The sequence below is a fragment of the Miscanthus floridulus genome, chromosome 10 (assembly GCF_019320115.1).
Source record: "Miscanthus floridulus cultivar M001 chromosome 10, ASM1932011v1, whole genome shotgun sequence".
NCBI classification, from domain to species: domain Eukaryota; kingdom Viridiplantae; phylum Streptophyta; class Magnoliopsida; order Poales; family Poaceae; genus Miscanthus; species Miscanthus floridulus.
Window position 1 is genome coordinate 51,448,930 of NC_089589.1, and position 71,253 is coordinate 51,520,182.

Genomic DNA, 71,253 nt, shown 5'->3' on the forward strand with positions numbered 1-71,253 from the left:
GAGGTAGGCTAATCCTGTAGCAGCAAGGTACTAGGATGCACGTGGTGGTGGTTGGAGGAAGTCTTATGATGTGGGCTTTGTTCCTTCATCTGGTAGTTCTAGGTTGATCCTTGTCGCCTGCCCTGAGACTGTCCGGTGCAGATCAACACCATGTCTAGCATTACATTGGTCTTGGGTAGACAGATGCCTGTCGGCCTTCTCTGCTCCATGTTGTCCCGTCGTGCTGTTGATTTCCACCTTGGATGCACTGCGTCTGTCCTTTGAAGAAAACAGTATAGCCGAAGGCGGTTTGTTCTATCGAGTAGCAATTTGGAACACGTAGTCGTTCTAGAGCCTAGCCGTGTTTGGGTTCCTCTTTGCTACTTTGCTTTTTGTGGTACCGAGTTCATTGGGTCTTGTAAGATGTGTAATCTTCTATTTTTGAAACCTGTTGTAATGGAAAGAACCCTGTCTTCTGAGTTGTAATTCTTTATTTTCCTGATGTCCCGGTTGTTGATGAGATTTCTGAGTTCTTTCTGTAAGGACTGGGTTGTTGCGCTCCTTGTGTGATAACCCTTCTTTGCTTTATTGTTGATGGGTTCTTTTTGTGGTAATATGATAACTCCGCCGTGGTGCTGGATGGGTAAGTCTGGAATCTGCCCGTTGAACTATACCGTTGTGTGGATTTGAGCCATCTGTTATTTTAGCTGCGTCGGTAAATGGACCGTTACGTCTTCATGCCGTGTTAAAATGGGCCTGGTGGGCCATGTTTTTACCGGTGTAAAAAATCTATTTAAAGGCCCTCGATCTCTAATTGAGTAATAGCCCGATGTCCAGTCGGCGTTAGCCTTTGCATTGGATTGATCGTAAAGTGTCGTGTCGTACAATTGTTCTCTGAACTCTCGGTCCAAGGAGCTCTGCCCTCCTTTATATAGAAAGGAGGTCAGAATCCTAGTCGGTTTACAATGAGAGTTCCTAGTAGGATTACAGAGTAATACTGCTACTAAGAGTACAGGGGAAGTATCCTAATTAGACTAGGTCTTCTCCCTTCCTTGTGGGGTATCCCATGGGTCCTGTATCGACAGACACCTTATGAGTTGCTCAATGGGAAGAAGCCAGATGTCTCATTCTTCTAGATGTTTGGTTGCAAATGCTACATCTACAAGAAGCGGCAACACCTAGGGAAGTTTCAAAGACGTTGTGATATTGGTTTTCTTGTTGGTTACTTATCAAAGTCCAAAGCATATCAAGTATTTAATCATGCCACCAGCTTGGTTGAAGGAACATATGATGTGGAATTTGATGAATCTAACGGCTCCCAATGAGCACATGAGAATCTTGATGATGTAGGTGATGAACCATTGAGGGAGGCCATAAAGAACATTCCGGTTGGAGACATCAAGCCTAAAGATGATGAAGATGATGTACAAGTGATTGATCCACCTTTTTCATCAAATGTGCCACAAGATGGTGATAAAGATGGGAGAGTAGAAAATAAAGATACTCATGTCTCCCTTAATCAAATGATGGCACAAGTTCAAGATGTTGATGCTCCACAACCTCCCCCTCAAGTGATTGATAGAAGAAATTCACCTCTACTACAAGCTCATCCACAAGATCTCATCATAGGGAGTCCTTCAAAGGGTGTAATGACATCTAAAAAACTTGCTTCATTCATTGAACATCACTCATTTGTCTCTTGTGTTGAACTTAAGAATATAGAAGAAGCTCTTCAAGATTCAGATTGGATAAATGTCATGCATGGAGAGTTGAACAACTTCACTCGCAATGAAGTTTGGACTCTTGAAGAGTGACCATAAGGTGCAAGAGTCATTGGAACAAAGTGGGTGTTCCACAATAAGCAAGATGATCAAGGCGTTGTAGTGAGGAACAAGGCAAAAACTAGTTGCAAAGGGGTTCTCTCAAGTTGAAGGATTGGATTTTGGAGAGACCTTTGCACCGGTTTCAAGACTTGAAGCCATTCGTATCCTCCTTGCATATGCATCGCATCATGAAATAAAATTATATCAAATGGGTGTTAAAAGTGCTTTTTAAATGGCTTCATAAATGAACTAGTCTATGTTGATCAACCTCCCGGGTTTGAAGACCCTAGATATCATAATCATATTTATAGGTTGTCCAAGGCGCTATATGGGCTTATGCAAGCCCCAAGAGCATGGTACGAGCGCCTTTGGGATTTCCTTATTGAGAAGGGGTTCACCATTGGGAAGGTCGACACCACACTATTCACCAAGAAGCTTGATGGAGAAATCTTCATTTGTCAAGTATATGTTGATGATATCATCTTTGGATCATCAAATAAAGATTATTGCAAAGAGTTTGGTGAATTGATGTCAAAGGAGTTTGAGATGTCTATGATTGGAGAGCTTATATTCTTTCTTGGTTTTCAAGTCAAGCAATGAGAGAAGCGATTTTCATCTCTCAAGAAAAGTATACCAAGGATCTTCTCAAGAGGTTCAATATGGATGAATGTAAGCCAATCAAGACACCAATGCCATCTAATTGACATCTCGACCTAGATGAGAGAGGTAAAACGGTTGATCAAACTCTCTACCACTCTATGATTGGTAGCTTGTTGTATTTAACCGTATCTAGGTCCGACATCATGTTTAGTGTGTGTATGTGTGCTAGATTTCAAGCTAATCCTAAGGAAGCTCATTTGGTAGCCGTTAAAAGAATCTTTAGGTACCTTAAGCACACACCACGTATTGGTCTTTAGTATCCCAAAGGAGCTAGAATTCAATTAGTTGGCTATTCCGATTCGGATTATGCCGGTTGCAAAGTTGATAGGAAAAGCACATCCAGAGGGTGCCATTTGCTTGGTAGATCACTTGTGTCTTGGTCCTCCAAGAAGCAAAATAGTGTGGCTTTGTCCACCGCCGAAGCGAAATACATTGTTGTGGGTGCTTGTTGTGCACAAATACTTTACATAAAGCAAACTTTGCTAGACTATGGTGTAGTTCTAGAAAAAGTACCATTTTTGTGTGACAATGAGAGTGCAGTAAAGCTTAGTAATAATCCAGTTCAACACTATCGCACTAAGCACATAGATATCCGCCATCACTTTTTTAGAGATCATATTGCTAAAAATGATATATCACTAGAAGGTGTAAGGACCGAGGATGAATTGGTGGATATCTTCACTAAATTGCTAGATGAGGCGATATTTTGTCGTTTGAGGAATGAGCTCAATGTGCTTGATTTTAGTAACTTCACTAGAAAATGAGCTTGTGTTGTCCCTTGCATTGCATTGTAATATACAACATGTTTAATGTTTGATAATGCATTTAGGGCTTGTCTAACTTGGTTAAGATAACCACCGAAAAGCGAGTGAAGAAGCTTAACTTTGGATCAAACTTGACAAGCAACTAGAATTAATTTCAAGTATTGCATTGCATATGCATGAGTGTTGCTTTGTCGTTTCCTTTCGATTACCCTTTTATTGCCTATTTTACTAAAAAGAAGTATAGCCTAAGACAAAATATTTTGAAAATTTTGAGGGTTTGAGAGAGGTCACTCACATCAGTCCCAATTGATGTTTATTTGGGTCCTATTAAAGTTGGGACTTGATTGGGAACAGGTAGCATGAAGGAATATTGAAGATTTGCTGAAAAAGGGCATCTGGACGCTACACCAGACTCTGGATTCCAGCGTCCGGTCAATTCATAGGAGGTGAATAGAAGCACAAAGGAGTGACCGGACGCTAAAACAGTGTTCTTCCTACGTCTGGTCAAATGGTGATTCTGTGTCTGGTCAAGCAAAGAAGATGAATACAGGATTGACCAGACTCTGGCTACGTCCATTCAAGGACAACCGAACACGTCCGGTCATGACTTGAGGGGATTTGGACCTCTCTATTATCGACCAGACTCCAGGTGACAGCGTCCGGTCGTTGCCACCAGAGCGTCCATCAGTTGAAGTTGTGCGGATCTAATACTTTGTTCCATTTCCTTTCCTTATTCATCACGGGTGGGCCACCATATATACCGTACGTTGTTTTGTCCCTGCATCGCCTGCACCTACGCTGACTTTATCGTCGCAGCTTTCCTAGCCCACACCGCGCGCCCGTGCCCTAGCTACCGCTTGCATCGCCGCTATCCTGTGCCACACAACGCCTTCATGCGCCCGCACGCTGCCGCACGCCCCGCATAGTCGTGCCCGCGTTGCTCCCGCACAGTCATGCCCTAGCGCCACCACTCTCATAGCAGCATCACACGCCCGTGCCCTAACGCCGTCACGTCAGCACCACAGCCACGCGCTCACGCCACATTGCTCCACACCGACACTCTAGTCCATCACTGCCCTGCATCTTCTCGGTCGTCGAACCTCTTTGCGCTGGAACCCTAACCCTAGGCATTTTCCCAGTGGTGCCCCATGATCCGTTCCTCTGCTCTTTGGTTTGCCGGTTTGTCAGGTAGCAAGCCATCGCCTCTAATTTGGTATCTATTGCTTGCTTCTTAGGGTTTCGTATCTCTAGATGTATATTGTAATTATTCATATATCCAATCTATTCTACTGTGCAACGAGTCAGTGTTTTTTAAGTCACTTTAGCAGTTATCAGTCAACTCAGGGCCAAGCCTGTGAGTACAGATCGAAGTTAAGCCTCGAAAATGTTAGTTGGCAGTCGGTTCTTGTTAGTAGCAGTACTTCTCTACAGCTCCAACAATGGCACATGTGAAGAATGCCGGAGGTGGTCCCGGCGGGTCGCTTTAGAGGAGAGTTAGCCTCAGGGGGAGCCACAGCAGCAGATAGAGCCAGCAGAGCAGTCAGAGGGCACCCAGCAGATAGAGCAGACTTAGGAGGTAGAGCAGATCGAGGAGACAGAGCAGGCACCTCAGCCATAGTTACGATGCTCTAGTCGTACTCGTGCTCAGGTGACACTAAGGCCAGAGACACAGCGAAGGGGTTCTCGTCTGCCTCCTAGACCACAGGGTCACCTCTAGTGACGCACCTTGATCTAAGGGCAACCACAGCCAAGCAGGTGTAGCAGCTCAGGTTCGTGTAGTTCGAGGACTGGTTTCCGCCGAGGCGGGATGAGCGTGCTTCAAAGGGATTCTATATACCACTACAGGAAGACTTCTACAATGCTTATCTGAATAGTGGTGTGGCTTTCATATCACAGAGAGTTTGTTCTATTGAGTTAGTTGTTGCAGCAGCAGGAGAGTAGATTCATCCCCATCTATCATATCTGCTAGGGTTGATAGACCTACTTGGAGGGATTGGCTGCTATGTTTCATCATGGGTCAGTGAGTTCTACTCTTCACTTTGGATTGACCTAGGCCACAGGTTCATACACTTTGCATTCAGAGGTCGTGACTACAAGCTGATGAGCTTTAGGGCCAGAGAGATTCTCAGGATACCAGAGTCACCCATCCACCTTCATGAGGTTTGCTATGGTCAGACAGAGCCTCCCAGACGCCCTCACGGTGGTCTTGTGCCTCCTATAGATTTGGTCCGACCTTGCTTCACAGAGCCTTTTGGCGAGGGGTCAAGCAGGATACCTAGAGACCTTACTCCTACAGCTAGGTTGCTTGATGCTATCATGAGGAGGACCCTACTCCCAAAGATGGGTTACCATGAGGGATTAACTCGCATCCAGTTGTGGCTAGTGAACTCTTTGATACAGCAGACATTGTTTGACATTTGGGATGTTATTCTATCAGAGATGGAGGACACTCTTGCAGATGGGTTTAGAGGTCACAGACAGCTGCCTTATGCTCACTGGATCACATTCTTGATTCAAAAGGCAGTTATAGTGAAGTCCTCAGAGACGATGACTAAGTACACAGGAGCCACTATAGAGTTTCCATCATATAACATGACTTAGATGCTCCGCCACAGTACAGTGAGGACACCTAGCCAGCCACGTCGTCGCCTAAAGGTGCCAGAGACTGTAGCCCACCAGAATAAGATCATCAGGGGCGTAGCAGCGATAGAGGAGGAGCAGCTAGATGCTCAGCAGGAGGGTATGGTCGAGAGCGACCCCGGTGATAGTTCTGATGATGACTATCAGGCTATCCCTCAGATGCCTCCTCAATGACATGACAGTGAGGCCGGTGACTCTAGCTTAGCTCCACCCCAGCCACCATAGACAGACCCCGCTCTTCTCGCTATTCTTGAGTGGATGAGGCAGGATCAGGCATGCCAGGCCTAGGAGACCACAGCAGCCCTAGCACAGGTTTAGGCCAGACAGGATGAGTTCTAGAGACAGCAGCAGGCTATACAGCAGCAGCAGGCCATGCAGCAGTAGCAGCTCCTGATCTAGCAGCAGTTACTTAGTTTTATGTAGCATGTCGTTACTGCTATTGGATCTACACCGCCACAGTTTACACCTCAGCTCGGCCAGCCTATCACCACTATAGTGACTCTAGCTTTATAGCCTAGTGGTCTTCAGAGTTAGAGACAACCAGCTACATAGTTTGCTTTACCGACAGAGCAGGTGTCCTAGTGGTTTGCTTCTCTAGTGCCAGCCCAGGGTCCTTCCTTCACACCTACTGTCACGGGCTTCACACCGGCTCAGAGCTCCTTAGTGCTTGTGATCGACACCCTAGTTTCCAGGAGCCTTGGTGCTACTTTCAGTGAGTTGATAGGGCAGCCTACATCGCCAGAGCTATGTGTCCCTGCTCCTTCCACAGTCGCTCCAGTTACTAGGACTATAGAGACGCTCCCTTCTTCTGTTGCATCATCAGAGCCAGCTGCTATAGTGGTACCTGCAGAGTCATAGGCCGCACTAGTCTCACAGCAAACCTAGACTGCTTTAGCTTCACTTCCAACGACAGAGGGTCAGACAGCTTAGAGCTTCGGATCGGAGGATGATGCTACATAGTTTCAGATTGCTCATCGCACCTCAACGCCCGACTCGTCTGCTCTTGCCCCACCGACCGACCCTTAGGTTTTGGTGCTTGATGCCAAAGGGGGAGAGGGATCGAGTATGTTAGATATAGGGAGAGTGTTATATCTAGGGGAGCTTATGATTTATTACTTTTGGCTTTTTATGTGTGACACATTACTATGCATTCATGTTTACTTTTGTGCATTGAACTACATACGTGTGATTGTGATATTTATGTGATGTGTGATACTTATGTGATAAGTGACATATGTGCTCTCTACTTTGATCTTTATATATGTCATGTTACTTTATTATGCTCATTTGGTTTGCTTCCGTGTTTTACTCCGATTCAAATGAGTTTTATTTCGTGTACTCATGCTTATTTCATATCTATTGAGTACATCATGTTGGCTTGGGTCATATAAGCATGCCTAACTCTTTTGTTCTTACTGTCAAAAGCTTATATGAACCAAGCATGTTGAAAACCTCATCTCTTTTACATACTCGAGGTTATATTGTCATCAATCACTAAAAAGGGAGAGATTGAAAGTATCTAGGCCCATAGTTGGGTTTCGGTGATTAATGACAATACGAGATTACTATGACTAACGTGTGTTTTGCAGAGGCAATTAAGTTAGGTCATGGTAATGGCAATTGATTGGGCAATCACGGTTGTCATGCCCCTACGATCGAAATCGTTTTGGTTTTCAAAGGATGGATGACAAGGTTAAGGATGGACTAGTTCTAAGTGTCATTTGGTGTTGAAGAGACACTTAGAGTAGTTTAGGACTTTGTTTTTCCTTTGGTCATACTATTAGGGGGGTATGGACTAGTAGCTTGATCTAGGTGAGTCTAGTGGGTTAGGTGTGGTGCACACTTGTCAAATCTAACACTAGGTAGCTCAGGAGTAGCCCTAAGATCAATTGGAGCAAACTTCATTCACAAATGATTTTGAGTTGGAAGTGAATGGATGGTCAAATGACTGACCAGACGCTGAAGGGTGAGTCCGGTCAGTTCATTTGATAAACTGGAGCCATCTAGTTGCGACCGGACACTGAGTGAAAAAGTGACCGAACGCTGGTTGCTAGAGTCCGATCAACTCCAGAGAGGTTCCAGAGAGGGAATTTCTAGATCGGACGCATCCGGTCAGTGCTGACCGGACGCTGCTCAGGATCCGGTTACTGACCGAATGCTGAACAGCGAAGTGATCGGACTCTGGGCGCCAGCGTCCGGTCAATATCAGTAAGGTTCTAGAGAGCAGTTTTCGTGACCAGACGCGTCCGGTCAGTGCTGACCAGACACAGGTCAGAGTCCGGTCACAACTTAACGGCTCTATGGCGGGGATAACTGACCGGAGCATCCGGTCACCTTGATCGGAGCGTCCGGTCACCCCGCAGAGTGCTGACGCAACCTCCTAACGGTTCATTTTGAATGAGGGGGTATAAATACTTCCTCTATTCATCCAAGGGAGGTCTCTTGCCCATTTGATCAGCTGAGAAACACCCTTGAGAGTGCTTTGGAGAGCAAGAGCCTAGTGAGGTGATTGAGATTTGAGAATCCAAGACTAGGGCCTCATTAGTGCAAGGAGAGTAGCAAGTGTGCATCCACCCTTCTCATTAGGCTTGTTGTGGTCAAGTGAGAGTTCGTGCTTGTTACTCTTGGTGATCGCCATCACCTAGACGGCTTGATAGTGATTGAGAGTTTGGTGATCATCCGGCGGAGATTGTGGATGACCCAACTCAAGTTGTGAGCGGTTGTGGGTGATTCACCGCGACGGAGTGTCAAAGAATCAACCCATAGAGAGCACTTGATCCTTGCTCGGATAAAGGGGGAGCTACACCCTTGCGCGGGTGCTCCAACGAGGACTAGTGGGGAGTGGTGACTCTCCGATACCTCGGCAAAACATCGCCGCATTCCTTCTCCTCTCTTTACTTTAAGCATTTTCATTTGAGCAATTCAATTCTTGTCCTTACATTCTTAGAATTGCCATGCTAGAGTAGGATTGGAACTTAGGGTGCTAAACTTTTGTGCGGTAGATCAATAGAATCATATTCTTGGCACAAGGGGTGAAGTGGGCTAAGTGTAGGGTTTAACTATTGTAAAGAATTTTAGAATTAGCCCAATTCATCCCCCTCTTGGGCATCTTGATCCTTTCATGGTTGATTTTGATGGAAAAAAGGCTGGAAGACAATAGGTTTGAGTGTGTCCCAATTTGGCTTAGGGCTTTGGGAATACCACCTGGGATGATGAATAAGGTGACAGGGAAAGCGATCGGCAATGAGGTGGGGGTGTTTGTGGACATGGATTTGGAGGACAGATCAGCAATCGGCCAATACCTACGGATCATGGTGAAGCTGAACATCAACAAAGTCTCCGATGCATGGAGTTTCTTTGGTAGTGGATGAAGATGGCAAGCCCCCATGGTGCCCCATAGTGTATGAATTTCTCCCGGAGTTCTGCTACAATTGTGGCATCATAGGACATGCCAACAAATCATGTGTAGCGGAGCTAGCGGAGGGGGGGGGCGTGGCAGTACATGAAGAAGCTGAGGTTTTTGCCTGAAAAGAGAAGATGGGATGAGGGGTTGCAGCCCTAGTGGGAAGCAGCAAGAGAAGTGGTTCTTGGCGAATGGGTAGTAGTGGAGAAGGAGGGTAGAGTAAGCGAAGGGTTCCACACTAGGCGCTATGGTCCAACAAAAAGTGACTCCCTGTCCTGGAGAAAGGAGGGAGATAAGACAGGATGTGTATGGATGAGAGAACATGGAGGAACAGGAGGTGATGAGCTCACTAAAGAGGTTTGTGCCCCTGCAGAGAAGGGAAAATCCAAAAAAGTCGACGTGCCTAAATTTAGAGGAAACTCTGAGTGAGCCAAAAAGAATGAAGTGCTTCTCTAAACTTTAGATCTCTGAACTTTAGAGCTAAAGTCTCCAAATAGATGGTTTAAAGTTAGCTCTGCTTTAGCCCACCTCACATTAGAGTTTCATCTCAAAACTAAGCTAAAAGTGCTCTAAAATTTTTAGAGCTAAGTTTATAAGAATGGATCCCAAGCATACTCACTATTTTGTGGGTTGGATTCCTAGGATTTATCACTGGGGATGAGATCACTGAATTTCTATTGGTCCATTTGCTTCTTCAACGGATTGCATCGTAACAGTTCAAGGTTCCAGCAAGAGTTCAAATACGCACGAGACTCGGTCGCATGCATCCAGCTGGACGAGGAACCATTGCTCGATTACTTCCGACATTTCACTCAGCTCAAAGCACAAGCACCATATCGTTACAATTCAGTGTCGGCAGCCTCCCATTTTAAAACCAAAGTCGTTACATCCGTGGACATATAGAAAATCTGGTTATTAGGCTTGGGCCTTGTTTAGATGCACATGTATCCACATCACTTCAATCCACTTCAACACATGTGGATTGACGTGGATAAATATGCAACCAAACAAGACCTTAGGAAGGAGGTAAATAACACAGTACAGGATGCTAGCTTTCCAATTCTTTATCTAGAAGCTACATCCCTTAAACCAATGCAAACACCAAGGCAAAAGAAATACGATACATTTTCAAACCCTTGTTTTTGTGAAATAATGAACAACGATTTAATCAAACATCTTCAGCATTACACCTGGAAAATGAGAAATTTCAGATTTATCTAGCATGGAAATTCAGAATACCCTACTTCAGCGTTCTATAGTTTCACATGTCCAAAATGCGGTGACATTTGAACATTTTCTCCACTGCAACAATGCTAGGAAACAATGGACAGGCTAAAAAATCTCACTTTGAGAAACACAAGTGCTCGTTCCTTAGGCGCTGGTTCAACATAGCAAGCAAACATGTGCTATTAGGTTTCTGATACATCAATATATAGTAAATGGACAGGTAAGAGGTAGATTTAGTTTGAGCAAGCTATTAAGCAAGAAGGTAGCCTGAACTACATAGCGTGGTACCACGCCGGCTACCTGATTACAGACAAGGACGACATCCTTAATACTTGTGCCTGCTTGAGTTGATCGAGCTTAACCTTGACTTAATTAAGTTATAGTAGGTCCATTCTCATGCATAGCCTTCTATCCGCTGAACTGAAACCCTTCACATATACCAAAGGCATGCCATAAGTTGAGGAGCATGAAAAAATACATGAGAAACATATAGGAATGGTAACAATATTTAGACAGGAATAGACTTCTGCACATAACATAATAACCAAACAGCACAATAAAACAATTTGTCCCGAGGCTTGACAGAAATTTATGTAGAATAATAGGTCAAAAACATTTAAATAAATATGTTACACAATAATTGTATTAGTATTATATGTTCACAACACATGTTGTTTTATATTTAAAAGAACCACAAAAAATAATGGTTGTGCTGTTCTGAAGTGTCAGAAAATTCCTGAGGAAGTGGTACCAATTTCAAAAAAAAAAAAAAAGGAACATGCAGTATAAATGTTGGCACAAAAGCTAGCCACTCAGTAAGCAAAGGAAATCACATCAATGTTACATTCTCATTTTAAAAAACAATTTTGTATTCTGGTATGACATTTCATCTATTACATACTCACGTAAAAAAGCTAATGGTCATCTTTTTATGAATTTGGCAGAAAAAAAAATGGAATGATATGATTGAACTTACTTTACTGCAATACAACGTTCTAAGCTGGTGGTGATGATAAGACAATGAAACAAAAAGTACCAAATTATTGTCACGAAGCAAAAGTAAATTGATTAACAAGAATAAAAAAGAAGCATTTGTGTTTCGTTCATAAGCAATAAGCAAGACAATACTATGGTTCAGAACTAATACTATAAATCCAGACACTTTCATTCATATAATTTGGAACCATACTGTAAAATAAGAAAAAGTGACAGTAATAATGTAAGTTAACTTACATATGTCAAGTTTACTAAGAAACGTCAAAACATTGCGAACTCTCTCATCATACACTTGACATTTGACTTCAACTGTCTTAAGGTGTTGTGATATTGCAGCTGACATCTTCAATGGTTTGCAGCTCAGTTTTATCTCCACGTCATGTTCAGGTCCCTGTAGTAAATGTAATGATTTTGCCCAGATCAATCCACAAACTACAATAATAATTCGTTCTATACTTTCTACAACGCAGCAATATCATTTGAAATTATATACCTCTGAATATAGTTGAAGAGTGAGCTTCTCTAACACCGGTGAAAGTTTGAGGAGGCAAGCTAGGGCGCTGAAATCAGGAGGCTCGCACCAGTATTCGTTGATGAGCAAAGACTTCAACTTGTTGAAACTAGAGCAAAATTTCAAGTCCCTTCTAAAAATAATCTATAGACAATGCAAACAAAGAAATATCAATAAAACTTAAATGTAAGCTCATTATGATTCAAGTGTGTAAGGGATACCATTTCGGTCCAAAAAGATTTTAGCACCAAGTTCTGAACATCTGATAAACCTTGCAAGAGAATACTTTGGTTGTCCTCGTCATCGTCGCCGTCGTCATCATCAGAATCAATGCAATCAACATCGCTGTCGATGTTAACATATGCTGCCAGCAAGGATGGCATCCTCTGAAGTGATGGAATCATGCCGTTACTGACTTCAAGCCATAGTGAAACGAGATTCGGGGCACAGATAGGCATGCGGCAGTCAGGACCAAAAGAACCATTCTCAATAGTTAGACGCTTTAGCGATTGTGATGAGATGAGTAAGGCACACCCTAGGTAACAGTCAACAATCTTAAGGTCTTCCAAATTGGGGCAGCAGGAGAAATCAAGCAATCTGCTGGGCATCTCGTCATCGCTAAGTCCGGCAAGCTGTAGCTTCTTCAGGTATTGGGAGATGAAGATAGGATGGTCATCGAGAGGAGGAATGCCCCAACACATGAGCTCGAGCACCCGGACTTTGCACTGGAGAGCTATACGGATCCAAAAGTTGATACGAGTCATGTCGATCTCATGATACCCCAAGAGACGGAACTCGCACGTGTCGAGCGGCGTGCATCCGTGGATGCGCAGGCGCAGCAGATGGTCCACGAACTCCGGAATCATGGACTCTGGTTCATTCGTTCCGCCCCACACAAAGCGCAGGACGGTGGTGGACTCCCACATGTGGCGCCAGCTCTTAGCGAGCACACATGTCCGCACGACGTCCTGCGCCGGCAGGAAAGAGAGTATGTGCTGCAGCACGCCGTCCGGGAGGTTGCTGATGTTGTCGCGGCCTTCGACCAGAGCTGCGGCGCCGGCAGACCCATTTTTGGGGGCTTTCCGCCCAAGCATCCTGCCGGTCGTCCGATCGAGGATGACACCTGGTTAGCTACATTGAAACAGCTCGCAGATCGATTCACGGAGGAAGACGAGGAGATGGATATGCATCTGCATCAATCACCTGAGAGAGAGGCGGCGGCGGCGGGGGCGGCCGCCGCGCAAGACGATTGGCTTCCGCTCGGCTCTGCCCTATCCCCTTCTCTCTCCCTCGCCCGTCCCTTCTCCCTCACGTCCCCCTCCGTCCACTTCTCCTCAGATCCGTGAGAACCTCCAAGGGGCGGGCAGCAGCGGGCGGCCCGCCAAGGACGAACAGCAGCGGCGACCCCCAAACTGCGAGAAGCAGCGAGGGCGGGCGGCTTGCTAGCTTAGGGCGGCGGCGGCTCAAGCGTGGGGCGGCGAGCGGTTTGCTCGAGCAGAGCGAGGCGGCTCGGCGGGCGCAAGAGCGGCGGCGGCGGCTGCGAATGTCTCGCCGTCTCGGTGCCCGGGGGTAGCCGAGGCGGGGGTATTCCCCTTCCACCTACCGTTGGATTGCGCTTTGTGATTCGTGCGGCACTCTGTACGCCAACTGTTCTGCCCTAATTGCTCGCTCTGTAGTGTAGCACCCGACCTGTCCTTTCGTACATTGCAGAATTTTACTCTTCGGCCATGTTTAGATTGCAAAAAATTTTAACCCGATGAATAATAGCACTTTTGTCTTATTTGATAAATATTGTCTAATTGTGGATCAACTAAGCTCAAAAGATTCATCTCGTGATTTCGAACTAAACTGTGCAATTAGTTATTTTTTTTTACCTACATTTAATGCTCCATGCAAGCGGCTAAAAATTGATGTGATGGAGAGAGAGTGAAAAAACTTAAAATTTGGAGGTGATCTAAACAAGGCCTTCCTTCCACGGGAAGCCTACTGCAATTTCGAGCTTTTCGGTCTGTTGGGTCGTCGCTTTCAGCCGGGCTTATTTAACTGGTCAATAGTATTTTTCTCTTAAAAAAATCAGTACTAACTAGCTTAAACCAGCATCAGCACCAACCAACGAACACGCTGTTTATTTCCACGGTGTTCATGCGCACTCCCTCTATCCTAAAAATAATATAAATCCTATTTTTCTCTGAGTAAAAAAAATAATATTCTACTTCGTTGAGTAATATTTAACTAAATTTATAAAAAATATTATTCTTTATATTTTGCAAATATATTTATTATAAAAATATATTCCATTTAATGATATCTATTATAATTATAAATCGTCATGTTCTTTAGCACTATTTCAGCCGTACTTTTCAACGAACGAAAAATATTTTTCTCTCACAATATTTCAGCATAAACATCGACATAAGCCATATTTCAGCTAAACGAACCGGACCAATATTATTAGTGGGCACCCACATGCGATATTTTAGTGTCCGGAAAAAATTAATGTGTAGAATGACAACGTTGGACCTTGCAATAAACAAACAAATCAATAATATAAATATTATCAAGCTATAAATAAAAATCCATAAAGGTAGTATTGGCCGGATCTAGACAAAAATTCAAGATACATGGTGACATCCGGGGAAACCTCATATTCTAGTGGTGAAACATATCAGAGTAATCTAATAAAATTCTATGCGCAATCGCCAATCAATGAATTGGAACAAAACTCTATGCCACCATATGATAATATGAAGTGCTACAAATATTTTATTCTGCCTCTAAAAAAATACTTTGATGGATTCTTATAATGATACCAATCTCTCAGACTTTTCATCTCCCTCTCCTTCACTTTTGACCTTTTCACTCTATTCCTTTACCCTCACTCACCTCTCTTTCTCCGTTTTTGCATTAACCTCACTCCTTTTCGTATTTCTTGGGTGAAAACTTATTTACATTCAAATAAAACAGATATCTAGTAACAAAGCTCATAGGTGGCCGTAGTATAAACTTGTCTAAAACAAGAACGAGAACTGTAGCATTCTCAAAAGATAAACTTCTTTTGATCCAAAATATATATAAATGTACATGAGGCCACATTATGCATATAGACTTAAGTTGTCTTTGCCAAGTCTCTTATGTTTTCAAGATTGCTTTCTAGATCATTTATAATCTCTCTGTTCCAAATTATAAGACATTAAGGCTTTTCTAGATAGTATTTGCTCTGTTCGCTTGGCTAATAAGCCATGGCTGAAAGTACTGTTGGCTGATTTTTTGTGAGAGAAAAATATTATTCGTTGGCTGAAAAAATACGGCTTATAAGCCAAACGAACAGGGCGATTGACTTTACTATATATCTTGCCATAGTGTATATCTAAATGCATAGCAAAAATCATGAATCTAAAAAACCAAAAACATTTTATAATTTAGAACAAAGGGGTTTTTTATTTTTGTGTTGCAGGTTCATCCCTAAGTCAAGACCACTCATTCTAAAGTACATCAGTTGGTTGGACGTCCTGATCCTTTCATCAAGCATTACAATAGCCCTTTATTGTCGAGGCAGGACAAACCTACTCAACCTAATCTCTAGCATCAAAAGCATTTTTTTACCACAAATGGGTTGATTGTCCTCCATTCCATCATTAGGATTCCTCATTCTAGAGATCCCTCTTCTTAACTTTTTGCGTCTAGGAATTTCTAAAACATTTGATAAGGTAAGAAATTAGACATCAATACTAGAAGCAAAAAAAAACATAACATTACAAATAGAAAATGATTGAACATTCACATATTTTGTCTTCTTCCACCACTCAAGGTCCATGTTGATCACCCCCTTTTCATTGTTCCAACCGGTTCATGTTTTCTTCCTCATTAAATTTTACCATGCAGTCAAATTAATCACCCCTCAACTTGTCCCGCTTCTTCTATGGTTACCTTTTGCCCAACATGATTTCAGTGCACAGAAACAGTCTATCTGGTACCTCAACAAAGCCCATTGTGTTCAAATGAGTGTCCGGCCAATTCTCTTTTCTAACTTGTTTGGTGAACAACTTGCAAAAAAGCATGGTATGCTCATCATTCCAATCCATTGAATCACCCCGTGCAGAGAGCTCCCGCTCTATGTGGGGTCTGGGGAAGGGTGTCAGTGGCAAGCCTTACCCTCGGCTGTGCAATGCGAGGAGACCACGGCTCGAACCCGGGACCACCCTCACAATGATTTCCCCACAACAATTTTCAAATTCCAATTCACATATATTTTCATATAATGATACTATGAAACAATCCTATAGTAGTGCGGACCTCTAATTCATATACTTGACATTACGCTCCACAACCAATTAAAGTTATAACAAAAAAATGTAATAGAAATTGATACCACATCAACCTCTGTCCTCTTGCTGGTTGATGGAGCATATTTCTTCACTTGTGTCACTAATGGGACCGTTGTGATGCATGCACTGGGAAGACATTGTCAAGTCCTCGTCGAGCCTTGACGTGGCTGACGCCACGGCTAGGAAGGGGGCCATTGGCTAGCCAGGGGCGCCTACTTGAAAGCTCTAGTTTGGTTTTGGTGAATTGATGAAACCCTAAGTGCTAACCTAGTTTATCAAGTGCTCATGACATAGGTAGCACACTTCAAGTAGAAGAAGGTAATGAAGATCATAGCATGACAATGGTGATGGCATGGCGATGATCAAGGGCTTAAACTTGAAATGAAGAAAGAGAAAAACAAAAAGCTCAAGGCAAAGGTATAAACCATAGGAGCTATTTTGTTTTAGTGATCAAGACACTTAGAGAGTGTGATCACATTTAGGTTTGATAGCCGTACTATTAAGAGGGGTGAAACTCGTATCGGAATGCGGTTATCAAAGTGCCACTAGATGCTCTAACTTATTGCATATGCATTTAGGATCTAGTGGAGTGCTAACACCCTTGATAATATTTGTGAAAATATGCTAACACATGTGCACAAGGTGGTTGTAGGGTTGAGATGGGTTTGGGTCCCTCTCTCCCTCCCGCCGAGCTTGCTCGGCGGGATTCGGCGCTTTCGGAAAAATGAAATGTCTATTTTCTATTGCGCCGGATGTAAAATTCTTGGTGATTGGCACATTTGAGCAAGGGTGAAGAAGTTAGAGTTGAAATGGAGTTGGTCAAAATGATGCTGGCGTCGGTCTACTGACCGGACGCTGGGTCACTCAGTGACCGGACGCTGAAAGGCTGCGTCCGGTCAAGCTGTCAGACGGCACAGTAGGCTAGGGTTGAGCACCGGACGCTGGCTGCGTCCAGTCAAGGTGGACCGGACACGTCCGGTCGGAAAAACATGCCTCGGGGAGCTTACTGGAAACGATCGGACGCTGGGGCTTCAGCGTCCGGTCAGTTTTGACCGGAGCGTCCGGTCAGCTTCGTAGCCGTTGGGATCTGACGAACAGCATTTGAAGGAGATGACACGTGGCGTCCATCAGGCGACCGGACGCTGAGGGCCAGCGTCCGGTCAGTTTGACCGGAGCGTCCGGTCAGAGCGCGTTTTGCCCAGTGAAGGGGTATAACGGCTCTATTTGATGGGGGCTCTATTTATAGCCCCATGGCCGGCTGTGGCTCACATCTTTGGCCATTTTCATTGACATAGCAACCTTGTGAGCTAAGCCAAAGCCCTCCCACTCATCTACATCATTGATTCATCATCATAGTGAGATTGGGAGTGATCCAAGTGCATTGCTTGAGTGATTGCATCTAGAGGCACTTAGTGATCGTGGTTCGCTGCGGATTTCGCTTGTTACTCTTGGTGGTTGCCGTCACCTAGATGGCTTAGAGCAGCGAGGATCGTCGAGCGGAGGTGGTGATTGTCTCCGGCTCTGATCGTGGTGATTGTGAGGGGTTCTTGACCTTGTCCCCGGCAGAGAGCCAAAAGGTACTTTAGTGAATTGCTCGTGGCTTGTGTGATCCTCATCTTGTATTGGTTGTGCGGCACCCTATTGAGGGTTTGGCGTGTGAAGCCAATTAGCGCGTGAACCTCCAAGTGAGTGAATCGCCACAACGAGGAGTAGCTTGCCGACAAGCAAGTGAACCTCGGTAAAAATCATTGTCTTCATCATTGATTCCGAGGTGATTGGTCATCATTGTTATTCATCTTCGTGATTGATTAGTTCATTCATCTACACGGCGGTATAACCCTCTTGATCACTCTCTTTACTTTACCGCAAATTAGTTGACAAGCTCTTTAGTGTAGCTAGTTGTGAGAGCTTGCATGCTTGGTTGGTGTGGCTCTTTAGTTAGCCTTTGAGAGCACACTAACATAGGGTAGTGTCATTGCTCTTGTGTGAATTGACACTATCTAAACTAGAATTGTGGTAGGTGGCTTGCATTTTGAGTAGGCTAGCGCAACACTCGCTTCGCCTCATAATTGTCTAACCATTTGGTTAAGTGTTGTTGTAGAAATTTTTATTAGGCTATTCACCCCCCCCCCTCTAGCCATTAGGACCTTTCACTACTGCTAAGGCTGGGGCAGCTGGTGGTGCCCTTGGGTAGCCGACTATTTCTATTAGGGTAGTTGGAGCACTTTTGGTCGTCCCTGGCCAGCCAGGCAGCATAGCAAGGAAGGCTACGGTGGTTGGGGCAAGGGTTTGTGGCTGACCATGGCCACTCGAAGAGTGGGTGTAGGCATGGTCATGGCTAGCCAAAGGGGCGTAGGATCTAGGGCCAATGCAGATGCCATTGGTCGATGGGCACGCAACCCTCGGAACTCCTTTTTAAGCGGAAACCAATGAGGAAAGGGGTGAGGAAGGTGAAGGATGGCCGGATCAACTCATTTTGGCGGTCACCGGGTCGGCGGAGGTGTTCAACCAATGAGTTTTAGTGGATGCAATGGCTACTATGGCTAGGGCAACATGGGAGCTTGGGTAGACAAACAATCGCGCAGGAGGAGAGGAGGAGATGGGAATAAAACAAAACAAACAGGTACGAGGGTTGGGTTGGGTTTGTAATCAATAACATTATGGATATTTTCCATCCAATTTCACAAGAAGGTATGGAACCAGCATTGTTGGGCAGCCCTTGAGCAGGTCTATGAAATGAAATTCATGAATCTAGCCTCCTAGCTCCATGCTTTTTTATCTAGATTTCATGGACTTAAGCATTTGGCTTACATTTTGTGAAGTAGAACTATCTTTCGTAGATCTAAAATTGGTGGAGCGCTACCAAATAGTGCCATAATTTGATATGCTACCATCACAGGAGGTGTGTTCATTCTTTCGTCTTTCAGCATGTTCGCTGATTGGTTTCTGGGCTGATAAGCCCGGCTGGTGCTGATTTGTTATGAAAGGAAAACACTGTTGACTGTCTGATAAGCCCTGGCTAAAACCAACCAACGAACATGTTGTTTGAGATCCTATGACACCATTCTTCTAATACTGAGTATTAAGTTTACTACAGACATGATTTTACCAAGACACCCATTGTCTCATCCATCGAACTTGTTAAGACACTTTGAATTCAGAAACTATGATAGTTTCTACGTATATTAATTAGGGTGCCAACTAAACAAAATAATGATGCGACATTGGAATTAAGAAAGAGAGAGAAGAAAATAATTTCTTATAAAAATTATGCCTACAAAACAAGATAAGAAAAAGGTGTGATAGGTGGATGATATGAGAAAGAAGAAATACGATTAGATAAAATTCTATTTTAAAGAAAACTATTTATTAAAAATATACGTTCTTTTATAGTTTTGACTTGACTGAGTATAGAGATCATGTCATAGTTTTTACTTTTTAGGCTGAGACTATCATTAGCACAAATTCTTCGTGCCTTAAACCAATATATACCGTCTGTAATTGAGCACTGCTATCGCGGTAATGCGATTTACAGTATGTAATGTAGTACTAGCATGTCGGCTCGCATGTCTTCCCATCTCACCAAACCCCCATATGACCGTCGACGGTGACTCCAATAGTCATTCGCCGCCGCTCCTAATCCTCACCATCATCACGTGCAATTAACCAACCCTCTCTAACCAATCCCCGTCGGAATTACAAGAAAGCCCCTTGCTTCCCGTTCCCCCTCCTCTCCGTTCATGGTGCTGGTGGCCGTCGACCGCCACCTCCGCCGAGGGGGCCTCTAATGGCGCAGTTCAGGCAGCAGTACGGCGGCGGCTTCTCCGACTCCCGCGGCCACCACAACCACCAGGCGCTCCCGGACTGGCACCGGCCCCACCACGCCTCCGCCAAGCCCTCCTCCCGGATCCGCCGCCCCGGGAAGCCCGCGCCGCGCCGCCGCTCGCTGGCGGCTGCCGCTGCCGTCGCCGCCGCGCTCCTCCTCCTCGCCGCCGTCCTACTCCTCTCGTACCGCATCTCGCGCAGCCCCGCAGGTTGGGTTCCTCGCGCGCCCGTTGGCCTTCTTCCTCTCGCTTTTCTCCCCTATAAAAAGATCGCATCTTTGGCGCGTCCGGGCTCTTCTGCGGTGCGATTCGGTGCCGCCCGAGAGTTCTCGATCCAGTTTCATGTTTCGTTGGAGCTCCCATTGCGCGCTTGATTTGAAAATTTCTCCGCTTGGTTGCCTTGTCGTCTCTGTGATTTCGTAGAGATCAGCCAAGATTCGAGCGCCGGGGAGGCGTTGCCGGAGTGGAACCAGAGCAAGAGCTGGAAAGAGCTCAAGTTCGGGCACGGCGGGGGCGGCCGGAGCGCGCGGGACTCCAGGTACTGGGACCGGGACGATAGGCGCCGCGACGAGGACTACACGGAGGACGAGAAGGAGAAGATCTCGGGTGGAAGTGGTATTTCCGCTGATGCTGGCGGCAGCGGCGACAAAGGTACCACCTCTGAGGCAGGTGGTGACGATAAGGGATTGACTCTAGAGACTGGCGGTGGCGCTAAGGATGTTCCAGAGGCGTCTGAAGGTGGGAAAGGAGGGACCTTGTACAATGAGGGTGGCAGGAAGGAGCTGGAGCGGTATGAGGCTGCAGCCATGGGAGGCACAGGGACAGGGGTGAGGGAGGTTGATCCAGATGATGAGTATGATGATGGCATCGATGCGCAGGATGATTTGGAGGATGCTCACCTGCATTCATCTGATGGTGGGAGGAAGCTTGGTGGTGGCAGCTATGAGAGTGCTGAGAAGGACGAGGTCGCCACTGAGAGGCACACAGAAGCAGGTGGAGGGATCGCTGATAGTCATGATATTAGTAGCCCAGACAAAAAGAAGGTTTCAGGTTCTGGAGATAAGAAGCATGTGTCCAAGAAGAAACCGAAACGTAAGAAGTCTGGTAAGTTGTTTGCCTCTTTGAAGTTGCTTAAAAAAAAAAGGGCGTACCCAGTGCAGAGAGCTCCCGCTCTGTGCGGGGTCTGGGGAAGGGTGTTAGTGGCAAGCCTTACCCTCGCCTATGCAATGCGGGGAGACCGCGACTCGAACCCGGGACCTTCCGGTCACGGGCGGTAAGACTCTACCGCTTGCACCAGGCCCGCCCTTCTCTTTGAAGTTGCTTGCAATTTGAAAATTTTGAATCCTTATGTGATAGTTTAACTTCTTAGACATTTTGATTCCAGTGAGGCAGTAGCTCGGGATAACTCAAAAACTCTGCATTTTTTTTTCTTTTTTGCTCTACTATTGTTCTGTAGCTAATTGGTAATTCTATGTTGTAAATGAGGTTAAATTTTGTTTCATATTTGATTTTAGCTGTACTGACTGATAAGATCATTATTTTGTTTAGAAACACAAATTCTTCTTTTATGAATCCTCTAACAGGTGCTGCGGCACCTAGTAATTACCAGCATCTTAGAGCCTGAACAACATGCCTATTGTACCTTGTGAGGATGTGTCTTGCAACTCGAATAGCATGACTTGAATATTGGACCCCTGGTGTTGGACTGCCAACTAGTATTATGGCGTCACAACATGTTCGTGATTTGCTCTTGGATTTGGAACCCAATCACTGCATGAAAACTTTGTTTTGAACGTAATGGCAGGAGCTCTGCCTTTCAATTAAGAAGGATAGAATTGACCTAGTTTATAAGGGAAACCAGGCCTGATTCTCTAAACCTCTGCAGCTCCCGATTCTCTAGCTAACTATTTACATGCATGGGACCTTGGGACTGTTGTTATGTGAGCATGTTTGCAGCACGACAATGTCATGATGCTTTTGCCTTAATAGTTCATGCAAGTCGATTTGGAATCATTAATCATGAACTTCATTTTGAGGTGTATGAATATGATTTCAACATTTGATAAGGGAAATAATCAGTTCCTACAATGACAAAAGACAGTTTGCCTTCGACATCGTCAGTCTTGAAAATGTACTTTTCACATATATGAAGTATATATGCATATAGGACATTATAAAACTACTTTTCAACACAAATCTACATGTTCAACATCAATTTGTAAAAAGATGTTGATGGTCAAGTTTTGGATAGTTTGATTTCCAATGACTTAAAACTTCACTTTTTGTCACATGAGCGGGTAGCATATTTTTTCAGATGGTTGTCTAATAAGTTGGAATAAATTTAACAGGTTCAACTTGTGAAATGAAGTTTCTCAACTCAACTGCTCAACTTGTGGAGCCTGCGAGAAATGAGAAATTCGCTAGTTTTAATTTGGAGTATGTCGAAGTTGAAGAAAGACCTGTTGGATCAGAATATTGGGAACCGAGATTTGCCGGCCACCAAAGTCTGCAAGAAAGAGAGGAGTCATACAAAGCCCATGGCCAGCAGTTGAAATGTGCTTTTGTTAAGGGTCCAAATGGTACAAGCACTGGTTTTGATATATCTGATGATGACCGAAAGTACATGAGTAAATGCCACATTGCTGTATCATCCTGCATCTTTGGAAATTCTGATCGACTGAGGACCCCATTTGGCAAAACGGTATGATACTTTTCTGGATACTAAATTCTTGACTAAATTTGTTATGCTTCCTGTGTCCTGCTTCATTGCATTTGGCAGCTTATATTGATTTTTTCTAGGTTCCGTAGTATATTTTGGCAGGTCAAATGATCATCATCTTGTTATGTCTTGTCTCATATAGTTATATCCTAGTTCACTCACTTTACAGAGAACTTCTCTTGCTTTCTATTTTCACTTTTTCAGAGGAACACATAAGAAACGTGCGCTAGAGATAATAGGGCTGTGAAATGCAACTTCTCTTATAATACTGCGCTGATTATATCTGTCATTAAGTCTTTTAATATGGATATATAATACACTATCAACATCCTTTTGCATTTTTTTTACCATAACCACATTCTCTAATATTTACTAAGTTAAATAGCTGTTGATCTTTCCTTCGCATCGTTCCGGTGTTGCCATAAATTTTAAGATGCTTCTGAAGTTGCTGTTTGAGGATTTATTTCATGACATGTGGATCCTGTAACATCTCTTAGAAATGTCTTTCTTATTACACTTCGCAGATTACAAGCCTCTCAAAAAAGACAGTTTGCTTTGCTATGTTTTTGGATGAAGTGACATTGCAAACATTAGAATCTGAAGGCCAGAAAATGGACAGCATGGGTTTCATTGGTATATGGAAGATCATATTGATTAAGAATATGCCGTATAATGACATGCGTAGAGTGGGGAAAATACCAAAATTTTTGGCACACAGGCTATTCCCATCATCGAGGTAAGAGTGAATTTCTCTATGACAGTGCATGTCTGATTATAGTGAATTTCTTGGTAGTCTTTTTCTTGAAGTATTCTATTTTAGTGAGTTTCTCAAATTTTGACCTTGTATACTCTTGAAGAAGTTTACCTTTTGGTCAACACACCTTTTCAGTACTGTTATTTCTTATGTGCATGCATGTCATCTTTTCATGAGAACAAATAACGCCATAAAGGTGTTTTGCATCCCCTTGCCTTTATCTGGGACCACCTCTCTGCTTGCAGTGCACATTACACATTCCAACAGTCCCACTTCCTGGAACTCATCACATGGCTCCACATGCTTGTCTGCATGACTGATATCTCGAAGTAGTTATCCATTCTTTCTTGAGTTGTCAGCTTATCACTGTTACTGTTATCACTTTCTAGGCCTGCTAACCTCATCTGGATGTATACAGTTATAATATATGTTTGTTCCTGGTATGCTATATTGTCCAATTGCATTACAATCCACAGGCAACAGAAGTTTTTTCTTTTCTTTTGCACGCATATATATACTGGCTTTGATTTTATCCAAGTAATAAGTTTATAAAGAAATCTTCTTGATTTTACTTTTAGGATATTTAAACTCAAAACTATAAATGTTTATGAATATATATTGTATGAGATTTAGAGAAACATGGAACAATCTTTTTTATATATTTTGCTGCAAATATGAGTAAATTTACATATTCACTTTATGGAAGTACCAGTGTGCTCATTCAGATAGAAGACCTTGTGCTCAGTTCTGCATCCTGCAAGGATCCATTATATCTGTTCTTTAATTTTATTTAGTTTTACTTACCGCCTGTAACAATATCTCTTATTGTATCAGGTTCTCAATCTGGTTAGACAGCAAACTGAGACTACAAACTGATCCTATCCTTATCCTAGAGTATTTTCTCTGGCGGCATGGTTATGAATATGCTATTTCTAATCACTATGACCGGCATTGCGTTTGGGAGGAAGTAGCACAAAATAAAAAGCTGAACAAGTTCAATCATACAATAATTGATCAGCAATTTGAGTTTTACCAAGCAGATGGACTGACAAGGTTCAACCCATCAGATCCCAACAAGCTGCTACCAAGCTGTATGCTCTATTACCTGCTAGTATTGATACTACTGTATGAGTTCTGTGGACCTAACAATTTTCATTTTCTACAGATGTCCCTGAAGGATCTTTTATCGTGAGAGAACACACACCAATGTCCAACATATTCTCTTGCCTGTGGTACAATGAGGTTGATCGTTTCACACCCCGTGACCAGCTCAGCTTTGCATATACATACTTAAAACTAAGAAGGATAAATCCTGACAAACCATTTCGTCTCAATATGTTTAAGGTGGGTACAGTTGGCTAAAGTAGCTAGTTTGAAAATTGCAAGCCTTAATCATTTTGAATTTAATTGATGATGTTGTTACGGAATTTATTTTGTTATTTCTACAATTTTTCAGGATTGTGAGAGGCGATCAATAGCGAAGCTATTCCACCATCGATCAGAAGAGAGACACAGTGGTGCACAACTAACAAGATGACACATCCTTCCAAGTGATGGGGGGCAGGAGAGAGAGGCCGATCAGGGATTGTATTTTTGATATAGCTCAGCTACCCACAAGACTGTCCATTGAAACTTTATGCTGCTGTCGAGGTGTTTATACTCTATATAATGCAAGCCACCTTACACTTGTGACTCTCCAGTCCTGCAGGCCAGTTCCCGCCTTTCATTTTTTTTTGTAGTTGACATAGGCGGATTAGGAGTTTCTAGCTGTTTGGTTTTTCATTGTTCTCCGTAAAGCTCTGTTTATTCTTTGTCTTTGGATAATATGGCCCATGGATGATCTGGGGAAGCTATGGCTATTGGCTGGGCATGGACTTCCCAGATTGCCCATGCACAATGTATTTTTACCACACCACTGTAGGACTGTGTAGTGAGGCCATGATTCTCCTGCAATTCTCTGTGGTCTTACTGAAATGTACCATACAATAGGAAACTGCACTATGTAATTTCCTCCGGGATAGCAAGTCACCGATTTTTGGCCTGATATTTTGAAATTTTCAAACCTCTTGTGTACGTTTGATCTCTGATCCACTTTTCACTGAACAAGATTTATGTATGAAGTATAAAACGATGTGTGTTTACCTAAGTAGTAACATTTACATTATGTAGTAGAATAAATAACTGAATTGCCAAGTACTTTATTCACATAGCAACCTTCTGTATGCAAAAGAATTAATTTCTGACAGGCTGTCAATACAAAGTTGCTCCCAGCATGTAGTACATGCAAAAGAATTACATTTCTACAAAGTATTCAGTAGTACATGCAAATGAATTCGGTAGTACATGCAAAAGAATTTCATTTCTGACAGACCGTCAATTACAAGTTAAATTACAAACCAAAGGAAACGAAAACAAATCTGCACATCTACATACACATGTCAACACTGAAGATTTTTTTACATTTCTGCACCACTTGCAAAACAAATCCAACTAATAATCAAACAGAAATTAGCATAAAGCCCGGCCAGCATTAATTCTGAAGACTTCCAGCCTGCACAAGGTCAATTAATGGATTGATCCAGAGGCTAATCTAAAACTCACCTCATGGTCAGGTTAGAGCCTTGTCTCTGAGGATCCCCAGCATCTCATTCCTTCCCCTGATCACCTCATCGAATACTTCATCAAGAACACAGTCGAACATCTCCACGCCTTCCCTGAGCTCACCTGACCGTGCCCTCAGCAGCTCTTCCTGCTGCTCGCCGTGGCCTCCGCCGCCGTCCACCTTGCCATTGACGAGGTCTCGCACCGCCGTGGCGACCTTCTCGTGCTCTGCCACGGCCACGGGACTCGGGAACCGGGCGTGGATCAGCGACAGCGATTCGCACCACGGCTCCAGCTCAGGCGGGACGATGTCGACGTCGACGTCGACGGCGGAGGCGATCGCGCGCCGGACGCCGCCGCCGTTGTCGACGGTGGCTGGTGGAGCGGTCAGAGCCTGGAGCACGAACATGGACAGGACGGACGTCGTGATCTTGGCGACGAGCGTGACGACGACCATGCCGCCAGCGGCGTCGTCGCCGCCGGCTCCGGAGATGATGATCGCCCTTCCCAGCCGCTCCGCCTCGGCCACCGCCGCCTTCGCGTCCGCCATCTTGTCGCGGAAGGCGGCCGCCGACGCTACCTGGGTCTGGCACGGCTCCATGACGAGCGAGGCAGCAGCTGAGCCGCCGTCGGCAGCGCGGCCGACGATGACCTGCGCGGCGAAGTCGACGACCATGCAGTAGCGGTGCATCCGCGACACGGCGGCCTTGAACGCGTTGCAGAAGTCGAGCAGCGCCGCCGTCTCCTGCATGTAGTGCTCGAACCAGCTGTCCCCGGCGGCCACCGGCACGTCGGCCTTCCTGAAGATGGCCAGCATCTCACGCTGCATCCGCTTCACGAGGCGCATGGCGTCCGCGCACCACCGCATGGACACCGTCCCCGACTGATGATCAACCTCCAGCGTGCTCTCGAGGTGCGCCAGCCCCTCGACGAGCGAGGCGCAGAAGGCGGCCGTGTCGCCGCCGAGAATCCGACATCGCCGGCGACTGCTCGGCCGGAGGCGGCACCTTATCCTCACGCCCATGCCCAATTCCCCGTGCTTATGCATGGCCAAATACTACTGTTTGCAAGGCTAATCCGTCCTCGGATATATATCTATATATCCATGTCCACTTGTTCATGTGATTGAGAGTGATCGTGTGCATATGGTGAGAGCAGCTGAAATCCAGCAAGGGCTATTGGGCAGCTGCATGCATGTTTGCAAATGGTGGTGGCTAGGTTTCTTGGAAGAGTAGGGAAGATCATTTCAAAGGGGGAGGGAGGAGGAAGGAAGATGAGGAGTGAAGCAAGAGGAGTGGCAGACTATTCTATCTATGAACCTGACATAGCTTGCTTTGCTTGGCCTTGTTCCTTGGTCTTGAACTCTTGGCATGCATGGTTGTCAAGAGGAGGTTGGGTGTTTGGACAAAACTCACCAAACAAACAATTTGGGGGCTTTGGGTTGTTTTGTACAGGTCTGTTGAGATGATGTGGACGTGGCAACGTATTAAGATGTGGATTGACTTGTAAGGATATAAGCTTGAAGAAGGGACCCACATGCATACATGCATGGGGCCCTTTAATTTGTGTTGGGATGGCTTGGGAATTTGAGAAGGGATGTAGTGAAAGTGCAGCGCTGTCGCTCGCTGAAAGAGGACCCATATGGATGCACTTTTGTCGTCGCGATTATGCAAAGGATTCATACTGATTGAAACTTCATTCAGAATCGATCGTCTCATTGCAGTGTCTTTGTCATATATACAGTGATTGTTCTTTTTTATTTGTTTGTAAAAGCCTTTAGTAATTTTGTTTTCATGACGATGTTTTGTTTCCTCAAATGCAAATGAAGTTGACTAAGCCCACACTCAATAATAGTCCCTTTTTCTAATCTTTCGTCCATAAGAGCGGAAAATGGATCAAAGTCTAAATTATCCGAATTTATATCCACTAAAACATGAATATTTATAATACACCGACATCAAATTAGTTTCATTAGAATATTTATATGCATTTATTTGAACTTATTGACGCTAGTTTATTTTTCTAAAAAATTTAATCAAAGTTAAAGAGAATGATCTGTAATTTGGAAGAGAATATCAATGTGCCACACTAACTCGTGTGTCTCTAAGGTGGTGGCTAGGCACTCGCTAGTACTCTCTCAGTTTTTTACATGTCATATTTGCTTCATCCTAAGTCAAACATTACTGTTTTAATAATCCATTTCAAAAAATCCTTATAGTCATGAAAGTATTTCTCATAGTTAACTAAAAACATAAATCTTGTGTCATTGAACTATATATTTTTTTTCAAAACTGATTGTCAAGGTTACAAATGTTTGATTTAAGACAAAACTAATACGACATAAATAAAAACGGAGAGTGCCGCAACGTCGAGGAGGTTCAGTCGTTCAGAATCGCGGGCAACCAGAGTTGAGAAGTCAGAGCCGTCCAATGGCGATGCTAAGCTTGCCCCAACTCGGCAAGTTACAAGGACTCCAAAAGTCCTGACCTCCTGTTGTGCACGCGAAATTAAAGCACCAGATTGGTTTTAACTACACGTCAGGAGACATATTTTTTCAAATCTATTCTGCATATGAAAGCATAGCTTCTGGCGCTTTTATATTCTGTCTTAAGAATAATATGGTATCTGACAGAATCTGAAACAGCTTCTATATTTCGCCTACATCTGAGAAAAAACACGAGGATCGCAGAAGTTTCAGCCGTGCCGTGTGAGCATACCAAGAACGATGGTGACTGAGGCCTGTAGGCGGCGACAGAGTTTTGTCCATGACGGCGTCACCTGGCTGAGGCGCAAGCAGCCGGCGGCAACAGCGAGTAGGCTGTGGTACGGTGGCAACCGGAAAGGTCCCGTTCACTTCACTGAAAAAACAAGCCAAAATACTGTTTCGGCTGATTTGTTGTGAGAAAAAAATATTGTTTCAGCTGAAAAAATAAGCTGAAAAAGACGGATTATCGTTGTTCAGCTTCGGTTGGAGAAACAGCCAGCAAGCACAGATAGGCAACACATGCCAAACCAAAGGCCACAGGGAAGCAATGACATGGCCTGTTGAGATTGATGTTTTGGTATACATGGGAACAAAGACTGGTAGATTCGTCTACCAAGTACTACTAAACAGTATACATTACCATTTTATACAATATATAATAATAACATGGCTTTAACCCTAACTCTACCAAGGAAAGTTAAAATGCAATAGCATCTGACCGTTTCCAGAGCTGCTATCCTATAACGGTATAACCTGACAACAATGAAGATAATATGATGACTCCTAGAGATGAAACAAAGTAAGGTCGACAACAATGAAGATAATATGATGATTCCTATAGAGTTGAAACCAAGTATGGTCCCGTAGGAGTAATCAACATCCTAGAAGTAGGAGACATACAACATAATCATTAATACTATGGTACTTCCCATGACTGAGTTCGGCATTGATTTAGTGGAATAATATATAGTAGTTAAGTGATAGTATTTTCATCGATCCTGTGGAGCCTTCTGTCACTCCGAGTTGAAACCTGCACAAACAAGAGAGCCACGGTAAGTTTGGAGGGCTTCGACAGTGATATGGGAAACTAGGAATACAATTCAATGCATTAGGATTTAGTTCACCAACTGCATCATAAGCTATAAATCAGATGCTTCATTCGAATGGAACAAGATTTGAAAGCTAAGATTATTACTGAAGAATGAGTTTCAACAGAGTATAGATGATGCATTTGAGACTAACATGCCTTCACATGTAAATCATCCATCTTTTCAGAGAAATATTGTTAAAACAAAATTGTAGAGGTACTATGCCCAAAACATTTTCTAGCCAATTGAATGATATTATCTCTCGTTGGGAAGTGAATCTCTAAATACCTTTATCAGGGTCTTGTCTGAGAAAAATGAACGAACAAGTTTAATTGTCTCAAATTTCTAGAAAAGGATGAAAGTATTAACATTGAAGGTAAATTGTATACAAATTTGTTAGTGTTTTTCTTTCTTGCATCTTTCAAGCATATTTTGCCACATGCAAAGGTAAAGCATATAGAGTAGTGTAGCTACAACAAGCAAGTAAAAAGAATAGAAATGTAGAAGACAATAAGGTTGGTCATGTTGGAGCCAAATCACACGTTTGGGGCTAGATTTCAGTTCCATTAGCCTTACCACAAACCATGGCAGGTTGGGGATACATATAGGATAGCATACTTGGTCCTTAAGAAAGGATTACAACATATTCTAGAGATGCTAAAGCAAGATAAGGATAAAGATAAGGGTTGACACAGCCACCAACTACTCTAGATAAGTATCCTAGGTAGATAAGCACAAGACTTATAGCTGTCATTCTCCCCCTAAGTCTTGTGTGGCGCATTCTGGAAAATTTGAACCATCCTAATCCTGGCGCGAAGCTCCTAGAACTTGACCCACCAAGGGACTTGGTGAGAAGGTCAGCGAGCTGGTCCTGGGTGTTAATGTAGCCCGCCTTGATGCTCCCCTCATCCAAGCAGCTCCTAATAAAGTGGTACTTGATTCGGATAGGCTTGCTGCGCTCATGGAAGACGGGGTTCTTCGCCAAGGCCAAGGCGAACTTGCTGTCCACCCTGAGCTCCACTGCTTCTGCGTCTCTGCCCAAGAGATCGCTGAAAGGTCCTTATGTGGTTTTAGTAATTGAGTGACAACCTAGGTGGACTAATTATGTTTATGTGAGATACACAGGTAATTAGTCCACAGGTACATGTGTGTGAGCAACATATGCCATGAAGGTGAAAATGGCTTGGAGATGTTACAAAGCTCATACATGTGATGATGAAGGAGCTTATTACACATGAGACATGACATTGAGTCATGTGATCAAGGTGGAGAAGATCAAGACTTGGCTTGATGGACTGGTTGCAAGCGTGAAGGGCAAGTTGGAGGCTTTGGAGCGATGGACCGTGTGACGGTGAAGCTTAAGCAAGACTTGGCGCCGATGGACGAAGGCAACCGTGAAAAGCAAGTGAAGTCAAGATCGATGAACCAATATGATCACGTGATAATATGAAGTGGATCATATCATTATCGATCATGTTGGTGCATGTGTTGCATCGACATTGGAGAACATGGAATGGAATGCGCAAGGCAAAGGTATAACCTAAGGTATTTTATTTCACCGGTCATAGGTGTGTAGAGAAGTTGATGACCGAGTTTAGGATAGATGGTCGTACTATCAAGAGGGGCAAACTTGTTTGCATATCGGTCATCTAGTGCCACTCGAGTGATCTAACTTTACATCGTCGCTAGGATTGGGTGGCGTGGCAAGTTAAGTGGCTAATCCTTTGAAAAATGATTGAGAAAATGCTAACACACATACACATGGTGGTGTGCACTTGGAGGTGTTGGCATATTTGCAAAAGAGAAGTTGGAGTTGATGTGGATCAACTCGGTGAAGAAACGGAGGTGAAAGGTGAAACTTTACCGGCGGAGTGTCTACCCATAGAGTGCGGACAGTTTGACGGTGCCACCGGCGCCCTATACAAAAAAGACAGGGTTTCACAGAGTGCATCGGACGCTAGTCACGCAGTGACCGGACACTGGGGTCCTGCGTCCGGTCAGTGGCGGCAGAGAGCGTGCAGGCGTCGATCTTCGACCAGATGCTGGCGTTGAAAGTGATAGGACGCTGGCAGGGTGCATCTGGTCAGGCTGACGTACGGTGACGTAGGCGGTGCAGAGAAGGTGGAGAAGGACCGAACGCTGATGCTGCGTCCAATCGTGTTTGACCGAACACGTCCGATCGCGACTGGTACCTTACTGGAAACAACCGGACGCTGGGGTTGCTATGTCTGGTCACTTTGAGCAGTTGCGTCCGGTCATCACTTGACCGTTGAGATCACATGACTGAGGTTGAATGGAGGTGACACATGGCGAGCATCCGTTGACCGGACGCTGAGGTCCTGCGTCCGGTCGATACGATCGGAGCGTCCGATCGTCCTGAATTTTGCCCAGTGAAGGGGTAACGGTTAGTTTAGCCCATGGGGCTATAAATAGAAGTAGTGGTCGGCCTTTGGCTGACAGCTGAGCACACTAGAGCCTTGGTGGCTTATGTGGTGGTGCTTAGGAGCCCTCTAACTCACTCTAGCTTGATAGTGTTCATCCGATTGAGTGAGAGAGCGATTCTAGTGCGATTGCATCGTGAGGTTGCATCGAGTGGCACTAGGTGATCGTGTTGCAAGCCGGTGGTGCTTATTACTCTTAGAGGTTGCCACCTCCTAGATAGCTTGGTGATGGTCTCCGTCGAAGCCCTCAAGAAGCTTGTGCGGTGCTCCGGAGAAGAGCTTTGTGAGGGGCATTGTGTTCGCCCTGTGGGAGCCGTGAAGAGCAACTCTAGTTGAGCGTGTCATTGAGCTACTCTCACTTTTGGGGTAGGTTCTTGTGGTGCCCGGCGTGCAGGCTTGGCGGGTGATGCTAATTAGCCGCCGAACCACCAAGTGAGCGGTCGACACAATGGGGACGTAGCGTGTTGGCAAGCACGTGAACCTTGGGAGAAAATCACCGTGTCAACCTTGTTCTTCCCGTTGGTTTGCAATCCCTTTACACAAGCTTGTGATTGCTTCTATATATATTATGCTTGTGTAGTTGCTCTTGTAATTAGTTAGCTTGTGTAGCTCACTAGTTACCTTCTTGCTTATGTAGCATAGAAGTAGCTCCCTTGCGTGGCTAATTTGGTTTGTGTAACCTTGTTAGTCACTTTGCTTAGTTTGTGTAGCTAAGTATTTGTGTTTTCTAATTTGGCATTGGTTGCCTTGTTATTGAGCATTGCTAGTGAGCTTAGTTGGATTTGTGCTTTTGCTTACTAGCATATGTAGGAGCTCCCTCATTACTTGAAATACTAGTGGCACAGGTTTGTGTGACATTGCTCCTAAAATTAGTTAGGTGAGCTTTAGTTAGCTCGGCATCTTTGTTGCTTTAGTAGGATCTTTACAAGGTGCTAGAGAACATAGATAGAGGGGTGTAGTTTTGGCTAGACAAATAGTTTTAATTCCGCACTTGTTTCGGTTAGCTGACTCGATTAATTTTAGAAAGAACTATTTACCTCCCTCTAGTCTGCCATCTCGACCCTACAAGTGGTATTAGAGCGAGGTCTCTCATTTATGGTCTTCACTGACCCGAGAGAATATCGTCTAATGGGCTAGATGTTTGTGAGACACACATTTTTTATGGCACAAACTTTGTACTTTGAAAAAATCACATGCTCGATCATTTTCGTGCAAAGGGACCTAAATTTTGGTGAGTTGTCACTAGTGGTCTCACTCATGTCTTGGACCATAAAAATCTCATCAAAGCTCAAAGAGTTCTCTATGAACTTGATGCACATGCTTGTTGTTTTCTAATGGATGCTTTGAGTTTTGATTTGATGAAACAAGTAAACATCATGGGAACCGCTCATGAGATATGGGAGTCCATCAAGCGCACCTTCGGTGATTCCTCCACATGGGATGACGGCAAGTTCAAGGAGGATCAGCCCAAGAAAGTGGCGCATGAGGATATGGAGCATGACCATAATTTGGTAATTGTGGAAGATTGCTCCCCTCATGGTCAATTGATGATGATGATGCTCGATCCACCACAAGTTCACTTGATAAGGCTGATGATGATGCCACAAGTGTTGCACATGAAGATTCTACCTCAAGCACACTTGATGGTAATCTTGATGATGATGGTTCATGCTCGGGCCATGATTGTGAAGCTACTACAAGCTCTTCTCCATCACCACATTACTTTGTGTCACAAGGTGACACCAAGGTATCAAATGATAATGTGGTTGATCATGTTGATTTATATGATGAGCTTGTTAGTAGACTTGCTAGCATGACCATGTCTTTAGAAAATGAGAAAGCTAAAACAATGAAATTAGAAAATAAAAACTCATTTCTAAAGAACTCTTGTGAAGAACATAAGAAATTACTTGATGTTTTTAAATCTTCACATGATGAGCTAAAATTGAATCATGAGACACTACTTGCATCTCATGATGAATTATTAGAACAACATGCTTCTCTTATTAAAGTGTTTACAAAGAAACTTAAAAATAATGAGAGCTCATCACATGTATCAAATGATAAATTGCAAAATGTTGCTAACCCTTATGATGTAGGCAAGAAGCATGTATCCACCTCTTGTGATGATTTATTAGATATGCTATACTCTTCACATATAGATGCGTGTTCTACTTTTATGTCTTGTGAGACTAACATTTTGAAGGAGAACATTGAGCTCAAAAGTGAAGTGAAGAAATTGAGCAACAAGTTAGAGAGGTGCTACAACTCAAAAGTCACCTTTGAACATATGTTGAAAACTCAAAGAAACTATGGTGACAAGTGTGGCCTTGGCTTAAAAAAGAAGATGACAAAGGGCGAAATAAAAAGAGAAAGAAAGATAAAGAAGCTACAACAAAGAAAGCTCTCTCATACCATGTGCTACCGGTGTCATGAAGTGGGACACCTTGTAAATGGTTGCCCTAACATTGTGAAGCTCAAGAAGATAAAAGAAGAAGAGAGACTCAAGCATGTGAAGTGCTTCAAGTGCTGCACTTGGGGTCATCTTACTTCAATGTGCCCAACCAAGCAATTGATGAAGCAACTAGAAGAGCCTCAACCAAAGCCACAAGTTGAGCAAGAGAAGACACCCCAAGAGCAAATCAAGATAAACCATGAAAATGGTGGTGATTTGATGATAAAGAAGAAGAAAACTAGAAGGGGTGGAAAAGCAAGAGAAAGAGCAATGCGTCCAAGGATGAATCAAGATGCAAAGCAAATGAGCAAGAACAAAGAAGAGAAAATAGAGAAGATTGCTCACATGAGATGCTATAGTTGTGACACATTGGGCCACCTAGCTTTGGGTTGTCCAAACAAGCTTGAGAAGAAGGCTCAAGCAAATAAGGACAAGTAAGGTAATGAGAAGCACAACATGAGCAAAGAAGAAAAGGCTCAAGCAAAGAGAAAGTGCTACTCATGCTAGGAAAGGGGACACATAGCACATTCATGTCCCCTAGGTAACACTCCTAAGATTATTTCAATTGATGATGATTCTATGCTTAGGAAGGATGGTAATGGTACCTCTATGGTTGCTATTGCAAAACATTTCGCTACTCATACTAAGGCTATGCCTAAGTATGTTGCTCCTAACTTGAGAGAATTCAAAATTGTTTGGGTATACCATCAAAAAGTGGATGATTGATTGTAGGTAGCATTGACATTGGATACTTTATTTAATTGATTTCATATTGATCATCATATGTTGAGTCAAGATATAAAGCCTAGTGCACATTCAAACCCAATGCCAAGTGAAAATTGAGTAAAGTCCAAGTGCTATCAACATACAAGTGCCATATTCAAGTTGGGGTGATTTATTGGAATATTTGATGGCTTGTAAAAATATTTGAGTTGAAACTTGCTAATTGAATGATCATGAGCTAACCAAGGTATATCTCTTGTTGATTATTTTATTTGGGTGCATATGAGTTGATTGAATTAGATAAATATACAATGTTGCTTGCTATAAGTTGATTGAATGGATAATTGCTTAGTAATCAAGTTTGGATTGATTTGTGTTGGATAAATTCATGAGATTACATTTAGTAAGTGGATTGAATGGATTTATGTCTTGTGAAAGTATTCAAACAAGTTGGTTTCAAGTTTGATTCATACTTGACGAAGTATAGCTCAAGTGATTGAAATCTATCCTATATTGAAAATCTGAGCTAGCTGTGATCTTAGCTATGTTTGAGTGATCAAAACTTATTGGATTGGAGTGAAAATTGGTGTACATGCTCTAGACTTATGTTATGAGATGCTGTCGAAATTTCATGAGAATTGGATAAGAGATGCCTCAGTTTTGGAGTGAAACTTGTCAGCTATAGTGCAATAGTTTTCAGCATGTAGCAGTAATGGAATAATTGAAATCTGGTAGCAATCTAGAAGTCAAATGAAGCTCAAATTTTTACAGCTGCTAGATAACTAAGTGAATCACATCTCCACCAAATTTCATGGTATTTATATTTGTACTTTGGGAGATATGCTTATTTCTTTGAAGGGTACAGAATCTGCCAGAAAAGTGACAAATATTGGATTGATCTAGAGTCACTTTAATTGAAAGGTCCTCAAATTGAAAACATGTTTAAGAGTAATTGAGGTACCTAAGTTGATTTTGAGATGATCTAAAAGCATGACAAGATATGAGTACAAGGCTATTTGATTGTAGAGTATACTTTGCACACTTTTGGTACTCAAGATAAAAATCAAGATCAAACTCGAGTTGAAGAAGAAGTTTAAGTTCAAGTGATGATTGGTGATCATTTAGTAGAAAGAAAAGGACTTTAACAAGTAGAAAGAAAAGGACTTAAAGAAGGAATCAAGGTTACTCATCAAGTTAAGTCCATCACTTGGATCAATCAATCAAGTTATTTCAAGTGGGTGTCAAGAATGGTTCTTAGAGAGAGGTCACTTCTCCCTAGTGTAAGGGCTTGCCACCTATGTGTAGGTGAACCAAGTGTGGTACTTAGAAGACTAACATGAAAGTGGTGATCCGAGGAATATTTGAGATGCTTAGTTGAAGCAATCAAAAGGGTTGATCAAGAAAAGCAAGCAACACCTAAAAGAGAGCTAGTCATGATATTTCAAGTAGTATTCTCAAATTGATGCTCTCACGCAAGTAAAGATGAAAAGAAGAAGCAAGCCAATCACAACAAGAAAGTGCACTTGATCATAAGTGGTATTTATTTCATATGGGTGAAGAGTAAAATTCAAAATGGTGTCTATTGGTCTTCACCAAGCTTATAATTGGACTTCATATTGCTATTGGAGTAATAAATTGGAATCTATGTGACTATCCTCTACTCCAACATAGCAAAGGTATCGTTGTAATATGCATGATCATTTCATCCCTTACTAGTATATGGTTAGTGCATATAGTACATGTTTCATAGGATCATGCATAACAAATAAAATGTTTAAATTCATAGCCTACCACTATTGCTTGAATGATAAATTAATCTAGTGGTTAGTATATGAATTTGTTCATGAGCTAGTACAACCAATTACTTGACTTAATTTGGATTGCTAACAAGTGACAAGTACAACATTGGCAAGATAACCCTTGTAAGAGGTGTGAAGAAGCTTGTCATTGGTTCAAACCAAACTTGGAAGCTTAAGCAAATAAATTTAGTTCAAGTCAACCATAGAAGCTCATCATAGTGATAAGAGTATAAACATAAGACAACAATGCAAATGGATATCTAGTTTATTTGTTACAAGTGGTATCTAGACTCAAGTATTTCATCAAGAATCTACAAGTGATGTCTAGATCAACTCACTAGTGATATCCTATAAGTGGTACTCATGAAGATAACAAATGTTTAAGAAATGTTTTTTATTGATAAATCCAACAAGTGGTTCCATACTAGAAGACTCTTTCAAGTGGTATCATATCTACACATGGTATCAAAAATGCAAGACGATGGTTCCACAAGTGATCCTCAACTTTAAGTGATCATTAAATGAAGAATGCATCCCTCACCTACAAGAGCTCAAGTGTATCAAATGGATGACCCATGCTATCACATAGGATGAGGTGTCACACAAATTGATATCAAGATCAAAGATCCTATGTGTGGTATCTCAAGAAGCCCTACACAAGATACAAGTGGTACAAGTTACAAGTGGTGTCATTCCAACAATTAAGTGATGTCCATAAAAAATGCAAGATTCAAGTCTCAACCATCTACCCCAAATGCATACTTTTGCATCAATGAGAAGCACACCTTTTATGGAAATTGATGACAAAGGAGGAGAGATTGTACAAAGATATAAAAGCTTTAAGATTAAGATTGTACAAGGGAGAGAGATAAGATATGAAAGCTTTGGGAGAGATTGAAACAAAGAAGTAGAGGTTGGATATGGACATGGACAAAGAGGAAGCAACATTGAAGAAAAGAGATGGATCAAAATTCTTGGACAAGAGAAGCACACAAATAGGGGGAGCAAGCTCATGAACTTTGATTGATTGCATTTAATATGTGCATATTCATGTGCTTGCTTGCATTGCATAAGTTTTTAAATTCAATATGTATGCTTGTGTGGTGTATGCTAGTTGTAGAATTTATTTGATGAAATGAAAACTAGCATGCATAGGATGACAACTAGACACTTGGTATGTTCTTCAAGTAATGCTAGTACCTTGCTTTTAATGTTGATCTCACGAGGTATCTAGTGATTTTATTTCCAAGTGATATCTAGCTAACCATGGTGCTAAGGATGAACTTAAAGGTGCAACTCCAATTGGTATCACACTTCAAAGGTTTACTCTATACACCTTAGCATCATTTAGTAGTATTTACTCTCCCACAATTTCAATATATGCATATGTGTGAGCTTCAAAACAAACACTCTAGCACATATGTAGGGGGAGCTAATACTACCATTTCGGGTTTGTGGTACTTATCCAAAATCATTTACACATGGTAAAATTGCTTGGGCAAGCAACATGAATCCAAAAGAGCTTAATTTCCATATCTTTGTAGAGTTGTCATCAATTACCAAAAAAGGGAAGATTGAAAGGTCCTTGTGTGGTTTTGGTAATTGAGTGACAACCTAGGTGGACTAATTGTGTTTATATGAGATACACAGGTGATTAGTCCATAGGTACATGTGTGTGAGCAACATATGCCATGAAGGTGAAAATGGCTTGGAGATGTTGCAAAGCTCACACATGTGATGATGAAGGAGCTTATTGCACATGAGACATGACATTGAGTCATGTGATCAAGGTGGAGAAGATTAAGACAAGACTTGGCTTGATGGACCGGTTGCAAGCGTGAAGGGCAAGTTGAAGGCTTTGGAGCGATGGATCGTGTGGCGGTGAAGCTTAAGCAAGACTTGGAGCCGATGGATGAAGGCAACGGTGAAAAGCAAGTGAAGTCAAGATCGATGAACCAATATAATCACGTGATGATATGAAGTGGATCATATCATTATCGATCATATTGGTGCATGTGTTGCATCGACATTGGAGGAGATGGAATGGAATGCGCAAGGCAAAGGTATAACCTAGGGTATTTCATTTCACCGGTCATAGATGTGTAGAGAAGTTGATGACCAGGGTTAGGATAGATGGCCATACTATCAAGAGGAGCAAACTTGTTTGCATATTGGTCATCTAGTGCCACTCAAGTGATCTAACTTTACTTTGTCGCTAGGATTGAGTGGCATGGCAAGTTGAGTGGCTAATCCTTTGAAAAAAGATTGAGAAAATGCTAACACATATACACATGGTAGTGTACACTTGGAGGTGTTGGCACATTTGTAAAGGAGAAGAAGTTGGAGTTGATGTGGATCAACTCGGTGAAGAAACGGAGGTGAAAGGTGAAACTTTACCGGCGGAGTGTCCGCCCATAGAGCGCGGACAGTTTGACGGTGCCACCGGCGCCCTATACAGAAAAGACAGGGTTTCACAGAGTGCACCAGACGCTAGTCACGCAGTGACCGGACACTGGGGTCCTGTGTCCGGTCAGTGGCGGCAGAGAGCGTGTAGGCGTCGGTCTTCAACCGGACATTGGCGCTAAAAGTGACCGGACACTGTCAGGGTGCGTCCGGTCAGGCTGACATACGGTGACGTAGGTGATGCAGAGAAGGTGGAGAAGGACCGGACGCTGATGCTGCGTCCGATTGTGTTCGACCGGACGCGTCCGATCGCGACTGGTACCTTACTGGAAACGACCGGACGCTGGGGTTGCTGCGTCCGGTCACTTTGAGCAGTTGCGTCCAATCATCACTTGATCATTGAGATCACACGACTGAGGTTGAACGGAGGTGACACGTGGCGAGCATCCGTTGACCGGACGCTGAGGTCCTGCGTCCGGTCGATACGACCGGAGCGTTCGGTCGTCCCAAATTTTGCCCAGTGAAGGGGTAATGGCTAGTTTAGCCCATGGGGCTATAAATAGAAGTGGTGGTCAGCCTTTGGCTGACAGCTGAGCACACTAGAGCCTTGGTGGCTTATGTGGTGGTGCTTGGGAGCCTTCTAACTTACTCTAGCTTGATAGTGTTCATCCGATTGAGTGAGAGAGCGATTCTAGTGCGATTGCATCGTGAGGTTGCATCTAGTGACACTAGGTGATCGTGTTGTAAGCCGGTGGTGCTTGTTACTCTTGGAGGTTGCCACCTCCTAGTCAGCTTGGTGGTGGTCTCCGTCGAAGCCCGCAAGAAACTTGTGCGGTGCTCCACAGAAGAGCTTTGTGAGGGGCATTATGCTCGCCCCGCGGGAGCCGCGAAGAGCAACTCTAGTTGAGCGTGTCATTGAGCTACCCTCACTTTCGAGGTAGGTTCTTGCAGTGCCTGGTGTGCGGGCTTAGCGGGTGATGCCAATTAGCCATCGAACCACCAAGTGAGTGGTCGACACAACGGGGACGTAGCGTGTTGGCAAGCACGTGAACCTCCGGAGAAAATCACGGTGTCAACCTTGTTCTTCTCGTTGGTTTGCAATCCCTTTACACAAGCTTGTGATTGCTTCTATATATATTATGCTTGTGTAGTTGCTCTTATAATTAGTTAGCTTGTGTAGCTCACTAGTTACCTTCTTACTTGTGTAGCATAGAAGTAGCTCCCTTGCATGGCTAATTTGGTTTGTGTAACCTTGTTAGTCACTTTGCTTAGTTTGTGTAGCTAAGTATTTGCGCTCTCTAATTTGGCATTGATTGCCTTGTTATTGAGCATTGCTAGTGAGCTTAGTTGGATTTGTGCTTTTGCTTACTAGCATGTGTAGGAGCTCCCTCATTGCTTGAAATACTAGTGGCATAGGTTTGTGTGACCTTGCTCCTAAAATTGGTTAGGTGAGCTCTAGTTAGCTCAGCACCTTTTTTGCTTACTAGCATGTGTAGGAGCGCGGCGGCGGCCGGCGCTGGGGAGGAGTGCGGCTCGATGCTCCCGTGTACGAAGAACAGAGCCGGCTTGTCACCCTCCTACGCTTGCACGCCGTGTGCTTGACCGTCGCGCTTTGCCTGCCAGCAGTCATTGCCCTAGTGGCCGGTCCTCCTGTAGTTCTTGCAGGTGTCGTCGTGGGTAGGTTTGTGCTCACTGTCGACGCCGTTAGGAGCACAACCACGCGCCTTGTCCTGCTTGCGCAGATGACGCTTTGTGGCTGCTCAACGAAGCCGAAGCCGAAGAACCCGAGGCCTCCCCCTTCTTCTGCTCCCGCTGGCGGGCGAGCCACTGCTCCTCGCTGAAGAGAAGCTTGCCGCCGATAGTGACCGGCTCTAAGGGAGGTAGCTGCTCGCGGTCGTCAATGACCTCGAGGCAACCCGTCCCCTCCTCGATCGACAGCTTGGAGAAGTCCAGCAATATCTCGATTGCGATCGCGACCTATGAATACTTCTTGGGGACGACGCGGAGGAACTTCTCGACGGCTCTCCTCGTCGATGTCGTCGTCGCCGTACCGTGCCAACTGCTGCATCAGGGTGTTGAGGCGGAGAGCGAAGTCGTCGACGTCCTCACCCGGCTTGAAAGCCAGGTTCTCCCATTCCTAACGTAGCTTCTGAAGCGTGGACCTGCGGGCACGGTCGCTACTGATGCGTGCTGCGGCGATGGTGTCCCAAGCGTCCTTGGCGGTCCGCTTGCTCACGAGGGAGGACTACATCTCTGTCGGAACAGCAGCCAAAAGCGCCTGCAGCGCCCGCCGATCCTCCTTGAAGTCGGCGTCGCCGTACTGGACCGCGTCCCACATGTGCCGCGCCTGTATATTCACCTTCATCACCATGGACCACTCGGCGTAGTCGGCGCCGGCGTCCTTGAAGAGGGTCTGGACGACGGGAGGGGAGCTGGGCCGGCCACGGCGACCACGGCGCCGGTCCGGGGAAGAGGAGGCGCGCCGCCTGTGGGGGCTCCACGCGCCAGCATCTCGTCCGCCCCGCTCACGTCCGCCGAGGCCTCGTCCGCCAGGGTTGCGCGCGTTGAAGTCCCGCAGAGCCCGCTCCAGCTCCACCCGCTCGCGCTGTCGCTGCGCCTCCAGCTCGCGGTCGACTCGCGGATCCCGCTCAGCGGCTGCACGTCCGCCGCGTCCGCCCAGGCCGGCAGCTCGCGTGCGCGCCCCCTGGTCCGCGTCGTAATCGTGGCCGTCGGGGTCGCGTGCGCCCCGGTTCCGTGTCCGTGCGTCCTGTGCCGCCTCGCGTTCGAGCCACGCCTCTGCGTCGCGACCCGCGCGCGCGTCCACGTCCGTTGTCGAAGCCGTCCGCGTCGGAGTCGCCCAGGCCATCCAGGTCGTCCGCATCGGGCTGGGCCCGCTCGGCCTCGCATCCGCACGCTCCAGGTCGGCCCGCTCCGCCTCCTCTGCTCGCTGGGTTGCTGCGGCAGCCGCGGCCTGCCTGGCCGCCTCAGCGGCGTGCGCGGCTTCCGCGTCCGCAGACGCGAGACGAGTGGCCCTCGTAGCCGCGCGCCCGCGCCTGGCGCTCAACTTGCTGCGCGGCCCGTGCAGCCGCAGCCTCGTCGCCGTCGCCCTCAACAACAGCCGACCGCTTGCTCCGCCCGCTGGAGGTGGTGGATCCATGGGAGGAGTGGGAGGAGACGGAAGGGGAGCGATTGGACCGGTTGGACATGGCGACCGGATTGAGGATGGGTAAAGGGAAAACCCCAGGTAATAAACTAGGCTCGGCTAGATTTCAGTTTCATTAGCCTTCCACAAACTATGGCAGGTTGGGAATACATATAGGGTAACATACTTGTCCTTAAGAAATGATTACAATATATTCTAGAGATGCTAAAGTAGATGCTAAAGCAAGATAAGGATAAATATAAGGGTGTTGACATACGCACCAACTACTCTAGATAAACACAAGACTTATAGACCAAGTCTATCACATTGAACCTATGAGCTTGAAGCCTAGCTTCTTCACAGAAGCAGTTCTTCCAAGAGATAAAAAAGGCCGACCCCCTTGTTTCTCTGCTTCCAAATTTGCCATGCCGCAATGATGAAGAACTCCATGAAAAAGGGATTCTGAGATTGAGTTTTAGCCTGCTGCATCATCTCGAAAAATTCTCTTGTGAAATCCCAATTAATTCCAAGGTGTTGCCAACAAGTTTGGCTAAAGGGACAGCTGAAGAAAAGATGGAAAGCAGTTTCTTCAATGTTGCTGCTGCAGAGGACACAGTTATAGTTATTTCCTTCAAGCTTTTGCTTTTTTCTTTTCAAAATATTTCTTGTATTCAATCTGTCCATGAACAAGTTTTATTGTCTCAAATTTCTAGAAAAGGATGAAAGTATTAATGATATTGAAGGTAAATTATATAAAAATTTGTTAGTGTTTTTCTTACTTGCATCTTTCAAGCATATTCTGCCACATGCAAAGGTAAAGCATATAGAAATTTAACAAGCAAGGTTGCAATAGTGTAGCTACCACATGCATGTATAAAGTATAGAAATGTAGACGACAATAAGTGTTGGTCGTTATCTTACATATATTGAGTGTACTCAGAAATTTCAGAACGTTTTGAACTCCTTCATCAACAGTATGGCATTTTACCTTGACTGTCTTAAGGCATTGAGTTGTCATAGTTGATAAAGCTGTTGCATCAGGGCGTCCTTCCAATACAATGTCATATTCGAGTTCAACCTGCAGCAATGATAAACAAAGTCACCAAGGTCAATAAACAATAATTTACTATATATGTGAACCTCAAATGCTATAGTTGCCATTTAGAAGTCTTCTACCTTTTCAGAAAATAGGACAGTGAGCTTCTCTAAAACTGGTGCATGTTCAAGAATACAAGCTAGTGCACAGCAATCTGCAGGTTCACACCAGTAACCGTTCAGTACCAGATCCTTCAAGTAGGAAAATGTTGGGCACGACCTCAGATCCCTTCTGAAAATATACTGGACAGATTGAAAACAAAAAAGAAAACAAGGTAAATATGGCTGATTTATCTGGACAAAGGTACAAAGGTGGACATGAACCTATTTAATTTACTTAAGATACTTAGATGTGGGAATGCAAGACTGTCAACTAGTCAATATATATGACTTCTATCAGCAGACACGAACATGACTGGATCCCATATTTTCTTATCAAATGGTGAATAATTGATGGGATCGAAAAAGGCATATAAGGTCAAGGTCAAGTGTACCCTTGAGTGATGTGCTAACAGCACTAGATGTTTAGCTTGTGCTAAACCTTCAAGAAGCACGCACCCCTGTGTATTCGGTCCAGGATAATCTTCTGTATCTTCTTCATTGTTGCTATCATCGTCAATATCTGAAATATGACCAGGCCACATAACCTGATAACAACCCCCACAGGAGCACTTGTTGTCCCCATATGAGTCAATCCTGACATATGCCTCCACCAACTCTGGCATCCTCTCCAGAAGGGGAGCCATGAATGCCCCGACGTCCAACCACAGTGAAACGAGACACGGAGCACTAATTTTAAAGCGTCGATGATCTTGATTTGCTTCGATCACTTCTCCAGTCCCCGATCATGCACTCATCGCTTCAAGGGGAGCGCGCGGCTGTCGGCGGGGGAGTGGGGGACGCAACATTGTGCGCGCGGCGAGATGCAGTGGCGGCGGCGGCCGGATCGGAGGGTTTGGGGATTTGGCGTTTCGATTGGAAGGAAGCTCGTCAGTCAGGCTGGGCCTTGGGCCTTGGGTAACAGGAATTGGTCTGTGCGGACCAAGCATAGTACAGTCACCAGCCCAGTTACACACGCACCCCTTGAACACGTGAGAAAATCAATTTGGTGTTTACATCTTTTTCATTTGGAATAATAGTTTGGATACATAAAATTTTGTTTGAGTTCTCATATTTTGAAATTTAAATTTTTTGAATTTTCCAAAATATCTCAGATGGAAAACGACCGAAACTAAACTTATTGATCTCAAAAATATATAAAACATAACTTCTTCGTTCGAGATAATATATGGTAACACAACATATTAGCCTGTGGACTGTGGGAACAAGTCCAATTTATCTCCTCAATTATCTTCCACTCAAAAAAATCTCCTCAATTATCTCCACCCACACAAAAAATCCTCAATTACCGTTGTCGTCTGATTAAATATCTATTAAACCAGTTTTTTAATCTCTCTCAACTTTTGGAACTATTCATTTTTGCACCCTGAGCAGTTTTGATAGTGGGTTGCTGATGTAGCGCCACGTCAAAGGAGGTAAGTCGGACTAAGTTGAAAGTTCAAAGAGATAAACCAAACTAGAAATATTTTTATAAAAATATCCACAATTTTATTAAAAAAATAAAAAGTACCAAACTATATTTTTATATAAAATAATAAAATTAAAAATCCTAAAACCTAATTTAATCTCAAAAAATTCATACAAATTTTGTTTTAGCTCAGAAAATTATGAAACTAGTTTTAGATTTTTTTTTTCTAAAATCATGCTCTATGTTATGGTGCCTAGCTTGAAATATCTTGTTTATGTCACTTGATTCTATCTCTACAAATATCATGACCCATGTGCTGCCATCTAGATTATCATGCCATGTTACGCTCATAATTCATTGCACTAAAACTTAATTAAATTGAATAGTCTATAAACTTAATTAAATATATTAAACAAAAGGTGCATGCATGCATGTGTGTGTGGCAGGGTGTATGCAGCCACACGGGCTTAACACATATGCTTTGAAAATTTATTTAGGGTAAGAAACCAGTGCCCACTACAGTCTGACGATGCTTTACTAGCGCTTCTGTTTAGTTTAGGTGATCATTATCGACTAATTATAATAGATACGAGAGCTTCTACTAGAAAATAAGCACAAAAATGAATCTATCAAGATTTAAACAATTTTAACCTAGGTACCACAACATTTAGCATGATTTTAGAAAAATTTGAAACAAGTTTCATAATTTTTCGAGCTAAAAAAATTTTCTATGAATTTTCAAGATAAAGGTGGTTGTAGGATTTTTAATTACATTATCTATCCATGTAGAAATAAGTTTGAATAAATTTTTGAATTTTGTATTAATTTTTAGATATTTTCATAAAAATATTCCTAGTCCGACTTACACCTCCTCGAACTTTCAACTTAGTCCGGTTTACCACTCTAACGTGGTGCTACATCAACAAAACCACTATCAAAACCGCTAGGGTGCAAAAGTGAACGATTTTCAAAAATTGAGGGGTTAAAAACTAGTTTTATAGATCAGGGAGGAAAATTGGACAACCGCAATAGTTGAGGGAGGTAAATTAGACTTCTTCCTAGTGACCAGGTGTAGGTCGACATGGTGGACTAGAGGGGGTGAATAGTCCTTTCTAAAACTCATTATTCTAGCTAGCCAATTTACATGTGGAAATAAACTAAACGGTCTAGCCAAAGACTATACCCATCACCTTACAAAAGATCCTAAACAAGTTATGTCTAAGGTGCCTAGTTAATGGGAGCTCACCCAAACAATTCTTGTTGTTAAGGTCACACAAACCTATACACTAGTTAACTAGGCACACCGAGAGCTCTTATATATTGTAAGTGCAATCAAGCTCTGATTGTGGGTTTTTACGATAATGACCACATAGTTAGAGGACTAATGACATTTATTGAGTTGACAAGCAGGTGATATGTTTATGAGGATGACATATTGACATTTACCTTGGTGGAGCCCCCAATCACATAAGGACGCAGCGTTGGACTCAAAAAAAAATCAAAATTCTTTTATATTTTGAAGTTGAGTATAGAAAACGCCGCACTATAAAGGAGATGCAATGCACAAGCTTTAATGTGCAACCAAGTGCGTATTTTACCCACTATACAAATGCTCAATCCAGCCAAGCCAGCTTGCACATAACTCCTATTGCTATCGACTAAATTGAATAGACTTTATATCGTTCGAATTTGAATTCATATCCAACTAATTAACAATACCCATGTATAGTCGATCAAAAAGTATAGTTCACTTTACTTTTGTAGCTATTCTAAATTATAGTTCAATGTACTTTTGTACCAAGTCAAACTCATTTAATCTTGACCAATTTTACAAAAAGAAATACACCGACAACAAATTAGTTTCATTAGAATATTTATATGCATTTATTTGAACTTATTGATGCTAGTTTATTTAAAAAAAAATTTAGTCAAAGTTTAAGAGTGATCTATAATTTGGAAGAGAGTATCAATGTGCCACATGCGTGGCTAACTCGTGTCTCTAGGCAGGGTGGTGGCTAGGCACTCGCTAGTACTCTGTTTTTTTTACATGCCATAATATTAGCTTTGTCATAAGTCAAACATCACTATTTTGATAATCCATTTCAAAAAAATCCTTGTAGTCAAACATTATGAAAGTATTTCTCATAGTGAAATAAAAACTTAAATTTTGTGTCATGAGCTATATTATTTTTTTCAAAATTGATGGTCAAAGATATAAATATTTGATTTAAGACAAAACTAATGCGACATATATAAATAAAAAAAGGAGGGAGTGCCATCAACGTCGAGGAGGTTCAGTCTTTCAGGATTGCGGGCAACCAGAGTTGAGAAGTCAGAGCCGTCCAATGGCCATGCTAAGCTTGCCCCAACTCGGCAAGTTACAGGGACTCCAAAAGTCCTGACCTCCTGCTGTGCACGCGAAATGAAAACTCCAGATTGGTTTTAACTACACGTCAGGCCGGTGACATATTTTTTCGAATATATTCTGCATATGACAGTGTAGCTTCTGGCGCTTTTATATTATGTCTTAAGAATCATATGGTATCTGACAGAATCTGAAACAGCTTCTACATTTCGCCTATATATATCTGCAAAGCACGAGGATCGCAGCAGTTTCAGCCGTGCCGTGTGTGCATACCTACAAACAACCGACCAGTAGCATTCTGAATTCCAAGATGGGTGCAAAGCTTCTTGCAGTCTCGACACAGGGAGCCATAGAATTCAATCAACAAGATTAGAGTGCAACAGGAAAAGATATGCCAATGAGATTTCAAGCTATTGTATCAAAACTTTCAAGCGATGATTACACAGTACATACTTGAAAACTTCATACATTATAAATCTGATTCGAATCTTCAGCTGTTCATCACATCATATATTCATATGCTCAAACTTCAATCAAGCTAAGCATAAGAATCAAAAGAAGTAGAGAACTGGGCAATAGCCAATAGGCACACAGTGATACAGACAGTTTCACAGTTCAAGGTTCAAATATTATTTGACATATTTCATGTTTGTTATGGATGTCTCATTAAAAACATTTCTATGTAAAAAAGATCACACCTCATGAGAATACAGCCCAGCTCATTGTGTGCGTTGCATACATGCTGGAAGTGAGTGGTTTCAAGTTCTTTGGTCTCCTCCATATAGTGCTGGAACTGAGCGTAGCAAGGATTAAGCCAGGAGGAAATCTACGTCAGCAGCAATCCAACCCCAGGTGCACAGGAAACTCTGAAACCAACATCCTAGTGACTCTGAAACCAACACATGCCAAACCAAAGGCCATAGGGAAGCAATGACATGGCTCGGTGAGATTGAAGTTTTGGTATATGGGAACAAAGACTATGGAAGATTCGTCTACCAAGTACTACTAAACAATATACATTACCATTTTATATACAATATATAATTACGTGGCTTTAACCCTAACTCTACCACTCTGTTTGACGATCATTGGATTTTGAATTTGACAGAAAGGAAAGTTAAAATGCAATAGCATCAGACCGTTTCCAGAGCTGCTATCCTATAACCCGACAACAATGAAGATAATATGATTGACTCCTACAGATGAAACAAAAAGGTCGACAACAATGAAGACAATATGATGACTCCTAGAAATGAAACAAAGTATGGTCCTGTAAGGCCGTAACACATATGCACATGTTCGACATAGTAAAACAAGTATACCGCTACTAGGTTCTTGACACATAACGGAACCAAACAGGCACCATGAGCTGGCTGTTAGGCACAATGGCAACAAAGACCACATAGCCTGCATAGCCCTAAATAATTAATAACCGATTCTGGAGATCATGTTCCTAGGACTAGAAGTAGGAGTGAACAGACATACAATATAATCGTTAATACTATGGTACTTCCCATGACTGAGTCCAGCATTGATTTAGTGGAATAATATATAGTAGTTAAGTCATAGTTGTTTCATCTTCATGTGGAGCATTCTGTCACTCCGTGTTGAAACCTGCACAAACATGAGAGCCACGGTAAGTTCGGAGGGCTTCAACAGCAATATGGGAGACAATACAGGTATCTATTTAGGAATGGAATTCAATGCATAAGGATTTAATTCACCAACTGCATCATAAGCTAATAAGTCAGATACTTCATTCGAATGGAGCAAGAATTGAAAACTAAGATAATTACTGAAGAATGAGTTTGTAAGATCTTCCATCTTTTCAGAGAATATTGTTAAAACAAAATTGTAGAGGTACTATGCCTAAAACATTTTCTAGCCAATTGAATGATATTATCTCTCGTTGGGAAGTGAGTCTCTAAATACCTTTATCATGGTTTTGTATGAGAAAAACGAATAAACAAGTTTTATTATCTCAAATTTCTAGAAAAGGATGAAAGTATTAATGATATTGAAGGTAAATTGTATACAAATTTGTTAGTGTTTTTCTTACCTGCATCTTTCAAGCATATTCTGCCACATGCAAAGGTAAAGCATATAAAAATTTAACAAGCAAGGTTGCAATAGTGTAGCTACCACATTTTTTTTTCCACGCGAGGAAATCCCATTTCCATTATATTCATAACGGAAATACAAGCATGTTTAGAGAGAATTCAGATAGCTAAGAAGCAAAAGGAAAGGACCATGAAGGAGAGCTACCAGTAGATCCTAAGACTCTGCCTTAGAGAGTTGCAGCGATAAGAGAGCAGTCTCCACCACCTCAAGACTAAAACAACCATACCTACATTTTAATACATCAGACAGAACATAAAACCAAGTTTCCTCCCAGAACTCTAGTATCAGCATCACAGACAAAAAACTGTTGCCATCACTTTTTAGGATCATGAGCTTCAGACAGCGTCTTCCTCTGGGTCTTGTGGTTCCCCATCTGTCCGCTGAAGATTGCCATCGTGTCCTGTATGTTGAGCCGCCATGAGACCTTTCGCCAACTCCAGCATGAGATTAGCACCTTCCACCAGCTGTTCCTTATCCACCTCAGCATACAGACCTGCCTAATAAATCATCAGCGCACAAGCATGGCATATGATTTCTAATGGGTTTTTGATGATCTTCCCCTCAAAACAAGCTTTGTTCCTACACTTTGCCACAACTGACCAAATAACTTTTGATATAGGGCAATTAAAAAATAAATGAGCTATTGTTTCATCCTCATCACAAAAGGCACAGCTATAGTCTCCAATCCACTTCCTTTTTCTAAGATTATCTTCTGTTAATATAGCATCATTAGTCATGAGCCATAAGTATATCTTGATCTTAGCAGGAATTTTACCTTTCCATATTCTTTTATGAAACAGGCTAGAATCAGACTTTGTCAGACCATTGTAAACAGACTTGACAGTGAATCTATTAGTTTTTCCAAGTTTCCAACCAATTATATCAGGATCACTAGATAACTGAAAGTTCATCACATCAGTTCCATATAAGGTCCCAGCTAACTCTTAATTCATGAAACAGCCATCTTCTAAAAGTAATAGGTTCAACACTTCTAGCCTGAGCCACAGTAATTTCTTTATTATCACACAATTCAAACAACACAGGAACCATCAAGTATAAAGGTTTTTCATATAGCCAAGAATCAAACCAGAATCTGGTGTTTTTCATGTAGCTACCACATGCAAGTATAAAGTATAGAAATGTAGAAGACAATAAGTATCGGTCGTTATCTTACATATATTGAGTGTACTCAGAAATTTCAGAACGTTTTGAACTCCTTTATGGACAGTATTGCATTTAACCTTGACTGTCTTAAGGCATTGAGTTGTCATAGTTGATTTAGCTGTTGCATCAGGGCGTCCTTCCAATTCAATGTCATATTCGAGTTCAACCTGCAGCAATGATAAACGAAGTCGCCAAGGTCAATAAACAATAATTTACTATATATGTGAACCTCAAATGCTATAGTTGCCATTTAGAAGTCTTCTACCTTTTCAGAAAATAGGACAGTGAGCTTCTCTAAAACTGGTGCATGTTCAAGAATACAAGCTAGTGCACAGCAATCTGCAGGTTCACACCAGTAACCATTCAGTACCAGATCCTTCAAGTAGGAAAATGTTGGGCACGACCTCAGATCCCTTCTGAAAATATACTGGACAGATTAAAAACGAAAAAGAAAACACAGTAAAAATGGCTGATTTATCTGGACAAAGCTACAAAGGTGGACATGAACCTATTTAATTTACTTAGGATACTCAGATGTGGGAAAGCAAGAGTGTCAATTAGCCAATATATATGACTGCTATCAGCAGACACGAACATGACTGGATCCCATATTTTCTTATCAAATGGTAAATAATTGATGGGATTCAAAAAAAGCATATAAGGTCAAGGTCAAGTGTACCATTGAGTGCTGAGCTAACAGCACTAGATCTTTAGCTTGTGCTCAACCTTCAAGAAGCACCCACCCCATGTTCCTTCCACCAATATGAGCCAATCCTGACATGTGCCTCCACCAACTCTGGCATGCTCTCCAGAAGGGGAGCCCTGAATTTCCCGACCTCCAACCACAGCGAAGCGACACGGAGCACTAATTTTAAAGCGTAGATGACCTTCATTGGAGTCGCATTATGTGATGACCAGGCGTTTAAGTGATGCGGACATAATCTTCCTCACACCGGCCAAGTAGCATTCATTAATCTCCAGATGTTCCAACACAGGACAGCCATCCAGGTTGAGGTTAATACACTCGAACCATAGGCCACTGAGCTCTAGCCTCGTCAAGTGCAATGAGGGGCCTGTCGCTCATCAGATGAGGGACCTGTCGCTCGTTGAGGACCCGAAGCGCCTCGACTTGACACTTCAGGGAACGGTGGATCCAGCGGTCGGCAGTGCAGCGGGTGTCATGGTCGTCATGCATACCGATCATGATCTCACACTCGTCCAGGGACACGCATTTGAGCCCGTTGAGTCGGAGCCAAAGCAGGCTGTCCACGAATTCCCGGACCACCTGCACGGTGCCCCCCGTGATTCTCAGGCGTCTGGTGAACTTCCAGACGTCGTGCCATGCCCGCGCGAGGACGCACGTACGCACGGCCTCCTGCGCCGGCAGGAAGGACAGGATCTGGGCTAGGATTTAGTCGGGAAGCCTGCTGAGGCGGTCTGCGGGGTCGATCACAGGAGTTGCCGCAGCCGCGGCAAGGGCTCTCTTTCGGCGTCTCGTCAGAGGCGCCATCGCTTGATACCCACCGAATCAGAGCGCTGTCGCTAACTGCAAGGGAGATGAACGATGGAGCAGAGAGGGTCAAGAGGATGGCAGGGCACGAACAGAGTGCAATGCAAGCAAGTTCCCCAATTCACCTCGCTAGCTCCGCCTCGGCGGCGGAGAGATTGCTTCGATCACTTCTCCAGTCCCCTATCATGCACTTCAAGGAAAGCGCGCCGGCTGTCGGCGGGTGAGTGGGGGACGCAGCATTGTGCGCGCAAGCGCGGCAGCGAGATGCAGTGGCGGCGGCGGCGGCGGCCGGATCGGAGGGTTTGGGGATTTGGCGTTTCGATTGGAAGGAGCAGCACGTCAGTCCGGCTGGGCCTCGGGCCTTGGGTAACACCTCCGTTCTCCTTAGCAAAAAGTCCACGTTACCTCGTCAACTTTCACAAAAGTTCGCTTTTTCTCCCTAAACTCTAAAATCGGAGAAAACACGTCTCTCAATTTTTAAAACCATTCATCTTACCTTTCAACTTTTAAAACTATTCATCTTACTATAAGCGGTTTTAAAGATGGTTTTGTCTTTTTTTTAATATTTAAAAAATAATAGTAAATCACAGGAAAAAATATAAAATGAAAAAAATTAATTTTGTTGGACTCCACATGAATAGATCTACACAGTGAACATATAATATGGTATGCTTTAGTACAAAGTTTTTGCTTGGCTTTAGATCTATGCTTTTATGTAATTAAATGGAATGATTCATAACTACAATTTCTATGTTTCAATTATGGTGAAATTCTTATGGTAGACTAATTATTGTATGTTTAAACTGTAGTAAAAATTTCATTCTCATTGGATCATGTATAACTTAGTTATAGATTTTATTTAGGTTTATACTTATTAAATATAAATAAATCTATAACTAAGTTATACATGATCGAATGAGTATGAATTTTTTACTATAGTTCAATCATACAATAATTAGTCCACCATAAAAATGTCATCACAATTGGACCATGGAAACTGCAGCTATAAATTATTCCAATTAATTATATAAAATCATAAATCTAAAGCCACAACAAAAATTTTATACTAAAGCATACAATATTATATGTTCACTATGTAGATCTACTCACGTGGAATCCAACAAAATTGAATTTTCTATTTTATGATTTTTCTGTGATTTACTATGATTTTTCAAAGATTCAGCCGAAATAAATAAAAAAGAAAAAGACAAAACTGCCTTCAAAACTGTTTATAACAGGGCCAGGAGGTAAGATGAACAGTTTTAAATGTTGAGGGAGGTGTTTTGTCCGGTTTTAAAGTTCATGGAGGAAAAATGAACTTTTGCAAAAATTGAGGGAGGTAATATGAACTTTTTTTCTTCTCCGTATTAGTCTATGCGGACCAAGCATAGTACAGGCTATAGAGCCCAGTTACACACGCACCCCTTGAACACGTTGAGAATTTCAATTTGGAGTTTAAACCTTTTTCATTTGGAATAATTTGGAGACAGCAAATTTTGTTTTTCTCACATTTTAAAATTCAAAATTTTTGAGTTTTCCAAACAATATGGGATGGAGAACGATCAGAATTAAAGTTATAGATCTCAAAAAAGAAATAAAACATTATAGTTGACAACTTCTCTGTTTGAGGTAATATATGGTACGGAAATTTATTTTGAAGTCCTAACATATTGAAATTTAAAATTTTTAGATGACCTCATCAGGAAAAATAATAAAAATAAAAATTGCAGATCTCAAAGAGTTATACAACTTTATAGTTGGCAACTTTTTATTTAAAATTATTTATCTAACAAAAAAATCATGTTTGAATTTCTCAAAAATCAAAATTTTCAAATGACCTCGGATAGAGAAACGATCAGAACCAAATTTTGTAGAACTCAATGATGTCTACAACTTTTGCCCTATTCGCTTAGCTGATAAGCCATGGCTGAAAGTACTGTTGGCTGATTTGTTGTGAGAGAAAAATATTGTTCGTTAGCTAAAAAAAATATGGCTTATAAGCCAAGCGAACAGGGTGTTTGTAGTTAAAAACTTTTTCATTCAAACTTGTTAAGTATTTCAAATATTGTTTCAAATTTCTGAAAATAGAATACGAAGTGAATGAATATGCCTTTGTGGTGGAGTGGTAGAGTTACGTGTGAGGCCACCGCTCCGGGTTCGAGTCCCGCTCGGTGCGCTCATTATCATGGGAAAATTTGTGTGCCTTGCAATGGCTACCAGGTGAGGCATCCTTAGATTTTTTTTTTTTTTTGCTTTTTTTACCTCAATTTATCAGCCTGTTCGTTGGTTGATTTTCTGAGCTGATAAGCTCGGTTGATGCTGGTTTGCTGTGAGAGAACAACATTGTTGGCTGACTGATAAGCCCTGGCTGAAACCAACAAACGAACAGGTTGTATGGCTTTTAAGATTTCTGAGCAACGATTTGTAAAGGTAGTTATAGTCAATTTCTAAGAGTGATTGTAGTTATCAGCCCCCGTTTTGACGTCTAACTACTCATTTGCCCCTCTTTTTCAGACTTTGCATACTTGCCCCCATTTTTTGAATCTGAATGTTTGCACTGCCCCCATTCTATGAACTGGTACTAACAGTGTGTGTATGAGTGTTCAAAGACATATTTGCCCTTGGTATGAATGACACTACTGTTTGATGGATTTTTGTGCACCATTTCAATTATGTGTGGTAACCAGAGCACGTGCTAGATGCCACCTCTCAGCTTACAAAAATGTTGGCTCGCACTTTGCTGGCAAGAAGGTTATTTTGTTAAGTGGTGTCCATGAGTTAATATGGAGAACACCCATTTAATTGCGTCATACGTTTGCTCCTTAATACTAGTGATCCAAGGAACCCACATGAGCGCATGCTTGTCTTGATTTAAATCGATTGATGCTCACGTACATGTACACATGTACAAGCTTTCTTGCATTTTTATTAGCTGGAGCCAAATGCACCAAGATAGGAGAGGAGAATAGATCGATAAACTAAGCTATGGTCTATTTGAGATATTAGAGATAAGGAAAGGGTATTTTAGTCATTATGGCTCACGTGGAGTTGCTCCAGGTAACGGTGTGAGGAGTGGGGGCAAACAGAAGACTAGATTTCATAAAATAAGGGCAAATCTGTAAACTCTAAAAAGAAGGGGCAGATATGAAAATGAGGGCAAAAACACAATTTGCCCTAGATGTTTTTATATGTTGTTTTGGTAGACCTGTGGTGGGTTGGTGTTAGTGTTTTTCTCAAGGGTTTTCTAGCTGTCTGTCTTTTTCTGTTTGATTTTTGCCGGTGGTCTTTATATTTCCTAGTGACAAGGAAGCAAGTAAGACCAAACTTCCACCTGTACAGCAGTGCCAGCCCTAGGGGGGGGGGGGGGGGCAGGAGGTGCGATCGCCGGGGGCCCAGGCGGGATGGGGGCCCAAGCCCAAGTATATAAGACCCCAGGCATGTCTGCAGTGCAGGCCGGCAGGAACGGGCCTGATACGAGAACGACTCTGATATCGTGCCAGTGCCACCACATGGCCTCCCAGCAAATTGAAACCCAGGTCAGGTGCGTGGGTGGGCTGTGCGCTATGGGATGTCCCCGTGACACGGACGAGGCGAAACTGCGGCCACTGACCGGTGTCGGCGTAGTTGTTTGCAACCCAGCTCCCGTCGGCCTCTTTTCAGCAGGAGGCCAGGAGCCGTCGGCCTCTTTGTCTTTCTGCCCTTTTTTATCACCACGCACTCACGCAGACTTCCGCCGAAGCCGATCGAGCCGCTCAGACTTCCAGGACAGTCCGCAAACGGCGAGACGCAGCGCCGATCCAAACGCAGCCCCGCACAGACTTCCGCAAACGGCGACAAGCAGCGCCGATCGAGCGATCACCACGCGACAAGGCGGCCGAGGGCCCGAGGCAGGGCTCGACGAGGACGACGAGTCGACGACATCTGAAGATTTATCTTGGTTATTGCCTTCTGCCCTTTCTGTGATTTGTGAATCTTGGTTCTGAATCAGTTCATGTCTAAATTGTCTAGGCCCTAGGTTTTTTTTCCTTGTTCAAATTTTGTCTAGTACTTTGTACTCATATAGTCATGTTTTTCTTGTAATTTAGGTCAGGTGTAAGAATTTTAGAATGTTACCTAAGAAACATTTGTCAGGGGCTGCGAAAAGAAAATGAAAAAGACAAGAAGAACAGTTTGTTTAGTCACAACAAGGTGCTTTAGATAAGTTTTTTTTAAGCTTCAAGTAGTGTTGTGCGTGATGACAACCCTATAGATGCACCTAATAATCAAGAAGAAGAGCAACAACAAGTTAATGATAATTTAAGTGAATAAGTTGATGCTATAGAGAATGAAAATTTACAGCCTTTCTCTCAACCTGAAAATTCAATCGATGATGTGCAACCTTCTATTCATGATGTCTTTGATCACAGAACTTGGGAGAATCTTGATAATAAGGGTAGAGATATTTTGATTGAAAAATAATCAGTGAGAGAATTGAATCTTGAGTTCCCTGTAGATGCTCATAATAGACATTTTTCGTATGCTTACTACTCCAGAAAGTTAAGCAATGGTGAGGTGGTTGATAGAAAATGGTTGGTTTACTCTAAACATGTGGACAACGTTTTTTGTTTTTGCTACAAATTGTTCAAATCAGATCAGAACAAAAGTTTGGTAGCACACGATGGATTGAGGGACTGGAAACATCTTAGTTTAAGACTCAAGAAACATGAGAATAGTGTTGAGCATATAAGAAACATGAATACTTGGAATGAACTTAGGCTGAGGTTGAGCAAAAGTAAAACAATTGATGATGATTTGCAATGAGAAATTGCAAAGTTGAGAGAGCGTTGGAGACAAGTTTTAGTAAGAATCGTTTCTGCTGTCAAGTTTCTTGCTAAACATAATTTGGCTTTTTCGAGGGCAAAATGAGAAACTATATCAAGCTAACAATGGTAACTTTTTGGGCACAATTGAAATGATGGGTGAATTTGATCCTGTGATGCAAGGCCATATTAGGCGGATTCAAAATAGTGAGATTCATCATCATTACCTTGGGCATAAAATTCAGAATGAGATGATTTCTCTTCTTGCAGATTGTGTAAAACAAACTATATTAAAGATCATTAAGGATGCCAAGTATTTTTCTGTGATTTTAGATTGTACTCCAGATGTGAGCCATGAAGAACAAATAACTCTAATTATTAGGTGTGTGAATATATCAGGGAATGTTCCAAGGGTAGAGGAGTTCTTCCTAGAGTTTTTGAAGGTTGATGACACATCAGGATTGGGTCTTTTTAATGAATTAAAGAGTGCATTGACCTCTCTTGGTTTGAATATTGATGATGTGAGGGGTCAAGTGTATGATAATGGTTCAAATATAAAGGGGAAACACCAAGGTGTTTAGACGCGCTTGCTTGAAATTAATCCAAGAGCACTATATATGCCATGTGCATGTCATAGTCTGAATCTTACTCTTTGTGATATGGGAAAATCTTGCAGGTAAACTATTATTTCTTTTATATGTTATATATTGTTTTCATATAATATGCCATTATTTGGGATCTTACTATTTGTAATATTTGAAATCCTGCAGGCAAGCTATTTCTTTTTTTGGCATTATCCAACGTATATACACTCTGTTTGCAAAATCTACCAAAAGGTGGAAGATTTTGGTTGACAATGTCCCAGGATTGACAGTTAAGTCATGGTGTAATACTCGCTGGGAAAGCCGAATAAAAAGTGTTCAAGCTATCAGATTTCAAACTCTTCAAATAAGATCAGCTTTAATAGCGCTAGAGAAGGCTTCAACTGATGACCCAATGGCAGTTAGTGAATGTCAATCTTTGGTGAGTGCACTTGAGAATTTTGAATTTATAGTTGGTTTGGTTATCTGGCATGATATTTTATTCTCTATAAATAAGGTTAGCAAGAAGTTGCAATCTAAAATTGTGAGTATAGATGCTACTCTCAAACACATTGAAGGTGTCATATCATATTTTAAGAAGTATAGAGATGAATGTTTCACTTCTAGTATGGATACAGCAAAAAACATTGCATCTGAATTGGATATAGAGCCAATATTTCCTACAAAACGTCAACGAAAGAGAAAGAAACATTTTGATGAACAAGATGACCAAGAGGAGGAAATACAACAGTCTGTTGTGGACTCCTTTAGAAAAGAGTACTTCCTAGTTATGATTGATTATGTAATTGCTTCATTGACTAGTAGATTTGAACAGATGACAGCATTTGATAATGTTTTTGGGTTCTTGTTCAACTCAGAAAATTTGAAATCCTTGGATGAAGCTGATCTTTGGTTGCGCTGCAAGATTTTTGTGGAAATTTTTTCTCATGATAACTCATCCGATGTTGAGATCAATGATTTTTTTTCAGAATTAAAGGTGTTGCAAGTGACTTTGCCAGATTCTTTGATGTCGGCGCCAGAGATTCTGAAGTTTGTTATGGATGCAGATTGCTATCCAAATATTTCAGTTGCCTATCGAATTCTTTTAAGTGTACCTGTGACTGTAGCTTCGTCCGAAAGAAGTTTCTCAAAATTGAAGTTGTTAAAGAACTATTTGAGATCAACTATGTCACAAGAAAGGTTAAATGACTTGGCTATGTGCACCATCGAGAAGGATATCTTAGACACTATTGATCTCGATACCGTCCTCGATGATTTTGCATCAAGAAATGCCCGAAGAAGTATCTTTTTATAAGAAGCAGTGAATATGATGGAGTTCTATTCTTCTTTAAGGTAATCGTATTAGTTCCAGAAGTACAAATATATTGCTCTTTTAGTCTACGTTGTTTCTCGATCTCGATAATTATCAGACATATTAAATTAAAAATATATTATTGGATTTGCTTTCCCTATACAAGTAAAATTAGCCTATATATTCTAAAATTTTATGGTCTAGAGGGGCCGTCACGACGAGTTCGTCAGAGGACCCTCGAAATTATAGGACCCGCGCTGCTGTACAGTTTTACCGCATATACCATCAAACTTGCAGTACGAGAGAGACCATGACTCCATGAGTAATTAAGATTAGCGGAGCTGCACATTTACATTTAGGTCCTCCCTGAGTCCCCGACCCTGACCCAGGCGGCAGTAAAATAGAGAGGACGTCGAGGAGGTTCAGAGTTGCGGCCAACCAGAAGCAGAGTTGAGAAAGCCAGAGCCGTCCAAATGTCCAATGGCTAGGGATGAAAACGGATCGGATACGGACGGATATCACCGATATTACATTTGTTTTCATATTTCTGTCCGGATTCGGATTCGAATACGGATAGTGTCAACTATGTCGGATAGGATACGATTGGATATCGATATCATAAATATGCGATTTGAGTATTCGGATACGGATGCGGTATCGGATGTTGGATATCCAGACTCGGATACGGACAGATCTCAACCCCTCTAAATGGATTCGGTTTCGAATACGGTCAGAAAATATCCGTACCGTTTTCATCCCTACCAATGACCATGCTAAGCTTGCCCCAAGCCCCCAACTCGGCAAGTTACAAGGACTCTGACCTCCTGTTGTGCACGCGTGCACCCTAAACCTCGCTATAGCTGCGAAATCTCCAGATTTGTGCTAACTACATGTTAGGACTCACGAGCAATGTTTTTAAATCGGCTAATCGTCGCTAATCACCCTGGTACCCATAAGGACAATCACGACAATTAATTGACCTCTTATCGGTCTAATCATCCAAATAATCATCATGTATATAGCAGAACTATATATCATATATGTATGGTATATCCCTGCAGCAGAAGGGAGGAGGAAGCAGTAGGATTGCAGGAGACATGAGGAAGCAGCACGGACCAGAGAAGATGCACGGACAGGCTGCTTGGATTGGAACCGGAAGGGAGGGAGGAGGGAGGAGCGAGGATGGAGGGGGAGAGATGTAGCTCAGCAGTTGCACACACAACAAGTGCAGCCGATGGCCGGAGGCTGGGAGTGAGGAGTGAGTACCGAGAAGGTGAGAGAGAGTGGAGGAGAGGTATATAAGAGCAACCCTAATGGGTCTGGCCCAAACAGATATAGTCCAGTAAGCTGAAGCAGTCCATCTAACTATTTAGTGCTGATTGGTCAAGAGACTTAACCGGACGATTATTCATGAGTAATCAATGATTAATCGGACAACCAGGTTTCTGATCGCTCTGAACGAATCAGAGGGCCTAATCGAGTGCTAGGTACTGATAAGAACGGCTAATCGTGAATAATTGGATCAGATAACATTGCTCGGGAGACATATTTTGCAGTAGAATCTATTCTGCATATGACAGTGTAGCTTTTAGCGCTTTTTTATATTCTCTCTTAATCGTATGGTATTGGTATCTGACAGGATCCGGAACTGCTTACAAGTAAGGAGGGTCGCAGTCGGCAGTTTCAGCCGTGCCGTGTGTGCATAGCTACCAGTACCATTCTGAATTCCACAACGATGGTTCAGATTACAGATTTACAGTAAACTTTATGCTAGACTTATGCCTATATGTTTTTTCTTTTGGCAACAGGGTTCAGGAAGAACAGTGATCAACTCGAGTTCAAGACACATGGGAAAGCAACGTACCATCTTAGCGACCACAACTTCATCATCACTCTGAAGAGTGCTGGCTGCCTCCTCCAAGATGGGTGCAAGCTTCTTGCAGTCTCGACACCAGGGGGCATAGAGTTCAATAAGAACTGTGACAGAAAAAAAAAATGTCATCAAGGGGATTCTAAGCTATCATATAGAAACTTCCATATCTAAGACAATAGAATATGGAGTACGTTGATGGCAATAGAAATAGACTTCATATCTAAGACAGAGAAATGCAGACCTCAAATATATATGCCCAGCACTGCATTCAATAGAGTAAAATGGCACGCTAAAAGCTAGTTGGATGCAGACATGGTAGCTTGTGCTCAAATTGAGTAGTTGGATGCAGACACTAAATAATGTTGTCAAAACTTGGTCAATTTAACTAACAATTGGCTGATAGAAGTAGTACTACATTTTCTTACCTTGGGTGCAAAGCTTTCGTAGAATTTCAAGAGGTATGAGTGGTTATCAGGGGATTTGTCAAGAGTGACAACTCTAGGAGTGCTGCTAGTATCAATAAACTTCTACAGAGAAGCGACATCAAACTCCTGCGCAATGTACGTAGCAGCAATGTGTCATTAGTGACAATCACACAATGTTCGGCTGATATTAAAGCCGGCTGATAAGCCGGCCTTGACTAATTTGTTGTGAGAGAAAAATACTGTAGATTCTAACTGATAAGCCGGCTGATTAATTGTGTATGAAGTACATGAGTTGTAGCAAAACTATCTGCAAAATGTAACAGAGAATGAGAGTAAAACCTTGCATTCAGTAACAAGCTCGTCAAATGGCTTAAACAGTCTAACAAATGGCCTCTCCGCCATCACATCACCACGCGGGAGGTAGTTGGCGTGCAAAGTGTGGGCAAAGTCATAGTCAGACCTCAGCTTCTCAGCGACCTCCATGAAGTTCGAAAACCCAGGCATTGTTTAGTTGGCGAATTTTTTGGCGAAATGGTATTGTAGCATTTTCGTTGTTATTTAGCAATTAGTGTCCAATCATAGTCTAATTGGACTTAAAAGATTCGTCTCGTGAATTTCGTCTAAACTGTGTAATTAGTTTTATTTTTTTATTTATATTTTAAATGCTTCATGCATGCGTCCAAAAATTCGATGTGACGGAAAATCTTGAAAAAAATTTTAAAATTTTGGGAACTAAACAGGCACTCAGTGCCTCTGAATTCTGTGAAAACACCAACCTATAAGATTGCAATTACTGTTTACAGTCGGTAGTCAGCTCCAGAGCATCGCTAGCTACTTCAGCATCAGGTCATAATAATGGTTATTCTATATACCTAATAATAAAGAGGTAAAATTTCTCTCCACCTATTTTTTTTATCCAGTTATCCTTTAACTAACTTTGTGAACGTGAACAACCGTCTATAGCCCTTCTCTTTATATAACTAGGAATCCTAATATAATTAGATCTCTCTAATTTCGGGTGAATAGGAATCTTAATCCAAATAGAAAAAATATAATAATATGGACAACTAGGAATCTTAATCCGGTTAGATCTCTTCAACTCCGAGTAACCAGAATAGGAAATCTTAATCCAAATACAAAAATATAATAATAGAAATCTAATAAAGAGGAAAGAATGGTAGAATTTCTTTATTTCGTTTCTTTTCTTTTCTGTTCTTTTTTCACCTTTTTTTAGTTTGTCCGTTTTTACTTGCTCCGAGTACGTGTTGCTTCGTTCATTTGGACGTTTTTCACTTGACTCCGAATATGTTTTGATTTTTTCGGTGGCTATTTTCTAGAGTACATTCTAATTTTTGTCATGACTGTTTTTTTGTTTGGCTTCGAGTATGCTCTGAATTTTTTCTCGTGGATGTTTTTGACACTAGTTTGACTTTTCTGATTTTGTTTTCATTGTTTTCTTCACCTGGTTTTCTCGTGTTCTAATAAATATAATAAGAGTAAAAACAAATAATAAATAAGAGATCACATCCATTTTAATCTTTGACTCCTTAGAAAACAAATATTTTACCACCAAGTTAATTTAATTTTTTACTACTCATGACCCATGCTATAACTGACAAAGTATTGGATCCCGTTGCAACACACAGGCATGTTTACTGGTAAATAAAAATAGATACGAAACATTCCAAAATGAATTGGAAGCTTACAATGTAGATCGTCTTGTCACTGGTCAGGACCGCCGCCGCATCTTCCGGTGACTTGATCTCCTTGGACGCGGCCTCCCTGGGGCCATTGTATTCCTGAATGTTCTTCCCATAGTTCCTGAATATCTTGAGGGTTGGGAACCCTTGGATCTTGTAACCGGTAGCGAGCGGCCAGTTCTTGTCGTCGTTACCATCAACCTTAACGAGAACAATCATCGGTGGGTCATGCTTGCTAAGCAGCCGGGCCGCCTTCTCATACTGAAACACCGCAGAAAACGCAAGCTGTTTAGCATATGAGGTTAATTCTGTATTTCTGTCAGCATAGGACCTTTCTGTATGTTGGAGGGGGAAAAACTTGTGTAAAGGGTGTGGCAGGATCGTAGAAAGAAGCTTTTACCTGTGGAGCAAGTTTCTTGCTCTGTCGACACCTGCAGATTCGATTTGGCCACCGTAGGTACAACAGTTGGAACAAGTTAATTAAGGTGTTTGTCTAGTGACTTAAATTTAGAAGGTATGTTGGGAGGACGTCGCATAGGGTGTTCGAATACTAATAAAAAAATAAATTACATAATCCATCAGTATTCCACGAGACGTTTTTTAAGCCTAATTAATCCGTCATTAGGACGTGTTACTGTAGCACCACATTGTCAAATCATGGACTAATTTGGCTTAAAAGATTCATCTCGCAAATTAGTCGCAAACTATGTAATTAGTTTCGTAATTAGTCTATATTTGATACTCTATGTATGTGTCAAACAATCTATAGGACAGTGACTAAAATTTAGGAAGACAACCCAACACCACCTAACATGGATGATGAAAGCGTAGCACCAGTAATCGTACAGAAGCAATCAAGCAACACATCAGTGAAGAAGCTAAGTTGTGCTCATCACACAGAGAGAAGTAGCAACACAAGAGAAAAATTTGCCGGGGCCGCGGAAAACGAATCGGTAATCCTAAACGGATCGGTCAGGCGGCGGCAGGGGAGGGGCGGGCGCGAGCACTCTCCAGGGAGCGTAGAACTGGGCGACCACGAATTGGTGCTTGGCGACGGCCTCGTCGAAGCTGTCGGCGTCGAGGGAGAGCACGGCCTCCCCGCCGACGCCGACGCCGCCGTGTCGGGCTGCTCCACGCGCCGTGGCCTCAATGTTAGAGGCGTTTGACTTTGACTCCGCTTTCTTTTAGGACGCCGCATGTTTGCCAGCACAGCACAGTGGTACCCAGTAGGTACTCCTACTTGGGTAGCGCTCAGCTTTTGACTCTCTGAAGGAAGGGAATTTTTTTTGAAACATTGGAAGGAAAACTTCCACTTGCACCATCTGTATTGTTGAACCTGAATGCAAATGAACATAGATTTTGGGAACAACGGTTGCTTTTATTGATCTTTTAGATATATATATATACAGAGTGAAAAGGTGTATGTTTACACAGAGAGGTAACTGTTCACAGGAACAGTCGACTGCCCAAAGGACATGCCCCTTCGGGTGGCATCCTAACGCTAACACGTTAACTACTAACCCTCTCTCTAACTGCATATCCTTTCGTTTGGATGAGATCACACGGTGAGGAGACGCATGTTCACCGGTGAAGAGGCAGGCATTGATTCATAACACTCCTCCTTGATCGAATCCTTCTTAAAATCAATACAACTGTAGTTTGGATTCCTCGAAAAACCCTGTGGGAAAAATCTAAGGAATATGTATGTATAGATATGCTATAAAAACTCCTTTAAACTTTATAGGAAAATAAAGAGAAAATAGCATATATGAGTGTGATTTAAATAAATCACTATGTCATTGGTATCCCATTAAAAACCCCAGTGGAGAAAAATAATGGAGATACGACATATAGATTACTCCCCCAAAAACCATTTCAGGAAAAATATGAGGAGCAATATAAAGTGATATGTCGCTAAAACTCCTGTAAAAACCCAATGGAAAAATTAGGAAAAAATATGACGACATATTATTGGTATTGCCTCTTGGATAACTCACATGAAAAACCTTTTCAGGGAAAAACCATGGATGAGTTGTGAGGGCAATATGTGTCTTTGATATTTCCCACAAAAACCCCGGTGGGGAAAATAGGAAATATGACACATGCTTATGTTAATATTACCTCATTAAAAACGTTAACAAGAAACATTGTGAGTAAAACTTGTGAAAGAAAAGAGTATAATATGATGCTCGTACATGTTAACATTTAGGAGATATCTCCCCCTGATTCTGGTAAATCTCGAAGTCGCCGCATACCAATTCCATGTACCAATTTTTGAAACACAGAAGTTGGTAAGGACTTAGTAAATAGGTCAGCGAGATTATCACATGACTTGATTTGCAAGATGTTTATTTCTCCGCTTTCTTGTAATTCATGGGGATAAAACAGTTTAGAAACAATATGCTTAGTGATATTGCTCTTTATGTAACCTGTTTGCATCTGTGTAACACAAGCGAAATGATCTTCATAGATAATTGTAGGTGATTCAATTGAACTAATATCACATGACTGTTGTATGTGGTTAATCATTCTGCGAAGCCATACATATTCTCGTGATGCCTCGTATAGAGCAATAATTTCAGAATAATTAATAGAGGTCGCTGTCAGAGTCTGCTTAGAAGACTTCCATGAAATAGTTGTACCTCCATGTAGGAATACAAATCCTATTTGGGATTTTCCGTTATGAGAATTAGATAAGTAACCAGCATCAGTATAACAAATCATACTGGGATCATGATTTTTCTTGAAGAATAAACCAAGATCCTTTGTGCCATTAAGGTATCTGAGGATACACTTCGCTCCCGTCCAATGACGGCTAGTTGGGTCCGCACTATGCCTAGCCAGTAAGTTCACTACAAATGCGATATCAGGCCTGGTGTAATTTGGATGATACATATGTGCGCCAATAACATTGAGATATGAGATTTCTGGTCCCAACATCTTTTCCCCAATATCTCGTGGTCTAAATGGATATTTTCCTATTTCTAAGGAACGAACAACCATTGGAGTTTTATTAGGATATGATTTATCCATATTGAATTTCTCCAATATTTTCTGGATATAGGCTGTGCTCAAGTTGTAAGCCTAGGCAATATTTGGTCTTACCCAAATCCTTCATCTCAAATTCTCTCTTTAGATGTTTGCGTGCTTCTTCTATATTGTTTGGGCTGCCAATGATATTTAAATTATCAACATACACGGATATAATACAAAATCCCGTTCGAGATTTCTTAATGAAAACACATGGGCAATCATCATTGTTAGTGTATCCTTTCTTTAGAAGGAATTCACTCAGTCGGTTGTACCACATTCGTCCCGACTGCTTCAAGCCATATAATGACTTTTGTAGTTTTACACAATACATGTTGCAATTTGCGTTTGGATTCAGAATTTGGATTCCATCGGAAACCTTCATGTATATGTCTGAATCAAGTGACCCATATAGTTATGCTGTCACCACATCCATCAACTGCATAGATAGATGATTTTGAAATGCCAATGATATTAAGTATCAGAAAGTAATTCCACTCATTACTGGAGAATAGGTTTCATTGTAATCAATGCCGGGTCTCTACGTGAACCCTTGTGCTACTAGCCTCACTTTATATCTCACTACCTCATTGTTCTCATTCCATTTCTGGACGAAACCCCATTTAAAGCCTACATAAAAGACTTTGGAAGGTGCAGGCATTGCAGATGTGAATACCCCTCTTCTAGTGAGCGAGGCTATCTTAGCTTGAATTGCTTCTTTCCATTGAGCCTAGTCCGAGCGCTTTTTGTACTCTGCCATGGTCTTGGGATCTGGATCATTGAGAAAGATTTCTGCAATTGCTGCGGTGAACTACATGTCGACAATAGTAGTCTTACAATCATATGATTCTCCAGAATCTATGTAATTGATGGAAATTTCTTTCACCCCATTATTTGACTAAATATTTCCCAAAACTATGGAGTCAGGGCGTTCCGATATCCCAGGATCAGAATTTGAATGCACCGTTGATTCGGGTTGTGGATTTGATCATGGTTTTGGATTTTTATCCACTATTGGGTGTCTACCAACTTGAGGTTGGATTGGATTTACTGATTTGGAGGATTTAGCCCTTGATATCCTCGGGCGCTTACTTGGAGCATTATCCTTAGGAGCGTCCGTACTTCTCCCCCTCTTCTTTAGAAGTGGGAGTTGAATGTTTTTTATTGGTACCTCCACTTTTTCGGGCGCATTGCGAGCAGGATAAGAGGATTTAGTGACACCCTTATAATCAGTAAATGCTTCTGGCAGGTTATTTGCAATATGTTACAAGTTTACGATTTTCTAAACTTGTTGTTCAGTCTCTAGAGTACGTGGATCTGAGAGGGGGAATGCTTTGGGCATTCCAGATGATTTCCTGGCATTTGTTTTGGTACTTGAAGTCTCCCCCTAATGCCAAGAAATGGTCCTCATTAAATATGCAGTCAGCGTATCGGGCCGTGAATAAATCCCCTGTAAGAGGCTCGAGGTATTTGATAATTGATAGAGATTGATATCCCACATAGATACCAAGTTTCCTATGTGGGCCCATAGAGGTACGCTTAGGCAGTGAGATCGGTACGTATACAGCGCAACCGAATTTTCACAGATGAGAAATATTTGGCATATTTCCACGTACTAATTGCAATGGGGAGACTGCGTGATATGCAGTTGGTCGCAATTGAATTAAGTCAGCAGCGTGTAAGACTACATGACCCCCAACATGAAGTTGGTAGGTTGCAATTTTGTAATAATGGTCTCGCAATGAGTTTAATTCTCTTAATAAGAGATTCTGCTAAACCATTTTGTGTATGGACATATGGGACAGAGTGTTGAACTTAATTCCTAAAGCCATACAATAATCGTTGAAAGCTTTTGAGGAAAATTCAGCAGCATTGTCCATTCGAATTGATTAAATGTGATGTTTTGGATTATGTGCTCTAAGTCTAATAACTTGAGCAATAATTTTAGCAAATGCATGGTTATGTGTGGACAAAAGACACACATACGACCATCTAGTAGATGCATATATTAGAACCATGAAGTACCTGAATGGTCCAGACGGTGGTTGTATGGGGCCACAAATATCTCCTTAAATGTGTTCAAGAAATTTTAGTGGCTCATTTTAGATCTTAACGGACGATGGCCGTACAATCAATTTCCCTGTAGCGCATGAAGTGCACATAAAATCTAAAGATTTGGGGAATTTAGCAGTATTTATCTCATGACCATTAGAATTGCTGATAATTTTTCGCATCATTCCTATACCAGGATGGCCAAGGAGTTCATGCCAAGTTTTGAATGCGTCAACATTCTGAAAAATTACCTTGTACGCAACATGCGGTACGGGTTTGATGTATGTGTAGTACAATCCGGACAGAAAAGAGGAAAATTTTTCAACAATTCGTTTGCCATATCCGCTATTTTTAGTAACAAGGAGAATTTCCTCATTATTGTCATCACGGGTTTCTATATGAAAACTATTTTGACGGATATCTCTATAACTTAACAAGGTACGCTTTGAATCGAGATACAATAATGCATCCTCAATTGTAATTTGGGTACCCATGGGGAGTACAATAGTGGCACGACCAGAGCCAACTATTGTAGCATCGCGCCCGGCGATTGTCAAAACATTTCCTTGTCTTTTTGTAAGAGTTTGGAAATACTTTATTTCTCTAAGTATAGAATTAGTGGTACCACTGTCCACTAGGCTTAATTCCTCCTCCATCAGATTGACCCCGTAGAAACTATATATAAATAAAGAATTTGATATGAAACTCTTTGATGGTATATAGAATACATACTTTATTTATTGAATATCAAATGTGTTCAATACATTTATTAGATATTCAAACTAAATAGTGATGACATTATTAAATATTTACAACACATAGGACATAAATTATTTTAACTATTATAATCACTAGGACATAAAGACATTAGAATATAAGAGATTGGGAGCCTATTCAAAGTCTCCAAATATGTCGTTGGATGCATATTCCACGATCATATTCCCCGTATCAGCAAGATCCTCGCCTCCTCGTATGTTGTTGTTGTCTGGTTCTATTGGAACTTGTTGTGAACAACCAGCCTCATTTCTGGTGGAGCACGTCCACGACCCACATACTTTAAGTAGAGATCAACAAGATGACTTGGGGTACGACATTTCTTTATAGTATGGCTATAACAACCACACTTCTGACACACAGGTTTATCATTCCTGTTTTTGAAAATGTTCTTACCATTGCTGGAAACACGAGTTTGGGATTTTTTTATTGCGTCTGCGTTGTTTTTTTACCTTTCTTGGAATTTCCCTGAGGATGGGTCTTAGAAAGTCCACCATCAAATTTGGGTTTATTCTGAGTGTAGGCATGTACTTCAGGCAATGGAGCAGACGCTATGGGGCGCTGCTGATTATTCCAAACCATAAGTTCAGAATGTTTTTTGGCCTCAAGTAAAGTTTGTATAAGCTCAGAATAAATGTGGAAACGCCTTTCACGGTATTGTTGTTGAATAATCCTTTCAGAAAGAAGCATAGTAGATAGAGTTTTTTCTATTTTATCCGCATGTGTAGGTTCTTTCTCGCAGAATTGCAACTTTGAGCAAATCCTATGAACAACATGGTTGTAATCACTCATAGTTTTAAAATCCTGTAAGCGAAGTTGCGTCCACTCATAGTTGGCCGCAGGCAGGATAAGTGCCTTTTGTTGTTCATAGCGTTGCTTAAGAGAGTTCCATAGATTTCATGGATTTTCTTCCAACAAATATTCAGCCTTAAGGTCAGGATGAATATGGCTCCTAATGAAATATAGGGCCGTGTATATATGTTGATCATCATGTGGTGCAACACCCTCTTCGAGTGGTAACATAGCTCGATAAAGTCCACGGGACGCAAGACTAACTTTTACGTCCACAACCCATGTTGGATAATTGTGGCCGTCTAGAGCTAACAATTCAAGCTCTTTGACGGTCATTGATCCTACACGAGGCAAACCATCAAAACATTTTAAGTTATTAAAATATTGTGGTGTGTTGTAATTATGGGATGCAAAATAGAGACAAGATAAATCTTGTATTATTAATGGTGTAAAGATCTCATGTGCATAAATTGTAAAATCGAGGTAGTCACCATAAGGTGTAGACCTCAAATGGGGCATAATATGTGTTAAAAGTAGATGCCAAGTAATTTATGCAAGTTGTATATGAACGCGTCTTAAGGTAGTCATCATATATTGACGTAGACCTTAGGTAGTTCACAAACGAATTTGGTACGCACGTTGAGGATAGTCACTAAGTGTTTACTTAGTGTAGATCCCACAATAACAACTATGGTGCTACCTTATGTATGGCCAACAGGAATGCGAATTATTGGTAGTTATCTTTGTGAAAAGGTGTAGACCAAATGATCTAATTTATGATGTTGGGTACGCACGTTGAGGATAGTCACTAAGTGTTTACTTAGTGTAGATCCCGCAGTAGCAACAGTGGTGCTACCTTGTGTATGGCCAACAAACAAATAGGAACATGCGCGTTATACAATTGATGAGAAAAATACACATAAAATGTTGCATCCATTATTTAAGCGAGCAGAGCTTTTAAAATTGAAAGCGTATATGGGCTTAAATAAAAATGATCGATTGCAAAAGTGATAAATGAATAAATAATTTGCAAGATCATGGTCGTGATAACAAGGATATTATTTATTGGATTTGCCATATATACAAGGACAAATGCTTTGAATAATACCACAAATGGATATTTTATAATAATATAAAACATCACAAGTACATATCATTGCTAAAGTCCACGACTAAATAATAATTGCACAGCAACATATGGTACTTTTAAATTTACAACATAGAATTACTAGGGACTAAACAGAGTCTCATGCGAATTTATGCTAAAAATAAATAAAACAGATAAAGAGCCGGTCAAGCCAATGGAAAGCAATTTTCGTTTTTTTTGGGCCCAGCCTGGCCTAGTCGGGTGCACACAGTGGGAATGGAGG

General features: G+C 42.3%; 4 protein-coding genes and 1 long non-coding RNA gene across 7 annotated transcripts; 1 reads left to right on the forward strand and 4 right to left on the reverse strand.

The window, feature by feature from the left end:
* Positions 1 to 10,521: 10,521 nt before the first annotated feature.
* On the reverse strand, positions 10,522 to 13,595 carry LOC136490215 (MEIOTIC F-BOX protein MOF-like). Of its 2 annotated transcripts, none has more exons than XM_066486704.1 (5): positions 13,207 to 13,595; positions 12,225 to 13,098; positions 11,986 to 12,147; positions 11,730 to 11,883; positions 10,522 to 10,916 (listed from the first exon to the last, which is right to left on the reverse strand). In XM_066486704.1, the coding sequence occupies exons 2-5, from the start codon at positions 13,095 to 13,097 to the stop codon at positions 10,891 to 10,893; spliced, it is 1,215 nt and encodes a 404-aa protein (XP_066342801.1). In that variant the 5' UTR covers position 13,098; positions 13,207 to 13,595; the 3' UTR covers positions 10,522 to 10,890. The 2 variants fall into 2 exon arrangements, with proteins under 2 accessions (XP_066342801.1, XP_066342802.1); XM_066486705.1 differs by having other exon boundaries at positions 10,531 to 10,924; positions 13,207 to 13,593.
* A 6,359-nt stretch (positions 13,596 to 19,954) lies between these two features.
* LOC136486590 (uncharacterized) lies at positions 19,955 to 25,710 on the forward strand. Its single transcript, XM_066483527.1, has 7 exons — positions 19,955 to 20,362; positions 20,576 to 21,256; positions 22,501 to 22,853; positions 23,396 to 23,607; positions 24,460 to 24,716; positions 24,791 to 24,969; positions 25,082 to 25,710. Exons 1-7 carry the CDS (start codon positions 20,116 to 20,118, stop codon positions 25,160 to 25,162), a joined length of 2,010 nt encoding a protein of 669 aa, XP_066339624.1. The 5' UTR covers positions 19,955 to 20,115; the 3' UTR covers positions 25,163 to 25,710.
* Positions 25,711 to 25,853: 143 nt separating this feature from the next.
* Positions 25,854 to 27,623, reverse strand: LOC136490216 (uncharacterized). Its single transcript, XM_066486706.1, has one exon. The coding sequence runs from the start codon at positions 27,272 to 27,274 to the stop codon at positions 26,234 to 26,236; it is 1,041 nt and encodes a 346-aa protein (XP_066342803.1). The 5' UTR covers positions 27,275 to 27,623; the 3' UTR covers positions 25,854 to 26,233.
* Positions 27,624 to 29,633: 2,010 nt separating this feature from the next.
* On the reverse strand, positions 29,634 to 44,630 carry LOC136490217 (uncharacterized). The gene is made up of 4 exons (XM_066486707.1): positions 44,352 to 44,630; positions 43,939 to 44,100; positions 43,751 to 43,840; positions 29,634 to 29,741 (listed from the first exon to the last, which is right to left on the reverse strand). Exons 1-4 carry the CDS (start codon positions 44,601 to 44,603, stop codon positions 29,685 to 29,687), a joined length of 561 nt encoding a protein of 186 aa, XP_066342804.1. The 5' UTR covers positions 44,604 to 44,630; the 3' UTR covers positions 29,634 to 29,684.
* A 4,373-nt stretch (positions 44,631 to 49,003) lies between these two features.
* LOC136486591 (uncharacterized) lies at positions 49,004 to 62,029 on the reverse strand. 2 transcript variants are annotated; one of them, XR_010766875.1, is made up of 7 exons: positions 61,875 to 62,029; positions 61,536 to 61,661; positions 61,102 to 61,214; positions 51,301 to 51,462; positions 51,046 to 51,202; positions 50,016 to 50,364; positions 49,004 to 49,364 (listed from the first exon to the last, which is right to left on the reverse strand). It is a non-coding gene; the product is annotated as an uncharacterized lncRNA (long non-coding RNA). The 2 variants fall into 2 exon arrangements; XR_010766876.1 differs by lacking the exon at positions 49,004 to 49,364 and having other exon boundaries at positions 49,377 to 50,368.
* Positions 62,030 to 71,253: the final 9,224 nt, after the last annotated feature.

Excerpts from the sequence above, each read along its gene's own strand:
- LOC136490215 (XM_066486704.1), bottom strand. The coding sequence starts at position 13,097 with ATGCTTGGGCGGAAAGCCCCCAAAAATGGGTCTGCCGGCGCCGCAGCT. Across the intron at positions 12,148-12,224 it reads AATCTTTTTGGACCGAAATG|ATTATTTTTAGAAGGGACTT; the intron begins GTATCCCTTACA and ends CATTGTCTATAG. Across the intron at positions 10,917-11,729 it reads TCTTAGTAAACTTGACATAT|TTCAGCGGATAGAAGGCTAT; the intron begins GTAAGTTAACTT and ends GAAGGGTTTCAG.
- LOC136490216 (XM_066486706.1), bottom strand. The coding sequence starts at position 27,274 with ATGCATAAGCACGGGGAATTGGGCATGGGCGTGAGGATAAGGTGCCGC.
- LOC136490217 (XM_066486707.1), bottom strand. The coding sequence starts at position 44,603 with ATGGCTCCCCTTCTGGAGAGGATGCCAGAGTTGGTGGAGGCATATGTC. Across the intron at positions 44,101-44,351 it reads TGTTAGCACATCACTCAAGG|TATATTTTCAGAAGGGATCT; the intron begins GTACACTTGACC and ends CAATCTGTCCAG. Across the intron at positions 43,841-43,938 it reads CTGTCCTATTTTCTGAAAAG|GTTGAACTCGAATATGACAT; the intron begins GTAGAAGACTTC and ends TCATTGCTGCAG.
- LOC136486590 (XM_066483527.1), top strand. The coding sequence starts at position 20,116 with ATGGCGCAGTTCAGGCAGCAGTACGGCGGCGGCTTCTCCGACTCCCGC. Across the intron at positions 24,717-24,790 it reads CAACAAGCTGCTACCAAGCT|ATGTCCCTGAAGGATCTTTT; the intron begins GTATGCTCTATT and ends CATTTTCTACAG. Across the intron at positions 24,970-25,081 it reads TTCGTCTCAATATGTTTAAG|GATTGTGAGAGGCGATCAAT; the intron begins GTGGGTACAGTT and ends ACAATTTTTCAG.